Source organism: Melopsittacus undulatus, chromosome 5, assembly GCF_012275295.1.
Source record: "Melopsittacus undulatus isolate bMelUnd1 chromosome 5, bMelUnd1.mat.Z, whole genome shotgun sequence".
In the NCBI taxonomy this organism is placed as follows: Eukaryota; Metazoa; Chordata; class Aves; order Psittaciformes; family Psittaculidae; genus Melopsittacus; species Melopsittacus undulatus.
Genome location: NC_047531.1, coordinates 55,787,807 through 55,859,193, shown reverse-complemented (window position 1 = coordinate 55,859,193; position 71,387 = coordinate 55,787,807). Strand labels below are relative to the sequence as shown.

General features: G+C 40.4%; 2 protein-coding genes across 3 annotated transcripts in view; one reads left to right on the top strand and one right to left on the bottom strand.

The window, feature by feature from the left end:
* Positions 1 to 9,552, bottom strand: part of CCDC77 (coiled-coil domain containing 77) — a 17,230-nt gene extending 7,678 nt beyond the window's left edge. Inside the window, exons 1-8 of one of the 2 annotated variants that reach the window (XM_031044970.2) lie at positions 9,381 to 9,552; positions 7,408 to 7,624; positions 5,980 to 6,122; positions 4,215 to 4,311; positions 2,821 to 2,887; positions 1,989 to 2,083; positions 538 to 686; positions 1 to 221 (exon numbers count right to left, since the gene is read on the bottom strand). The exon at positions 1 to 221 is cut by the window's left edge and continues 8 nt beyond it. In XM_031044970.2, coding sequence (XP_030900830.2) covers positions 1 to 221; positions 538 to 686; positions 1,989 to 2,083; positions 2,821 to 2,887; positions 4,215 to 4,311; positions 5,980 to 6,122; positions 7,408 to 7,624; positions 9,381 to 9,427 — 1,036 coding nt within the window. In that variant the 5' untranslated portion in view covers positions 9,428 to 9,552. The remainder of the gene's footprint in view (positions 222 to 537; positions 687 to 1,988; positions 2,084 to 2,820; positions 2,888 to 4,214; positions 4,312 to 5,979; positions 6,123 to 7,407; positions 7,625 to 9,380) is intronic. The other variant, XM_005144374.3, reaches the window with a different exon arrangement.
* Positions 9,553 to 13,084: 3,532 nt separating this feature from the next.
* KDM5A (lysine demethylase 5A) lies at positions 13,085 to 62,575 on the top strand. The gene is made up of 28 exons (XM_005144375.3): positions 13,085 to 13,249; positions 15,068 to 15,145; positions 16,189 to 16,311; positions 18,273 to 18,443; positions 18,913 to 19,047; positions 24,797 to 24,902; positions 25,446 to 25,534; positions 28,427 to 28,585; positions 30,926 to 31,045; positions 32,118 to 32,276; positions 33,793 to 33,974; positions 35,699 to 35,861; positions 36,676 to 36,795; positions 37,853 to 38,047; positions 38,191 to 38,372; positions 38,634 to 38,758; positions 39,031 to 39,181; positions 42,440 to 42,557; positions 45,735 to 46,090; positions 46,567 to 46,705; positions 47,643 to 47,822; positions 49,271 to 49,432; positions 50,625 to 51,176; positions 51,968 to 52,111; positions 55,141 to 55,300; positions 55,565 to 55,785; positions 57,881 to 58,291; positions 59,507 to 62,575. Exons 1-28 carry the CDS (start codon positions 13,085 to 13,087, stop codon positions 59,714 to 59,716), a joined length of 5,076 nt encoding a protein of 1,691 aa, XP_005144432.2. The 3' UTR covers positions 59,717 to 62,575.
* Positions 62,576 to 71,387: the final 8,812 nt, after the last annotated feature.

Below are 71,387 nucleotides of genomic sequence, written 5' to 3'. Positions count from 1 at the left end.
CTCGGCTGTGGAGTTTCGAAGCTCCATCTGCTTGAAGTGTCTTCTTGATATCTCTCTGCTTCTCTCTTCCTGGATCCTTGCTGATACGCATGTTTTTGTCAAGTTTCCTTAAAAGACTGTCCTTCTCTGCCATCCATGCTTTCTCATTGGCTCGGGCATCAGATTTGAGCTGGAGAAAGTCACGAGTACTCTCATATAAGAGATTTTGAGTTTTATGGAGTCTGTAAAAAGAGATCCCAGTGGAATTAATTAACTTACTTCCTACCTTAATTTCCCAAGTCATCACTGCAAATTGGAAGAAACATGGAAAGGTGCTTTCCTAATGAGGTTAGCTCTAATGAAAGAAGTGATAATCTTCCAATGTGATAGGATTTTTAATATGTATATTACTCTGTTCACTTTCTTCCTTCCACACATGCACTACCAAACAGATGGCTGCATAATTTGCTTTTCTGCCTGCTGCAGGAAGCAATGTACTGAAAGCCCAAACATTGTTCTCATCTCATAACTATATCATGATCATTCTCTCACACTCACTTATCTGTTATAGCCTTGATCTTGTCCTGGTCCCTCTGATGCTGGACCTGCGCTTCCTCCATGTGAATCCGCCTGTCCTCTAAGAGTGCCTCAACCTGTTCTTTGGATAATTGGGTCTGTTCTTCTATCTGAGCTTGCAGGGCCTCCACCTGAATAAGCAAAGACATTACTAAATAAGACCTCACAGCAGCACTGCTCCTGTCCATGCAAAACTCTCAAATTGTGGAAGAGTCAGATCAAAGACTCTACCCAATAATGCCTTTGAGAATGTTAATTTCTGACAATTGTATTTCTGTTTTGATGTTAAGCAGTTCAACCAACTGTAACACTTAAGAAAAATTAAAAAAAAAAAATCACACTATAGGTTAGACATGCATATTATAAACAGCAACAACAGATAAAAAAAATGGGAAAGACTTAAATTGCACACAGATGTGACAAATCCTGTGGAATACACAGAGACACTTCTGTCCTTATGCTACCATCTTCCAGTTAAATAGTGATTTGAAAATACCCAAGTTCTAGGAAGGCAGCAGTCCACATCCAAACAAAAGCAACCATTTTACCAGAAGAAATTACTAGATGTAAATAAGGTGATGAACAAAGGAGAGGGACACCAAGAATCTTGATCTAGGGCACAGAGGCAGGGAGACAAATGGGAACAAGTAATTAAAAAACATGCATCTGGCCTATGTGTAAGAAACTATCTGAAAAAAACTGGATTGTATTTAGATCACTTATTTTTATAACACTTTTGTATGATGCTTTTGCTCCAAAATAGATGTTGTTAGACAGCTAACTGGCCACTGGGTCAGTCACCACTGTCCTTGAACAAAAAGTAATGATCCTTTCAAAAGGAATGTATCTGCTGTACAAGTTTGCTCTTTAATTTGCTTTTGTAGTCATTCTTCCTCATGCTTTACAGACAGCTTCTGGTATCTTCCCCAGTTCATGATTCTGTATATTTGTCTTCCATTCTGTCATGCTGTCTACACCTTATCTTTCACTGGAGTCTAGCAAAGAGAACATTTCATTGCACTAGTGCATCTTATCAGGGTTGCCTAATTCTGTCTCAGACATGTCTTCTGTCAAACTTCCACAAACTACCCAACCCTGCAGATCATCTGTGGTGTAAATTCATAGTCACAACCAAGTTATGGGAAATAACATCAATTATACATTATATATTTAAGGGCAAAACATTCCAGTTGACATTACTGGAACATCTGCTTATGTGAAGCTTCCAGAATCAAACCCAAGTTCTCAAATCTAAGCCTACACTCATCACAAAGAAACAGCTAAGTAAACCCACAGAAAGTGGGAATCCATAGTAAGATATGTGGCCTGATAAAATGGGTATGTCTATATCATATCCAAGCACACAGCATAATTTGTCTATCAGTTTCCTGGACAGACAGGAATTACAGCCATTGGTTAGCAAATGTTGTTACCTGAAGTAGAAGTGTTTGAGTATCTCTCTGATACCTCTCAGGACTTTCTGGTTTCTTGCCTTTTGCTGCTGATATTGAAGTGTTCCTCTTGGTGCCTATTGTAAAAATTTAACAGAAGTAGAAAGAGGATTTTCAATCTGTCTGCAGTACCTTTCCAAGCATGAAATACCACATGCTCTGGCAGGCCTACAAGAGCAGGAAAAGGCTCACAAGAACTTCCAGGAGGGCTAGATGGAAGAAATGTTTCAGAACTTACAGGGATCACTTACCTTTATCCTAAACACTATTTAAGCAACCTACTAATTTTCTTGGCATATACAGAAAGCAAACTTAAATTTTCTTAAGTATATGCTGAATAGGTAGATGAGAGAGCTGCACATGCATCAAGCCTTGAATGAGTTTTGAGCTTCTTAGCTTCTTTCAGTTAATTTGGAAGAGGCAGCTCTTTAGAAAATCAGTGAAGTAGATATATGGACCCACAGTACTGTCTGCACTAAAGTCAGGCAGAATTCACACCTTGCAGTGTCTGAGGCTAAGGGTGCCTATCCAATTGGTACCTGCATAGTTCCAGAACAAGCACTCCACAATCATACCAGCCTATTACTTAGCTGAGCAGAGAACAGACATGAGAACTAAGTCAGGTTACTTGAAAAGATTTTGAAGGGAAGCCAAGAGTACTGCAAACATACATATGTCAACACGGACAAATTCAGGGAACTTAATGGAGCTATACCAAAGTTTTCACAGTAAAGAATTATTTTGGTATACCGGACACAAACACACAGAGAAACAAGCATCAACAGCTCAGCTGTTAATCTGCTTGCTGTGGTACCTGTTCTAGAAGTGTCATTCCGTTCATGTGACACTCCCGATTTAGCTGGTTTTTGCAGAACAGTAACCTACAGAAAAAAGTTAGATATGTGTTGAACATCTGACTTCTCCAAAGTTGTAACAGTCAAGAACAAATCTTAGAGTCAAATGAGATATCCAGAAGAACATCTTACTCCTTCCACACGACAAGTAAGACACTGAACAAGTGTAATGTCCATGATGAAGGTTTCCTTTATCATGGCCTGAGTTTTGCTATTTCTGCCTTTTTCTTTTTCCCCCCAACCAAAACAACTTGAAAGTAACCTTTCTTTTGATAGCTTCATTAGGATGAAAATCAGCACCCTCAGCAGAAAAAGAAGCATTTTGAAGAGAGAGAAGAGGAAGGTGAAGATCAAGATTGTTATTTCTGCCTTCATACTCCTCCTTGTCACAGCAAGACAGAGAAACATGAAGCTTGATTTATCACCACATTCACTCAAGCTACCAAAGAACAAGCCTGGGATGAAAGCTAACCAATAAAACTACTGAAACAACTGAACTATTGTACTAAAAGCCACTTAAAAACAGGACAACATGAGGGAATGGGATCTAACGCAAATGCTTATCTTGAGGTAAATGCTATATAACAGGCCTAACTTTAGAGTTACCATGTATCAGTGATTTTTTATGCTTCTGCAAGATTTTTTAGCTGCTTGAGCGGTGCAAAGCAAATATAATCAATGCAATATATTTCAGGTTTTTTTCTGCACAAAATACTCCAAGATGAATCCTACATTCCATCATAGTCTCTGTATGTCCAAATCATTTGTGATTCATGATTTAGTAGGTTCCACTGCACTGCCATTTAATCAATTTGACTATTTTTGAAACAGATGATACAGCCTTGCCTAGAGGGCATGGCTTTTCTGCAGTCTTCTGCCAGGAAACTGCTGCAGCAACCTCAACACTGTTATTCTTTACTGAGGCCCTAAGAGATAGGCCCTCTGAGACAGCTGATCTTCAAACACTGCACTTGGTCTTTTCCTGTACTTACTTTTTCTCTTTGTAATGTTCTTTCCAACTTCTCAACAACCATTTGTCAGATGGCTTCAGACTCCTATCTGACATTTAGGAGGCTGATTTAGAAGTATGTTTTGAAGGTAGAAAGGGACTGATGCTAAGAAGACCTCCTTCCAGTGTACTTGGTTCTGTCAGTAGCTATAGTAAACCAGCATAACTATTTGTCAGTAGCTATAATAACACTCGATGTTGTTACAGAACTATAGATCCTTCCCTGCTTTGAGCTCATTTATCAACTTTCAACTTGCAGAACATATATGGTCTGTGGTCAGCCTCTGGGGTATACATCTTCATGTTACAATTAAAAGCAGAGTTCTACAGAAAAATTGAACTTGCCTTATGTGGAGGCTCTTTGTGAAAATATGTAACTTCTCCTTTGTCTGTTCCCACTAAAGCCAAGAGATACTGAATTTTTTTTCTGTCCTCCAGTTCCCTGGAATTCAAAGAATATGGTCAACACACTTTTATTTTTCAGTACATCAAGACATTGTGACACACTGCTCTTCAGTTTACTTGTTAATGCTTACAAGTTTTCCAAACTGTTGCAGCTTGAGAATATTGGTTAAAAAAAACAAAAAAAGAAGCAAACCCAAAAAAACCCCAAACCAACTCCCAAAGATATTACTGATGTTGCTGATGCAATAAGAAGACCAACAATTCCACTGGCATTGGAGAACATTTCTCCTTTCAAATAGGAAAATTCTACGTAGGCTAATAGAGCAAAAACGTATGGTGGGAAAGAATTTGCATTCTAGAATTATGAACTATCTAAAATCCTCTCAGTTACTTAATTCAACAGATTGTAGGTGTCCACTGTTTTTAAAGCAAACTGCATTAAGGGCAGTATCAGACTTTTTGTCAAACCCTTGAGAAGTGCCAGAGCACTCCAACACACATTTTGATTTAAGTTCTTAAAATGTTAACAGAAAACTAGGTATTATCACCCACAAATGTTCTGAAGAAGGTTGGGAACCCCTCTGTCACTGGCAGCTAGACCGGTACAGCAGATTATTTTCCAGTTCACCAACTAAATAGCATTAAAAAGGAGTAGCTGTCAACATGATCTCATAGAGTGAGGAGAAACTATTTGCTTTGGTCTGTATTTTCTATTTGAGCTTAGGCAGATTTAGGGCCAAGAAAGGACATTTTGCCAGGCAGTCGCAAGGTCTGTGTGTTGGGTTTGCAAGGCAAGGTTTCAGTAGCAGGTGGGGCTACATGGCTGGTTTCTGTGAGAAACTGATAAAAGCTTCCCTTATGTTTGATAGAGCCAATGCCAGCCAGCTCCAAAACAGACCCACCACTGGCCAAGACTGAGCCCATCAGCAACAGTGGTAGTGCATCCGGGAGGCAGGGGGAAGGAAACTGCAACTTCAGCTGAAGAGAGAAGTGAGAATATGTGAGGGCAACAGCCCTGCAGACATCAAGGTCAGTAAAGGAAGGGCAGAAGTGCTCCAGGTGCTGGAGTGGAGATTCCCTTGCAGCCTGTGAAGACCATGGTGAGGCAGGCTGTCCCCCTGCAGCCCACAGAGGTCCCGAGAACCGGAAATAAGGGAAGGGTAGGGGGAAGGCCTTTTATGATTTGGTTTTGTTTCTCAATACTCTACCCTGATTTGATGGATAATAAATTAATTTTCCCAAGCCGAGTCTGTTCTGCCCATGAGAGTAATCAGCAAGTGATCTCCCTGCCCTTATTTCAACTCACAAGCCTTTAATTGTATTTTGTCACCCCAGTCCAGCCGAGGAAGGGAGTGGTGAGTGGCTTTGATGGGCACCTGGCATCCAGCCAGGGTCAACCCACCACTGTGCTTAAATCAGAACCTCCACATTCAAACCAGCAATTCACAATTCAAATCTTAATGTATGTTCAACTTCTGCTCTTCTTTCTGCTACTGGAATAGGAGGACTAATAAGTGGAAACATATTTAGCAGCCCAACAGACCACATTCCACCTCCAAGATTGGTAAAATTTCATAGGATTCCTCTAGGGTAAATGTGGCATAATTCCTTCTCTGAACACTCCTTCAGATCTGGATAAGAACTAAACCATCATGCATGCAATTGCTACTGCCAGTGACCCAGCCCACCATCTGAGACAACACACCTGATTTTCAGCCGGTCATTCTCTGAGTAAAGCCGAAGGACATGTTCCCTTTCCTGGAAGAGGTAGACTTGCATATCACTCAAAGCCTTTTGCAACTCTGCAATCTCCTCTTCTCTCTGACGTACTTCCCACTGCAATTTGTGCTGAGTAGAGAGAATGAGGTACTTCAAATGATACAGAGCATTGGGTAACACAAACTTAAACTGCTTGTGCCCTGAACCTGTAACTGGTATGGTACAGCTGCCAGTTCAAGTGAATTATTTTATGCTCTGACAAAATTTGACCAGATAAGGGTAGTATTGGAAAAAAGGTTTTCAAATGCTTCAACAGGGAGTTCAGAGCCCTGAGAATCACTGTCGCTACAAAACAGCCAAACAAGGCCTAAGCTAGAGTCTCCAGTTTCTAGTCATTGAATTTCTGCTGGTGGCCACAGTGGCACAGGTATGGGGAGTCTGACATCAACAAAAAACTAATAAAGCCTTTGTAACAGCACTTACTCTTAAAAGAAATTACTGAAGAATAAGCAGTAAAATATCTGTAGGGCTTAATAGAGAAAAATCTGGCTACTCAGTAGGTTTCATTAATGACTTTCTAACTCCCATGGAAACCTTTCAGAAAACCATTCCCTAAAAGAGAAGGCACTAGTTTGGAACATGCCACTTTCTCCCAGATGTTGAATGAAAGTAACTTGTATAACATCTGTTTCCTGAGGGCTTTCAGACTGCTTCAAGCATGGCCAGTACTAGAGGAGGCACCACAGAAGTGATCACTCTATTTCCAAAGGGCCATTTGCTACTACAAAGATGACTCCTAGACAGAGTCCTAAACAGATGGAGGCCGTAAGTCACATCAGAGCACTGAATACCTTACAGATATTCTTATCTTCCTCTTAAAGGCAGACACTTGTAGATTTTGGAGCTTCTTTTAAATCTGCATTTATTTGCTGTGAAGCATACTGCTTAACAGCCTGTGGCCAAGCTTATGAATTCTAATGTGGGAAATAAGTTATTTAATATCTCATGGTCCACTAAATTTGGACAAAAGAACACTCATTCTTCACTATGAGAAACAAGGGAAAAGTTTAAGAGCATGGGAACTGAATACCTGAATTCAGGCTTTGATAAAAAAAAATAAAAACCAAACCAAAACAAAAAACCAACAAAACACCCACAGAAACAAACAACCCACTGTGAATATAGCAACATAAGAATAGAGGAATATCCTATGGGCTTGTTTCTGTTTGCTTTGATGAACAGCAAACAGCTAGATTTCACAATCAAAACCTGAAATATACTTATTTCCTCTTAGCTCAGTTCTACCACAATACTGGTAAATCTTAAGACCAGCAGTGCTGAATTTCCAACTGAAGAAAAAATATTAAGTTTAAGGATACGTAGCACATCATTGTTCAAAACCCCTTTTCCTCACCTGCTCATCATACGTTTCTTTGTATCTCTCCAGCCTTTTAAGCAAATCCTCATGCTCCCTATCAAAGTCAGCGATCGTCTTGTGGTAGTATTCCAGCAGCTCCCGGGATGGACAGAGAAAGGCCAAACGCTCATTGATTGAAGGGAGAGGAGTACAGTCCTCCTGACTTGCAGACTGAAAACTAGCATGCCTGGATGAGACATGGGGGGTTGCCAGCCTGGACAGAAATAGTTTCTAATGACATGTAAGCTTCAGACAACAATATAACAAAAAAACCCTTCCTAAAGTAGTTAAAACCAGATTTTCAATTTCAACTCAGGTTCCATTTCAAAAACTGATTAGCTTGCCTGTGCTTCATGTATTAACAGAAGATTGCAGCATTTATGAGAACCAAAAGCCTTGATATAGAGCAGCTTGCAGGCTTACTCTACTGTGGAGATGGAGCCAGTTAATGGAAAAGGGTGAAAGAAAAATATTATAGAAGAAAAGTCTTATGGATTATTTGGGGAGAGTGAAGCTGAAAAGGAGAAAGGGAAAGGAGACAACAAAGGGGACAAAAAGCCTATTGCTGTGCAATTAGAAACATCAGCCACTGTAAGAAAAACAGGAAGACATGATCTGTGACAGAATCATATCTGATACCTATAGAGAAAAACATGTTCTAAAGAAAGACTGCTGAATAAAGGCAATAATTCAGGCTAGCTGATGCACCAGCCACCATAATACAAGGTGTAGGCCTAGGAATCTACATGCTTTCCTTTCTGGTGTGCTTGATGTTCTTACCCACACAGCTTGTCCACCCTTGATAGTGAAACAGAAGCTTCCAAGTTCTTGAATCTTATGTTGAGGTGCTAGATGTCAAATGTTAAATAAACTAAATCAAGAATATGCATATGTAATTACATATTGGATTTTTCTTTTAAGCAATGCTTACTGCATTCAAACATTTAATCTGCTCAAACAAGCACCAAATTTGTGAATTGAGCTGCAGAGTTCAAAATTCTTTTGGAAATTGTTCATGATTTATGTTTATCTAAAAAAAAAAACCTGCCATTTTTTCAATGATATCGTAAGTGCACAGAACTAAAGTGAAGAAGCCTCTTTTATAAATATCAGCATAACAAAAACACAGTCCAGAACATGATTCTGGAGCCAGTGCCACAACTCTGATCATAACCTGATCTGGTAGGTGACACTGTGTATCAGTGACCTTTATGTCCCAGCTCACCAAAGCTGCTTAAACCGTAAGCTCAGCGTGTTACATCCATAAAAATGTACAAAGCTCCTTAACTCCTGGCACTGCAGGAAAGTATTCAATATGCAATAACACAACTATTTCCTGTAGGAACTTCCTCACCACCTCTGCCCAGAAGTGCCTTCAACAACAAACTTTGAAAAGTAAATAACATCAACAGAATAAAACAAGTAACATTGTCACTAATTAAATACTTTATTACTTAACTAAAAAAGTAAAATCAGAGAACCAACTGGGTTAGAAAAAACCTTTAAGATCATCAAGTCCAACTGTTACCCCAGGACTGCCAAGGCCACCACTACACCATGTCATTGAGGGCCTCCTCCACAGTTTTTGAACACTTCCAGGTACAGTGATTCCACCACTTCCCTGAGCAGCCTATTTCAATGCTTGACATTCTCTGCAAATAAACTTTTTCTAAAAACCAATCTAAACCTCTCCGGTGCAGTCTGAGGCCGTTTCCTCTCATCCTTTTACTTCTTAACTGAGAGAAGGCACCAACCCGCACCTTACTATAACCTCCTTCCAGGTAGAGAGCAATAAAACTGGAAAGCGACAGAAGTGTAAGTGCATAAGAATAAGGAAGCAGAACAGGTGCAAGAGCGGGTAACGATGCTTTACGTTAAGCAGGGCTACCGGACAGAACGGGGAGAGCCTCGAGGTCAGTGCCCACGGAGAAGTTTGGGAGCGGTGCGCCTGTCGGGCAGCCCCACACTACCTTCCGGAGCGAGGGGAGGTCCCCGCGGCGTGGTCCATTGCGCTCATATCCCTACGGCAGAACCGAACTCATCGGGAGCAGAGGACTAAAGCCCTAAGCCCGCCGTAAAAGATTTCCAACGGCAAAATAACTGCTGCAGCTGCCCTCCGCAACTTAAACAGTGAGACAACATGCCGCCCGCCACCTCCTCCTCCAATCGCAGACAACGTTCCATGTAGTGTCGACCATCTCAACCAATCAGCGCTCGCGACACGGTCGACAGGGGCTCCTCGCAGACGCCTCTGGGAGTTGTAGTCCTCGGGTGGGCAACGTACCGCGCGTGTGCGAGGTGAGCGGGCGGGGCGAAGCGTTGGCTCTACCTTGGTGGGAGGTGTCTGGGTTAGAAATGTGGGGCCCTCGCTGAGTAAGTCCGGGCTGGTGATGGCAGGGGTTGGGGCTCTGGGGAGAATTAATGCTCCTTGCAGTAGGGATTCTTCATCAACAGTGACAGAAATTATAAAAAAACACTAAAATATCCATTTTTTTCTGTGAAAATGAACCAAATGAAGTTAGGGGTTGCAGAGTAGTCACAGGGAGCAGCTGGGCCCAATCCCGGCTTAATATCCACATATGTTTTTTGGATCACGTAAATGTTATTTGGAACAAGTAGATGCTTTTTAGCTTCATCTTCCTCTTGTATCTCCCACACCCAGCCAGTGCTTAGCAGTCTTACAATACATGCAATTAAAGATTTCCTAGTTGCTGGGTATGCTGGGAAACAACCTGTACACTAATAAGCAGGCTATTTTCTTCACTCTTTTTTTTGTCCTTTCTGTATTTTACATTTATATGTTAAAATTAAATCTTGGCCTTCTTACAAAACTATGTGGTTCTTATTCAAATCAATTTTCTCAAGAAACAAAATAGGAGAATAGTCAATTTTCCAGGCAAAGTCCAGGTGAGCAGCTAGTGTTATCACTGGTTGGCCTACCTGCTCTCAAAGCACTTCAGTGTATTGTGTAAGAAGCTGAGGGCTCCTGTCAGGGAAGTGATAAATGCTCCCAGATGGCCACAAGGAATAAAGGCTAATGTGGAGTATGCAAGTCCCCATGTGCCCCAGTATTTCTGAGGCCAACTAGCCCCAAACTGGAAGAAGTGGCAGAAAGAAGTGTAAAATTCTGTTTGTAAAAGGCTGTCTCACAGAACTGGTAAAATGAAAGTCATTTGGGATCTTTAGCTTTCTTGCTCTATGAGGAAAACATGCACCCTTCCCAGCAGCACCTTCCAGGGCCCTCCACTAACCCAAACAGAGCGACACAAAAATGGAGCAACACTGAACAGTCTAGAAGGAAACTGGCAAAAGACCCATTCTCAAAACAAAGCTTTTGCTTGGATTAGGTGCTTTCTAGCCTGGAGTTTGTGGGGTTTTTTTTCCCCAGTTCTAGTATTACTGGCTAAATCATTGCTTATCTTGGAAAGACGATGATTCTGCTGTTGGGAATAGAACACACATATGGAAACACATGTTACAATACATAAACACATGCATTTCCTCAAAAGAATCTGGTGCAGCTCATAGAAGCAAAGAATGGTTCGGATTGGAAGGGACCTTAAAGATCATTCAGTTCCAACCCCCTTCCATGAGCAGGGGCACCTTCCACTAGATCAGGTTGCTCAAAGCCCTGTCAAACCTGTCCTTGAACAGTGCCAGGGATGGGGGCAGCCACAGCTTCTCTGGGCAACTTGTACCAGTGCCTCACCACCCTCACAGTAAAGAATTTCTTCCTTATATCTAATCTGAATTTCCCTTCTGTCAGTTTACAGCCATTCCCCCTTGTCCTATCACTACAGGCCCTTGTAAAAATCCCGTCTCCCAGCTTTCCTGTAGTCCCCCTTTATGTATTGAAGGCTGCTCTAAGGTCTTCCCTAACCATCTCTTCTGCAGGCTGAACACACACAGGTCTTGGTCTGTCATCAGGAGGGACACACAACCAAATAATAAAAGAAAAAAAAAAAGAGAAAAATGGCAGAAGCACATAGAAATATAATGTTTAGGTATAGGTAAGGAAACATGCATTCCACATGCTTTTACAGTCATAAAAGCATCAAGCACCCACACTAGGAACCCCCTGCAAAACGTAAGAGTACATTGCAAAAGCACAATAACCCATGGTAAATTCACTCCATACGAGACCAGTTTGCTCTCACCTAAGCCTTTTATGGAAATTACCCGTTTGCACTGGAGCCCTTTGTTTCCCGTATGTGAAATGTGGGCGGCACTTCTTCCATCTGGCAGGGAAACAGTGCAGATGGATGTGTCAGTCTGCCTGGAGCCGATCTTGCAAGCCTCATGGTAACAGGAGGAGGAAATTAGTGTTTCTCGAGACTGAAATAGTACACGAGGACCAAGGTTGGAATAAAGAGTTAAGAATCAAGTATGGGGTATGGCGAATACTGAAAGCAGGGCTCTGGTTTTAAAGAAAAACACTGCATAATTCTCTTTTCCAAAGGAAGACTGTTGTAATGGAGACGTGAAGGAGGTAGTGAGCAAGTCCCGACTTGTGAATACTGGAATCCTAGATTGGTTTGGGTTGGAAGGGACCTTTCCAACGCCTCCTTTGAAAATAAAACATCCCATATGGGGAAATTAGCATCGTATATACAATGCAGAGGCTGGGGGTTTGATTGTGGAGAACTTATCACAGCCTTGTTACCAGTTACTGACAGGACTTGTGAGACCTTAATGGAGGAGCAGCAAGAGCGACCGCTGGGCAAGAGATGGTGGAACTGCCAACAGAAGCGCCAGCTGAGCGGCGTCAGCACCGCTTAAGTGTGATTAAATTCAAAGAGCAGCACCAACAGCTGCCTCGCAGGGGCACAATCGCGGGCCTTCCCCGCAGGCACACAGCAGAGGCCTCCGGTGCTGGCCCTGCGCCCCCGCCACCGCGCTAACGGCCCATTTTCTGCTAAAGTTCAATATAACAGTATTTCCCTAAAACAACGTTAAAATAAGGCAACAGCTGCCGAGAACTAAGACCACAGCGCTCACAAAGCCCTGAGGTAAAAGCAGGCCACGCCCTCTGCTCAGGGGCGTGGCCTGCAGGAGGGGGCGTGACTCGCAGCTCTCCTCCTGACGTCCGGCTCAGACAATGGGTGAACTGGCCCTTCAGCACCGGAAGTGAATGTCTCAGGTTTCGTCGCACATTCCTCCGCGGCGGAAGGGGATGTGGCACCGCTCTCCTTTTCCGCCGCCGCGCCATGGGGTGCGCTGATGGGCTGTGGGCCGAGCTGTGTGTCTCTTGGAGCTGCGAAGGAGTGCCCCTGGAGCGGCGGGGCTGGGAGGCGGCCGGCTCCTCAGGGCTGGGAGCAGCCTCTCTAGCAGCGTGGCGGAGGGACTACTTTTTGGATCGGAGAGCAACACAATCTGTCACTTCCGGGGGAGGGCTCAAAGAGAGACGCGTAATTTCCGGCGAGCTGGAAAGCTACAGAGAGGGGCTCGGCGAGGGGGGAAGCAGCCCGGGAGACGGCACCACAACACTCGGCACCGACTGCCTCCACCGCCCCTTACCCACCACTGCGGTCCCCCCGCCAGGCAGCCGCCGCCGGACGATGCGCCTCTGTCCCCGTCTCAGCCCCGCCGGCCGCCCCTGAGGGCCCCCCAGCCGTCCCTCTTCGCCCTGCCCCGCCGCGGCCCTCGGTGCGCTCCCCGCCCTCCCCCTGCGGCCATGTCGGGGGGCGGCGGGTCGCGCTATGCGGCCGAGTTTGTACCCCCGCCCGAGTGCCCCGTGTTTGAGCCCAGCTGGGAGGAGTTCAGCGACCCGCTTGGCTTCATCGGGCGCATCCGCGGCCTGGCCGAGAAAACCGGTATCTGCAAGATCCGGCCCCCCAAGGTACCGCCCGCCTGGGGAGGGGGCAGGGCCCGTGGTGACCGCGAGGGGTTGCGCCGGGAGGGCTAAACGGGCTCAGTGTCGGAGGGGTGAAGGCCCAGGAAGACTCTTCCCCCGCTCCTGGGTGCTCACTTGGGGCTTCGTGTGCCGCTTTCCATAGACCTTGATGTCCGTGCCGAGGACGCCGGGGAACTTGTATAATCCTTGATCTCAGGGAATGGTTTTGTAGTGGTTGCTTTGGAGCAGGTGAGAAGCTGGCAGGGTATGGTGGTGCTCCTCACCCTCTTTTTGCTTTAAAAAAATGCTAGCAAACCAACAGGCTACTTGTGAAAGCTGCGAAGGCATTGTAGGTGAAATCAGGCGCTTGCTCAGAGAGGGGGGGAGAGAGAGGAGGCCTGTTTCCTTTTAATGGATCGTTATAAACGTAATCTTTAAACTACTAATAGAAGTGCAGTCAACCTGTTTGTGCTGGGGAATTATATTTATGCATAGCGGTTCAGAAGGTAGAATCCTAATCTTTTTGATGGCTTGATCGTTATAATACCTTGCCCTGCGACCTGGTAAACCATTTAGACCAGAACGTCAGGCAATTTGGCAAAAGGTTACTTAATAATTAAAGTACAAATGAACTTTAAATATAGCTGTTAAATAAGAGTTGCAAATACTGAGAGAGGAAAAAAAATTGAAAAGAGGGCATGTAACTGAGAGCAACTTCGATACGGGGGTTGCCGATTAGATTTCATGATCCTTCTTCTGACCTGCCAGGGTTGCCAGAATCTGTTTAGTTGGTTTAATGACATGGTGAAAACTTGACCTCCAAGGGACTGCCCTTTCTAAAATAAGCAGAATGGCTTAGGTTGAGAGGCCACAAGGAACTGATCCAGATCCTGCTCATTGAGAATAACTAGAACTTTCCTGGCCATTGAATGCGTTTGTGTTTTTCCATGTTGCTTAGCTGTTTGCATTGCAGGGTTTTGCAGGATGTGTGTGTCAAGTTGATTTGCAGCCTGCAATAAGGACTAAATCAGATGCTTTCTACTAACCTGACTGATTTATTATGCTTTTCCATTATTAGAATCTGTAAATATTTTACGATTGTGCTTGAGGTCTTCATATGCTGCAGCAGTGCAAATAATAAATAATTAGTGGGGCTTGTCCACCTGGAATGGGTGTCCTTACCCTGTTGTATATACTGCCAGGCAGACAATCTACTATAACTTTCTAAAAAGCTGAATTATACTTGTTTTGATGTTGTAACACGGTTTTGATGGATGGGGCTGGGAGGCGCTTGTGATTGAACAGACTGTTGACTGTGTTGAGTAAGTCATTAGTTAAGACTACATTTCTATTGAGGAATTGGACTCCCTGCTGGTCTTATCTTTATTGAAATCACTGTAGACAAACATGAAAGAAGTTAGATGTGTAATAATGTGCTTTATTTAGTGTTTGTTGTTGACAGTGAGAATTTTACAATGTGCAAGATATATGGAACTCTTTTAAAAGTACATAAATGACCAACAAGCTACAGGGGTATCTCCTCTTTAAACTCAGCAGGAGGTAATGCATACTGAAATGCTTTGAACTTCCTTTTCTTCTATATTTTTAATTCTGAGGATCTCTTTCCTTGAACTAAGATACTGTGGGAAGAAAATTATTTCAAGAGCACAAGAATGTCATAAAATTGGAAAGTGATATTACCAGTTGTACAGAGGAACTAATTTTCCTTTGGGAGCTTGTTTGCTCTGACATTGTGTCCTCTGTTTTGTGCATTTTTGGAGAAGTTTCTGGAAGCAATAAAATGTCTTTCTGTCTCTTATTTAGGACTGGCAGCCTCCATTTGCATGTGAAGTACAAAGTTTTCGTTTCACTCCACGAATTCAGCGGCTGAATGAGCTGGAGGTGAGCTTTCCCACTGTTGATACAATTTTGTGTTTGCACTGAAAACAGTAGGTCTTGTTGCTTGAGATTTGCATCTTGGCAGGTTTCTAGATGGGGGAGTCTTTAGAAAATCATACACCACATCAGTGTTTATACTTGGCAGTGGCAGAGCTCATATAAAATAACTCTCCATGGCTTTGGGAAAAGCATGGGTTTTATTTTATTACCCAAAATAACCACAAGAGTTTTTATTCCAACTGAAAATGTCTGAAATGTATGCCAACTACCATGTTGTGTAGTAAGAACAGCCAGTGTCTAGCCTTCTGAGCTCCACAGACAGTGAATTTTTTTTTCCTTAAAAATTTACTGCTCTTCTGAAGCCTCTAGTTACCATATACTGGCTTAAAAGTGCCTTTTAAGCCTTAAAGGTAGCTGATTTTTTAATAGGCTTATTACAGCTGTTTAATTTTACGATTTAAAATGTATGGAAGCTTTCTTGAAAGCAGGCTGACTTGCATTCTGTCCTGTTTTTTTCTTTTCTCTACAACATTTCTCAAAGCCTTGCTGTGTTCATATACCAAAACGTCATGTATCATTTGGCTTGTAAATGGGTCTCCTTATGGAAAGTGATTTGAGTACTCCAAAAATACTTGAGGGAGGAGGCCCTTCTGCATGCTTAAGGCATATACAAGAACTGTTTCTAGCACTTCCCTTCCCTCCCATGCATATTTTAATAATTGCTTTTGTGTTTCTCTTGGGAATGATGATTTTTCGGAAGTATGTATTTTGGTTTCAAAACAGACTGTTAGGTAGGAGTTTGGTTTGTAAGATCTGAAATGTAGAGAGAAAAGCATCGATAATTTTGTGTTTGTAAAGGTCTTTGGTTTTGTGTGTATTTCTAGGGGTTTTTTTTTACATGACTAAAAAGTACTTCACTTTCCAAGTTGCACTCCAAGAATGTAAACACTATAAAAAACTTGTGATGTTTTTTTTTTCTTAAGACTCTAAGGCAGTGTCACACTTGTATTTGAACACATGTGTTTGTCTTCCTTTATTTATTGCAGGCAATGACAAGAGTGAAGCTGGACTTCTTGGATCAGTTAGCAAAATTTTGGGAACTCCAAGGATCCAATTTAAAAATCCCTGTGGTGGAGAGAAAAATACTGGATCTCTACGGTCTGAGCAAGGTGAGTAAGCAATTGTAGGCCTTGGACATGGACCTCTTTTTTCATTCAAGCCCAAGAAGCCAAGCAACTAGGAGGGCTTGTTTTACAGCATTAATCCCATTAATATGGAGATGAGATGAGAGAGTGGGGAAAAAAATGCAGTGAAGGAAAATTACTAAATTATATTATGTACAGATGTATGAAGAGGAGTTAAATCAGTTGCCTTTGGTTGGATTCTGTACATCATGTGTTCATTACCCCGTATACAGCTTGAATGTATCTGATGTCAGTTGGCCACTTTTCAGTTCTCGTTTTTTACATACGGTAGAGCTGCAGGAGTTTAAGGTGGGTTTTGGGAAGGCAGTGATATACTTGTGTGCAGTTGAGCTCCTGACCTAGCTGTTCTGTAACAAATTGTTGTAATTGCTCCTTCCTCTCTCCCACCAGAGGTTTTCCACATGACGTAAACATGCATTTTTGAGAATTTCATATGTGAACTTCTGGAATAGCTATTTTAATTTCCAAAACAGGCTAGGCTTAAGGATGGCTAGAAATTGATGCTACTAAAGTATACAGTATAGTGCTTCTAGGTTAGATTGTCAGTTTTCATTCCTTAAGGTAAGTAAAAATGTAAAGATCTGAATTGAATAGATTTTATTTTCAAAGAAAGAAGTCAGTCTTTTGGACAGTCTGGAATGGTTGATAAAATTTTTTGCTTGTCTTGGGTCGATTGCTGGCACATGCAGAATATGATAGTGGTAGTGATACTGGGAAGTATTTGGGTCACTGTTATGAGCTGGAACATTTTAGTTGACTGCAGATAATGCCGGTCTAGGCTTATTTATTTACTTAATGGGTTCTGTAGCCATTTCTCATGTATAGATAATTTTTAAAACAATTTTTTTAATGGAGATTTTGAAGATAAGTTGAAATTTTGATTTATAATTTAATTTAAAATGTAGGGATTTTCTAGTACTTTGCTAGAAATATGAGAAAAAATAATTATAAATAATATTCCTGTTTTAACAAAGTGTAGCTGTCTCAGTTTATAGGAGGAACAAGAAATAACTGATTTATGACTGCTACTACTATACATTTGAATTTACTTCAGTCTCAAACCATGAATTTCACTCCAGTAACAATATGGTTTTATATTGAGGTTTTCAGCAGTCTGTGAAATATTAAGCATGAAATTTGGTCCTCCTGTGTAAAGAAATGAAATGCAAAAAACTACACTGTTGTAAAAATGCTACTAGTCTTATAATAATATAAATATGATCTGTTTGAGTTTTAAGCTACTTGACAGTGAAACTGTAAAGGGATGGAACCAGTAGAAATGTGGCCAGTGGTGAAGCAACTCATATGTTGGCAAATGGTCTGTCATTTTTCATTTTATGTTAGTTACATATTAGCATTGATAGTTCTGTATGTGAATTACTAGACTCAAACCAGTTGAAGTCAAGTGGAAAAACTGGACTGAGTTAATCGGAAGGTGAATGTGGTTTCTCTTCTTTTTGCAGTAGTCTCTTTTCCACTGAGGGTTTTGTGAGAGATTCGATAGTTCTGAAGTTGTGAATTCCAGTACTCCCTTCTGTCTGGGGTCTGTTACAATGGGCTTCCCTTCTGGCCAGACTTATGTTTTGCATCAAAGTATAAGTCTGGTGAGAGTTACCTTTCCAGTTATTTTTGATGGTGGGGTTTGTAGTCTTTGCAGCACATCATAAATCTTAATTGTTGGACTCTTCCTGTCTAGGACAGTACACAATTTACATTTACTAGGAAAATTGTCATGGTAGATGTAGTAATTAATAAGTAAGTGCTTAGTTATAAAAGTGCAAGCTCTTCAGGGGAAAAAAAAGCCGTAAATTCAGAATTCTGTCACTTTTTAATAGAACCTATTAACACTTGGTTTACTTGATTCTTGGTTTATGCAATGTGGTGAGCAGCTCAAAACCCTTAACTTTTTAATTTATGCGTTTCAGATTGTTGCCAGCAAAGGAGGCTTTGAAGTAGTCACTAAAGAGAAGAAATGGTCTAAAGTGGCAAGTCGGCTTGGCTACCTGCCAGGAAAAGGCACAGGGTCGTTACTCAAGTCCCATTATGAAAGAATCTTATACCCCTATGAGCTCTTCCAGTCTGGGGTCAGCCTTATGGTGAGATGCCTCTCTATCACAGTATGAAGCGGGGACCCAAACTGCACACAGAATGTTACTTGTTATTGCATAAGAAACTCAAGCATAGGGTCTATGCTTTTAGAGGCTTTAGCTGTGTAAACAAACAGAACCATGCTCATATTTTCCTGTGACAAATACTCATACAAGTTGTAACATGACATTGTGTAGTTATTTTCTGATAGCCATTTCTTTATAGAACACTATTGGGAAGAAGAACAAGGCAAAAGATATGATTAATTGGAAAGATGTCTTTCAGTAAGCTGGCAGTTGAGATACAGTATCCTTACTTGAAGCTGTGTGGTTTAATGGGCCTATTGTCCAAATGGCGTGTGTAATGCTGTGTGATTTCTTCCTTCGTGTTTCTTAGCAAACAGAATGATTCACAAACCATGGAAGGATTAGCGCTGCCTGATCGATCAACCCAGTGTCTTGTGCTCTGATCTTCTAGGGCATCCAGAAGCCAAACTTGGATCTTAAGGAAAAAGTGGAGGCCGAGGACCTCAGCTCAGATGCCCAGGCTTCCCCAAAGCAGGCTTCAAGAATGAATGTTGTGCTGAAGAGAACCAGGCGTGTCAAATCCCAGGTACCCCTGCTACAGGGAATGCTAATTTTGTTCACCAGTGCAGCAGCATTGGCTGTGCAACAGCCTTTATGTGGCTGTGGGAGTCTGCTCAAAAGCTCCACCAGGAAGCAATCTTCGTTTAAATAGAATGCAGAGAAGAAAGCCTCTCTGAGCCCTGGGTTGCTTATGGTAGATGCATTGTTTATCTGAAAATTCTTAAAATCTGCTTTTTGTTTGTGCAAAGTTTGAGAACCTTTTTACAACTTTTTCAAATATGCCCTTTGGTTGCATGAATGGAAATATGTGTATAGATAAATTAATTGTGGAAATTGCGTATGAGACTTGATTATTTCAAGCTGGACAGACTTTTTCTGAAGAAATGAAACATATGTGTGGGGAGATGATCAGTGATGACTGGAACTGTATAGGATTTTCACAGGTTTTCTCCTGAAAAGCAATTTCTTCTCTTTTGAATTAGTGATGGTATAGGGACTTCTGGTATTCTACTAGGTGACAGGAAATCCTGGAAGAATCTCCCAGTAAATCTCAATTCAAACTGAATCACTAGCATTTTTAATCTGTACCATTAGAGATTATCTTGGAGGCTTGTCCTGATGGCACCGTTGCTTCTATTGCAGTATTTAAAGCAGGCCTTCACCCTCTGAGAAAGATACCTATTGCCTGCAGCATCTTAAGGCTCTTTACATTGAGGTCTAGTGTCTCCCTGCTTGGCCTATCAGGAGAACATGGACAAAAGCTGGATTTATATGCAACAAATCTACTACTTGCCTCATGCCACTCTAGACTTACTTTAAGCACCTGTTGTGGCTTAGATGCAGCTGGTAACTCAGCACTATGCAGCCATTTGCTCACTCCCTTACCCTCTGTAAGAAGGATGGGAAGGAGAATCACAGAATGTAAACCCCAGGGGTTGAGATAAGGACAGTCCCAGAACTAAATGTAATACTAATATTAATAAGGGAAATAACAAGGGGAGAGGAAAAACTAAAGCTAAAAGGGGAAAAGAAAAACACAGTAACACAAGTGATGCACAGTACAATTGCTCACCACCTGCCAACTGATGCCCAGCCTGACCCAAGCAGTGACCTGGGCCTTCTGGTTGACTCCCCCCAGTTTATATAATGGGCATGATATGCTGTGATATGGAATATCCCTTTGGCTAGTTTTGGTCGGATGTCCTGTCTCTGCTTCCTTGTAGCTTCTTGTTCCCCTCCCCACTGTCAGAACATGAGACTGAAAAGTCCTTCATCAGGGTAAGCGCTCCTTAGCAACAGCTGAAACATTGGTGTTATCAGCATTGTTCTCAGACTAAAGCCAAAGCACAGCACTGCTACTTACAGCAGAACCTAGGACAGCACCACAGAGTTTTTCCAAATGCTCTTAAACCGTTCGTTTGTTTGTTTCAAATGCATAATTCTTGTCACTGAGATATTTGAGTATGCCTTATAGACATTCATCTTTTTCTCTGACGTGATGATTTAGACAAAATTATATTTTCAGTTTCATCTTACTGAAGCCGAATTTATATTTATTGTAGTCATATAACAATGCATCACACAAGCAGTCACAGGCTGTGATCTTAGAAGATCTCCTGAATAATACATTGTTAGTGAGATATCCAGAGAACCTGAGAACACTGCAGGAACTGCAGCAGTCATTTGTTACGTGGAATTATGTTTTGGATTTGAGTAAATCTTGTGTGAAAATGCCAGTATGACCTTTTTATCATCAGTGGTATAAAAATGTCACTACGTCCTTAAGATCCTGTGGGATCTTTTCTCCTCCTGATTTCAGTAGAATGATGATACTTCTTATTTCTCCTTGTCGGAAAAATGATTCTGAGGTGATCCTGGCATAATATAGCTGCTTCATTTCATCTGAAGGGGCTTCATTTCAGAAATGAGGGGATTTTACTTGGTCATCTGAAAAAATAGAAATATATGTATGTATTTAAATGCCTTTTATTAGGTCTGCAGCTATGCCATCATTTAAGCATTACACTTATTCAAATGGCTGAAATGAGTTCTTTAATACAGAAAAAGCTGAACCTAGTTGCCTAGCCAGAGAAAGTATATTTTGGCTATGTTGGAAGCTATGTATGACTCTCTTAAGTCAACTCTGGCACTGTACTTGGAAACAGATTTGTCTGCAGTAGCCCCAAATGGTTGAAGTGTAAGTATCTGGGGAGCGCTGAGAAATTATTCCAGATTTCAGTGCACCTCCTTACTGTAGACAAGACTGTTTACTGTTTGAAGTGCATACCTGGAATGGTACCAGAGATTGTCTAGCTAGTCTGCAGAGAACAGTAATGTAAAGACCTGCTAAATAAATGTTGTTCTGCTCTAGCTGAAATATCTGGAAGGTTTGTATGTAGTGTGCTGCGTAGTCTAGTGCTGGGGTAGCAGTGAGCATGGATAACTACACTGGCCTCTGCGTCTCGGTAGATTTATTCTTTTTTCCGCAAATACCAGAAGTATTTTTCCCAGAACACTCTTACCTAGCAATGGGTGATGAAGGAGAACACATGAAGATAGTAATCTGAAATTACTGAAATAGACAAAGATCCTCAGCAGCAGAAGGGGCTGGCAGACTTTTGAAAAGCAATTTTTTTGGTTTCTAGAGAAAGTGAAAAATGTAGGAAAATAGGGAATGAGAATTCTCATTTGAAATTTGGCTTAGGAATCTTTGGATCCCACAATCAAATGTTAGTTGTATTGTCTGAATGGGAAGATAATTTGCTGATGAAAGATTCTGCTCAAAAATAAACAATGCTTTATTCTCTTTCCCTTTTCTCTGAAGAAAGCTAGCACAAATAAAAAATTGAGAAGGGCAACTGAATTACTAAAGGCTGGTAAAGAAAAGGACAACGAAAAGTAGGATGAATTGAGATTAGGAATACAAAACATCCTTAAGGAAGGGTTAAATTTGAGTGAATGTGTGTTGGAAAAAACTAGTATATCTTCATAGATGATCTGTTAGGGTGTATTTTATCTGGCAAGGGATTTGTCTAATGAGGTTACATCATGATCATTTCTGGTAGAGAAATGCAGTACCAGAACAAGAAGACAAATGCTGTCTTTATTATTATTATATTTATTTATTATTATATTAACATCCAGAGAATTTTCTGAAAAATAAAACCTAATTCTGGGTAGCATATCTGCTTTCTGGTTTTGGTTACAAATTTGGTTGATTGCAGAATAACATAATTAATAAAACAAAGTTCAATTTATTTTTTAAATATGCAGGATTTACTTCCATGGAAACAGCTACATGAAACAAAAGAACTCTGGGACATGCTGATTAATGTCCCAAACACGTAAATATTTTGATTCTTGGTTGTAAGTATTCAGGTCTTGCACATTAGGTGTGGAGAGGTGGGGATGCAAGTGTTTCAAAGTTGATGAAGGTAGGACAGTAGAAAAAGTGTGTGAATGCAGTGTAACTGGATTGTGTTGTTAGGATTTACCCATATAGAAAAGCTTTTGGGTTGTACTTTCTGTTGGGAAGATAAAAGAAACAAAAACAACTGCATCCTTCAGGATGAAGAGGAGCCAAGAATAGAATCACAGTTTAATAAACTTCATTTTGCACATAAGGAAAAATGGAATGAAAAAGTATGAAGTTTTTTGTTGTTAGCAATGAGAAAATGACAAGGAATGCAAGATTTCTGCTTCTGTGTGCTCACAGTTTTGAGTTTGGTGGCTTTGTACGGTCTTAAAGGGTACCGCAGAAAGACTACTCATTAAGACTTCTGAATGCTTTTGGTATCCACACCCTAAATTGCCAATTCACAAGGTTCATAGGAATCTGATTTAAAAAAAACAAATCCATTTTAATGTGCAACCTGTTCTCTTTGAAAACTGTAGCTTTTTCTACCTAAATATGAATGGATTGGATCCACTTAAGTGAAATCCAAGCAAATCTGGGCGGTGCAGTTAAGAAAATATATTTAGGTACTGCATTTTTTAATCAAAGCTGTAAAACTAAAGAGGAGTTATTGCATGTTAATAATTTACTCTTAGTAAATTTAATAATACAATTATTTTTCAGGTGTCATTGAGAAAATTGTCTTAGGTCACAATAGCAGGAGAGAAATTGTGGAGATTGTTAATGATTGTTGTTGGAAAATTGTACTGTGCTGAGAAATGCAACATGGGTTCATTCTGTCAGGTTCTATTAGTTGAGAGAATGGATAAGCTGTTAATGAATTTCAAATGGGAACTGAGGGACTGTGAAGTCTCCAGGTGGTAGGCTTTCTTGTACAGCAAAAATGTCATGTTTTTCCTTATGGCTTATTAGTCAGAAAGGGAGGAATTTGTGAGAAAAACTTGCCACTTAGCATGCCATTTCAGAGTGGGCTTAGGAAGTTAGTAACATACAGCTAAAGTGAAAATAATAGCAACATAAAATTCATAAATGTTCAAAATTAGAATACAGGCAATAATGAGTTTGGAAAGATGCCACTTAGCATACTGCATACACACTTCAGTGGGAACAAGGGCTCTAAATATCACTGAAAATTCCTTAGAGTAATAATGTCTAGGAAACTATATCTCTTTCAATATGTTCGAGAAGCAGGAAAGCCAGCTGATTTATGCTGAATAAATGGGAACATCTTATTTCTTTTAGCATTATTGCAAATGCATTTGATGTTATTTTAAGCACTTATTTTTGAAGAGTTTTTTTTTGTTTATCAATTAAAACCACTGAAAGCATGTCACCCCAAGGGAGCATGTTTCATGCATGGTATCTCAGGCCATATATTGGTGGAAAATAACAAATGAAGCATCACTGGGAAATTACTTGAAGAGTAATCTCCTTAGAATTAGATACTGGCTTTGAAAATTGATAGATTTCCTGAGATCTAAGATTGTGAATGACGGCAGTTCAGTAGCCTTTGGTGGCTGGACTATATGATCTCCAGAGGTCTCTTCCAACCCTAATGATTCTGTGCTTATATATTAGGTTAGAAAGGGTTTTCAGAGTATAAGGAGGTAGCATAAATAAAAATGCCAAGGTAATTGCATTGCAGATGAAAACAGAATATTTAGGTTCTTTTTGTTGTTAGGTTAGTGGCAGTGATGTGCAAAATCAAGGTAGGTCAGCAGTGGGAAGCATGAAGAAGTTCAGTTGAACAGAACACTTGAGATGATACTGGCAGGGCCATGGAGTTGTTACGTAATGGGTCTTTTCATGTCTGGTTTTAAGGTTTCAAGGGCAGCATGAGTAGCTGTGATCTCAGAGTTGTACTTATAACATTTCATCATAAATAAACCCAAGAGTATCCTAGCTTAAGGAGGTAGGTTGGAACTCATTAGTGTCATGTGTTCACACAAGCTGTTAAAGAAATCTTGTTGAACTGTGTATGTGTTAATATCCAAGCACTTGACTAAATCATGGTGATTTTGGAAAAATACTGCTGTGACATTCTTACTTGTTTTCTGCTAAATGTCAGACCTAGTTCTCTGTTTGCTACATAGGTGACTTCCTGTAATTTAATACGAATGGAAAATAATTTTAAATGCTGAGATAGAAATGCTGCTTTTTATTCCATTTGTATTTGTTCATTTGCTTGAACAAATTTTCTGTTCAGCTTGCATTAGCAGTAAATCATGTCTTCATGCCTCTGTTTCCTGTCTTTTGATGAGCAGATGTTGTAGGAGAGTGGAATATAAACCAAACATGGAGACTCAGAGGGGAGAGATATTGATGGTTTGTGCTGATGTGGTCTTGTTTTTACTTTTAGGCAGAGACAGGAGAAATGAGTAGAAATACTGAACTGAAAAAGCTGCAGATCTTTGGAGCTGGACCTAAGATGATGGGACTGGCATTGGGAGCAAAGGATAAAGAGGGTAATTAAATCTTGGGCTCATCCCTTTGTAAAATCATGAGGCTATTAAACCTTTCTGAATGTCTCTAGAGACAATGTTAAGAAGTAAGCAAATCATTATAATTAGAAAAAGAAATCTAAGTATAGTAGGGTTTCATTCATGAGAGATTTACAGGGTGCTTCCTGTAACTTGACATAGTTTCAGCTCTTTATGTATTGTATAGTAACAATAACAATTAAGCAGCTGTTGCATGAACTGAATGACTAGAAGGGAAAACAGGATTTGACAGTACTGAAGCTGATCCTGCCAACAAAGTGCACAAATTCAGTGTCATTCACTTTGTGTCGTGAGGCATTTGGGATGATCTGTGAGGATAAGCAAAATGTGTTTTCCTAATCCCTGTTGATTTTAGATTGGCCAGGTACAACAAGGAAGTATTGCTTTCTTTGGACTGTCAGGTAGTTTCTGATGTGAAAAGCATGGTACCAGGCTGGGTGTGTGTGTTGTTTTTGCAAGTATATCTTGATGTGATACTAATAAAATTTAACTTCATTTTGCTTTAAGATGAGGTGACACGGAGGCGCAAAGGAACCAGATCAGAAGCGTTTGGAATGCAGATGAGGCAACGCAAAGGAACTCTTTCTGTCAACTTTGTGAGTTCGATTCCTTTGTTGTGATTGAAGAGAAATTAATTGATTTACTAAGATTTTTTTTCTAATCCTAATACACCCCCCACCCCCAGATAGATGAATCCATTGACAGTAGAGTAGATCATACTGTTATGGGAAGAACCAATAGTATAATCTATGTTCTGGGTTTCTGTTTTAATCTTTTGGACAGGAAGGATGTTGCAACATGAAGGTGCTTGTTGATCATGGGTTTGAGGGCTTGCTTTGCCGCCCAGTTCTTGCATGCCTTCAGTAGCTTACTTTCTATGAGCTCCCCTTTGTAGAGCAATTATAATACTGCTTCTCTTCCTTAAAAGATACTTTGAGGTGCTCCAGTACTTCAAGAATTTGGATTTCAGCAATTCCCGCTTCATGTCTTTTTTGGTTTGTTTTTAAACTAGTCATCCATGCAAAATAAACCCCTAAGGGGAGAAATTAGATGTCTCTGATGGCTGACCATGGAAAAGTAGTGTATAGTTGTCCTTAATGAATTTCATAACACATGACTTTCTATTTTTCAAGTCATGTGTATGTAACCATGAATGAAGATGTGTACTTTTAATGTCTTGAAAATTAGACTCTTTACTAATAACTCAGCTCTTTTTTTCTTAGCCTGAGAAAACTTACAAGAGTTTTCTTTCAATTTCAATCATAAAATAGAAGGCCAAGGTAACCAAAAGTCTCTGGGAATCATATTTTCCTATGTGGAAATACTTCCTGAGGGGAAAACATAAGGAAGAAGTTGTATGTTTAAAAACCAGATCATTGTGCTGTTGCAGCTAAGTTAGGGTGTGTGACAGGAATTTTAATTGTGCTAGTGCTCCTGGGTATATGGTGTTCCTAGGCTGTGTGAGGGTTGTGACCATTTTGTTAAGTATGCTTTAAAGTATTTTGTCTCTTTCTTTGTAGAAAACTCTGTTTGTTTACTGTTTTCAATTACTCCTGTTTATAAGAGAAAAGAAAAATCCTGTGGCAACAGAACTGCTGGTTTGAAACTGTATTGCTGTAGCTGTAATCTTATGAAATTCTGTGACTTAGTACTGTTTGGTTCCACATATTTTTTTATATTTGGATGAGAGATCTTCAAGGAAAGCAGTCTTTGAAGTGCACATTTGATATGTTAACCCTATATAACTTTTAAAAAACTGTGCTGCGGTTTTGTTTATACTTCTCCCTCATTCATTTATTTTTTTTGTGAAATGCTGATTGTGAAATAAAATATAGCTTTTTCTTTTTATCCCCTCCCCACTTGATACATATAGTTGTATATCATCATAGAATTGCTCTGTTTTGTGACATGGTTAGGAGGCTTATTTGTGGCTATTGTGTGATCACCGATCTGCATTTTGTGTATGTATTTCAATGCAGTCTTTGTAATTGACAAATCATCACTTAGTCTAATGTAAAAATTGCATATGTTAATATGAATTTGGAGAGGAAAAGGTATTATCAGTGGTAGGTAACTAATGAGCATCATAGAATAGGCTCCTCTTACAATTGCCATTTTTAATGCATTTTTAATTTTGGGGAGAGAACCTGGAAATATATGTTAAGATACTCTTCCTCCATTCTATATACTTGCAAAAAAAGCAGCTAGGTTGGTGTTTTAGACATGATATGCCATGAGGATGAGTGTTTGATTTTATTTTTATTTTTTTAAAGGGAAAAGTGATATATCTCTTAATAAAACTGCATTATTTCTTAAAATTATATCTTAGGAAACTTGAGCAATGTTCTTGAGAAGTATATTATTGCATAGCTAGGAAGTTGCATTCTTAACTAGGCTGTGTAACTAACGTGGCGTTTGATGTCAAGTATTTAATGCTACTGTGTTAACCTAATCAGATTAAAAACAGGGTTTTATGACATCTTGATTGAAAGAAAACAAACCCCAAAGCGACTCCACTGCTTCTGGTGTTATTTTGAGCTACGTGAAGGAAGTAAGCATAGCCTGAGTTGCCCACTATTCCCTGATGGAATAGTAGCCGAATTTGGAGCAAGTGTCATTAATGAAGTTTATGTTGTTAATAAAAATTTACACAGAAGATAATTTTTTAGCTGTGATACAGTAATACAAGATTTATTCATTTAGACTGTTACAGATCTTCAGTACTATGTTTAATTAAAAGTCCTTTGAACAATACAGGAAGCAATAGCAAAGAAAACATGTTGGTAGGGTTTTTTCTTTGGTCCTTGGGACTATTTCTCAGTCAGTGTTATTGACAGATTATTGGACAGGCACCTGCAAAAATTGTTTGCTATTGTATTGGGATTAATTCTTTTTTCTTATCACTTGGAGTTTTTAGCCTTCGTGTTGGAGACAGTAAGAAAGAATTTGGTACCTTTATGTGCAGGTTTCCTTTCTTTCTCCTTGGATTTATAGATTGAACTCTGGGGTTTTTTCTCTCTTCTTTTCCGTTGCAAAGGTAATCACCATACTGTTGGAAGTGATGACATGTATGTTTCTTAAAAATGTTTTGGAGATTATCCACAGCCATGTGCTCTTTGTAAGGATGTAGTTTGAATTATTTTCTATGACACAGGACCAATGAGAGGGAGTTCTAAAAACTGTAACCTGCTCTTATTTGAATAACATAAATGACATGCTACTATAAGTATTATAGAAAACAATTATTCAATTGAACTGGACAGTTATTTTACAGCACCCAAAGTCATCCTATCCCCATGTATTGCTGCTTTGTGAAACTGGAGCATAATTGTTAATTTTCAGTGATTCTCAGAAAAGAGAGGAGACTGCATTGATGTTCATGTATCAAAATTTAGGATTACATCTTTTGTTCCTTAGTGTAAGGAAGGCAGGTTCTGTATGAGGAAAGTTTTTGTAACTTTTTTTTCTTTTCTGTTTTTTCTGCACAGGTTGATCTGTATGTTTGCTTATTCTGTGGCAGAGGAAATAATGAGGACAAACTGCTACTGTGTGATGGATGTGATGACAGCTATCACACTTTTTGCTTGATTCCTCCTCTACCTGATGTACCCAAGGGTGATTGGAGGTGTCCAAAGTGTGTTGCTGAGGTACAGTTCAAGAACTGTTCAAGCTTTGTGTGTATACTTGTGTTCCTGGAAAGATCAGAAGAGCAGTTCAGCTCAGTGCCATTCCATCTGGGTAGAAGCCATAGTTTTGTTTGGCATATTGTCAAGATGAGCTGTGCATCTCCAGATGTTCTTGTTTGGTGAGCCATAAGGAGAAATTTTTCTTCTGGAGCTTGAGCGTAACGTTTGTTTATTATACGGCTATGTGACAGCTAAAACTTTGGCCTTTGTATGCTAAGAGCTGAAACTCAATTTGATAAGCCTGTAGTGGGAAATCGGAATGAGAAGTAGGGTGGTGGTAGGTGTTTCAGCATAGCAATGAGACATTTTGAAAACTGTGAAAGTATGCAATTTGATCATAACAGAGATTTGATTATTGTAAGTCGTTATGGTGGTGTTCAGGATAGCTGGTAGTAGAAAGTGAAGGAACTAATTTTAAAATTGTAGCTATTTTAGTTTTGGTTTAGACAAAAAAGGGAACTGAGGCTCCAAAAGTGAGAACTAGTTGAATTTAATTGTTAAAAAAAGAGGAGATACCAACTTCCAAGAAATGACTGATCAAAAGCTTGAAGGCATCACACGTCATTTGATTGCCTTAATTTTGCAAGCTCAGGAAAAGGGTAGCTGTAGAATTCAAAGGAAGAAAGCTTACTGTTTCTAAAGCTGTAATTTTGTGACTAGCTTAAACTTTTTAGATGGTGTTTTTACAAAAGGAGCAGTTGCACACGTGTATATGCCCATTTTCCCCCACGTCTTCCACACTCTTCCCAGCTGTTGGTTTCTGCTGTTTTCTTTATGGTGGTGTATGAATAGCTGTGCAGCCACATAATCATGTGCATCAGCTTGCTGCTTTCTAACTTCACCAAGAGAGGCTAGGGTGTCACATGAACTCAGGCAAATGCTGTTTTGAGAGAGGTGGAAATACATAGTTACAGGCAAAGGTAAAGATGCAGCTAAGCTGTTGGGCTGCTGCTCAGAAAGTGCATCAAGCTGCTTTTTTTATTGCTCCCTTAAGAGAGCGCAATGAAGGAGTATTAGCAAACTACAGCAATCCAGTGTGGAGATAATTTAGAGAATATAGTAGTAAATATAGTGACTGCAGTGGTTTAAGAATGTGGAAACTTGCAAGAAATTTCTCTGCTACTACTGCTAATAAAACCAGGGCTGCTTTGTTCCCAAGAAAAAATACGCACATAGGAATAAAATCTGGAAAGTTAGTGCCAAATAAATTACTACTAGAAAATGATACAAGAAGTACTTGAAAAACTTTGGGAAATGCATTGAAAGCAGAAGGAAGAAGGGAAACAACATAGCTAAATTATGTAATGATGAGTAAACGTCAGAAAGGTGTTTGAAATTCAGTAGTACTTTTTGCATCAGTTTTTGCTTTAAAAGTTAATTGTACACAAATGCTTAATGTAATGTTAACGGTAGGGTGCTGGAACAGAAGCTAGGAAGAATAGGTTAAGGGATCTTTATTCAGGTCAACATTGTTAGACAGTGCTTACAGTTGTAGATTCCCTGTTGCAGCCACCGTTAAAGAACTGCTTTGATAACGTTGGGCATAGTCTAGGGATGTCTTCTCTTGAAGAAAGTACTGATCTCCTGAATTCCTTTCCAGTCCTTTCAGTTTGTTTATGACTGAACAGCTGGCTATCAGTTCTATTTCATGTTTGTGTTCAAATATATTTTGTATATAAACATTGTGTCAGATACAAAGAGGCTGGAAAGGACACTGTAGAAATGGGTGGGGAGATTAGCTGGAATGTGAACTAATATTTTTTGTGCTCTTGGGGTAATGGAATTGGAACAGTGGAAGACTTGGAGGCTTTCTGTCAGGTGGACCATGTCTGCTGTTAGCTGTGCTGCATTGTTTTAATTTCCTTCTTCCTCTTCTATGTACTTCCACAGTGCCAAATCCGTTAACGATTTGCTGCCTTGATAAGACTGAAGCACATTCAGGGTTTCTTCCTATACAGTTATACCACAGGTGCTGGAATCCAGTGTGTCTAAGAAACATTTTATGGCTAAGCATGTTTTGTTCTGTCTTTGTGGCTGGCAGCAGTAGGTGACGAAACTTAGTTTTGGACAGGAAAGCAGGAGTGTGTAACATTGAGGCTTACCACGTTACATTAGCTTCTGTATCATTAATCCTGTTCTGCTTCCATTGTGGTAGGACTTCCTTTGCTGAGGAAAGCACTCAAAACTCATAGCTTATTGTATTTGGTAAGGACTCAGATGGACACTAGATTTTTTTGCTAAAAAATGTAGCTGTATCATAATCTGCTGCAGGCAACAATATTTTCATGTTCTCTCTCCCAGGAATGCAACAAACCCCGTGAAGCCTTTGGATTTGAACAAGCTGTCAGGGAATATACTCTCCAGAGCTTTGGTGAAATGGCTGATAACTTCAAGTCTGATTATTTCAACATGCCAGTCCATGTGAGTTTCAACTTTTTGCTGGGATTCCTTGTAGGGGAAGACGAGTGTTCAGCTGGTCCTGGATTTTTGCTTTTTTTAAAGAGGCGCCACAAGATTCAAACATGTAAACAAATCATTTAGCTTTCTGGCATCTGGTCTCATTTCAGCTTCATTTCACCCTTTTCTTGTGATGTATAGATAGGTTATTGCTTGTTAGAGTAAACCTTATTGGTCATGCTGTGTTCTTGCTCTTTTTGATTCATTGAACCAATTATCTTGTTCTTGTTTGACAAAGGGTCTTTCTTCTGCCCTTCCTATGGCTTTTGTCTTGGTTTAGTTTGCTCAGAGGATGAATCATTGTTTTCCACCCTGTTACAGTGTTTTCTTGTAGGTAGTTCAATAGGCTGAGTCTGTTGATAAGAATGATTTGGGTTTTTTTGTCCTGCATCTCAGCAGCATTTTTAAAATCAGTGTTTCTGCTTTGGCACGCTTCCATGAATCCACTGTCCCATAGACTGCATGCAGCACCAAGCTCCTTCTCCTCTCGGGGTTCTTTGGTAATTTGTGGGCATACTTCCTAAAGCTTCTACTTTTTCAAGGATTGCAGTTCACAATACAACTTTGGGACAGAGCAAAATGAGGAACAAAGCTTGCTTTACAAATACACTTCATAAACGCGTATAAGGGAATTGTAATGAGCTATATGAAGATTACACTCTTGAACACAATTCTTTATCTGAATTTCCTTACTGTTAGAAGTTCTGGTCATTAACTTCTGAAATAGTTTGGAATTTGCATGCTCTTCATTTCATTTGCTGCTTGGCTGCTGCTGGCTGTCTCCTTCTCCCCTTTTTAGCTGTACTTCTGGTAAACCCACCTTTGGTCTTTTTGTTCATGCCATCTCTTATGTGTGGCATCCTATTGCTGTTACATTGCAGCTACTACTAAGGAATACACATCAAACCCTATGACTTTGAAGAGGTGGAGGGTAGATAGGGAGTGGCTGTGGGATTCAGGGGGGATTTATTGCATGAATGACAACTTTTATGTTGGGTCTTATCTGCGCATGCCCTAACATCTTTTCTGCTTTTAGATGGTTCCCACTGAGCTTGTAGAAAAAGAATTCTGGCGATTGGTGAGCAGCATAGAAGAAGATGTCATTGTGGAATATGGGGCTGATATCTCATCCAAGGACTTTGGAAGTGGCTTCCCAGTGAAGGATGGCCGACGAAAGCTGATGCCAGAAGAGGAGGTAAGGAACAGGATATGTAAACTGACCCCATTCTTTGCTCTGCATAAGATTTCACAGTAAGAATTTAGGTCAGAAATCAGTGTGGATTTTTTTTTTGTCTTATGAAGAAGCTGCTTAAGGCTTTTGCATGCACTTAACATTCCAGTTGAGCATGGCATTAATCTGATATCTTAAGTTCTTTTCCAGATCTGGTTGCTGATAGCTAAGCTGCTTTTCATGATTTAAGTCACACCTGGTTCGTATCACAGTCTCAGCAGGCAAAATGTGCAAGTCGTTACTTTATGTCTGAGTATGAGGGAGCTGATAAGATTTTTTTTTTCTTGTTCCAAACCTTTTTGTTACAGATTTAGCTACAGATACATGATTCTAACCTCCTTAGGAGGTTCATAACAGGTAAACCAGAAATACTGGATTTAGCTTTTTCTCTGACCATGCATACTTTAAGAATGAAAATACGTAAATACAGCATTCTGTTATAGAAAGTCTTATGAAGAATATTTGGTAAGTATATTATTGATCTTTCCCTCAGATTTTACTTTAGCGTATCAATTTTCTGGCTGCTTATATGTTTAAATTCAGGCAAAATGAGAGTAAAGGTGTGATTTCATTACATGGCCCAAAACATAATTTATACTGATCACTGGAAGAGTTAATCCTTCTCACTGTTGTCTTCCTATCTGAACCTTTGTTTGCTACGCAGTGATTGTGTAGCTGCTCAGTGAGTTAGAACTGCTTGCTGATCTATTTGGATGAAAATATATTTTCTAGCCAGATCACTTAAGTAATCTGACTTGCTGCATTGTCTTTATAGTGTCAGAGCAAAGGAAATGGCAGGGAGGTGTGGCAGAACTGAGGGTGTGACCAGTTTGCTTTCAGAAGGTAGACTAATGTTAAAATAGAGTAGTGAGCTTTTAAGGCTGTCTGTTTGAATTCTCATTTTTTGTGCAAATTGTGTGTATTTGAAGGTGAAGGTAGGATTTGCTTGACTAGTGATGCTGTCTTCCCAGAAATGAGTGTAGGAATCAATCTCTCCTCTTGAGAAACTTTCTGAAGTAATATCATCAAGATAAACTGCAGTGCAATAAAGCAGGTCTTAAAAAAGCTGAAATAATAACATAAGATTCACTGTGCTGTTTACAGTCTGAAGTTATTCTGTCTTATTGAGGGATTTCAGTCTTTTGTCGTTCACCTAGTAGTGCTGGTATTTTGTTCCACCAAAAAAGCATGAAACCTATAAACTTGAGGGAGGGGAACCAAAGCCTAAGTGTGTATACCTTGATCCAAAGATTATATATGTTGAAATTCTAGGGCTGGCCTTAAATCTTGGTCTTGATAAATTGCTGATTAAGATATCTCAGGAATTATTTCTTAGTTTTGATGCCTCATTGCTGCAGAATATTACCCACTCTCTACTGTCAAAATGCATAAGCTGATCTTTGCCTTTATACTTTCCTTTTGTGAGTTGGCGTCCTTTTGTATGTCTGATTTGTTTAGTATTTTCTCCTTTTTTTGGCAGGACTATGCACTCTCTGGTTGGAATTTGAATAATATGCCAATTCTAGAGCAATCAGTCCTTGCTCACATCAATGCAGATATCTCTGGCATGAAGGTACCTTGGCTATATGTAGGAATGTGCTTCTCCTCATTTTGCTGGCATATTGAAGATCATTGGAGCTATTCCATCAACTACCTGCATTGGTATGGAGTCTCCTTTTTGTATTTACCTTATGCTGTCCTGTTTGTCCTTAATAAATGTATAGTTCTACTTGAAAGTGCCTATGCATGCTGATGACATTTAACCACAAATCTAAATGGGATGAGCAGTCCATATTCTCAGGCTAATTAAAAGTGAATACAGGTACTATTCTAAGCACTTCAGTGTTTTTCATCAACTGATTAAATATTCTGTTTTGCCAAAAATCCAGTGTCACTGCTTTACAGGCTCACATCTTTTCTAAGGAAGCTTTTGGTTTTGAACTGAATTACAGTTCACTGGTTCATGATTTAAAGTTGGTGTGCCCCTATGTTGAAAATGGAGGCTGCTGCCTAATGGCTTACACAAGCATCAGAGCTGACAGTTCAGCAGCACATCTATGCATGCACAGAAATACTATTCAAGAGAAGAGAAATTTTGGAGTCTTTTAGAACAATCCTGGAAGTGTTCTTGTGTTCAGCTTTGGTGTTTGAAAAGAAGAATTGTGGCAGACTAACTTATTTCCATTGCAGTCTTCCTAGTCATGAGGCTCAGTCACAGTGGATGGATCAGGGGCGAAAGAAGGGGGAAGCTGTCAAAAGTACCCCTTTAGAGTAGAAAGTTTGTTGTACATCTTGTAAGGATGTGTTGATGCCCTTTAGGCTGTGATTGCACACTTCTGGAGAAGCATGTTTGCTATTAAAATCTAGTCTGCGGTCTCAGGGGGAATCAGTCTTGTTTTTAAGCTCAGTTATTGTCCTCAGCATGTTATTAACTAAATCAGTATGTGAGGGACTGGTGTCAGCTAGTGAATTCCAGCAGCCCAGATGAGTAGAAACTTATTAACTGTGTCCTACCAGCAGGTGTCACTGAAGCTTGTAGGAACCGCAGAAAATGCTGTCTCGTCTAACTTTGGGGTGGTTGGCAACAAGATCATTCATATGGTTAAATAGTGCTTTGTAAATGATTTCAGGTATTTCAGCAGAATACTGTGTATACTTAATAAAATAAAAAAAACCCAGACCCTCAGCACTATAAATACAAGATCCAGTCTTTTCGTAACCAAAACAGAGCGTAACGAGGGACTGAAATAATACTTAGGTAATTTTCTGTTTAGTTTTGATCTTGTTCATCTTTTTCTTCCCTCATACTTAACTAACTCATGTCATTAGGAATTTTTTATCCTAAGAGTCCAGTGAACCACTAATTTTCAGTAACTGGTTGTGTATATTAGAAGGATTGCTTATATTTTATTGTACTCTGATGCTTTATTTTTTTCCCACTTCTGCTTAGCTGGTGTACTATTCCACTATTCTATGGTTTCAGGAATATGACTACCCAAGGCCTAATTGAGTGAGTGGAGGAGTAGCGTGATCTCTCCTTCTTTTAAACACTAGCTGTGAATTAATCTTTCTTTTTCCTAAAGAAAAATGATAGCCTATTTTATCCAATTAGAACATGATAAATGACAATTATCTTCCACATACGGCTTGTAATGGCAAATCTGGTGCCAAGTATGTTGAGAACTGTGTTGCAGTTTGATTGATTTTTCAGATAAGAATAATACATCCTGGAGAAGGCTGTTGTTGATTAAAGATATCTTTGTGTCTCTATGCAAAATATATGGCTTGTGTGGACAGTGCGGCCAGGTTTGAGGTCTATTCTGCAGTTGGGTGGCAGCATTACCTTTAAGTAATGTGTTTATTATTTACTTGTTGTGCTTTGTTAGGGGAGAGCCAAAGACATGGTATGGCGTGCCCTCTCATGCAGCAGAGCAGCTAGAAGATGTGATGAAGGAATTGGCTCCTGAGCTATTTGAATCCCAGCCTGACCTCCTGCATCAGCTGGTGACTATTATGAACCCCAATGTGCTGATGGAGCACGGTGTACCAGTGAGTAGTACATGAGCATTTTTTACATAAGTACTTCTATGCGCTCTGTTTTTCATCCCATTCCAGGTTAGTGTAATAGTGGTTTGGCATAACTGAAGAATTTCCATGGTGGACATTAATATGTTCAGTTCATTAGTTCTGGGGTGTTTTTTTTCAAACTGTTTTCTAGTATCTTTCCTAGATTTAGCATGAAATTTAAGTTGCCTTAAATCAGAAGGGACTGTCAAGCTTCTTATATAAAATATTGTATAGAGCAAGTGTAAATTGTGCTACATTTATTTTTTAATTAAAAAGCCCCAGCCTGCCATAGCAGCAAGTTTGTCTGTAAAGTGCTGTTAATCTTTTGATGTTAAAATACTTGTCTTATGTTCAGAAGAAATCTCAGCATTACAAAATGCTTTTTTGACCAAACATAATTGACTGCAGACTTGAAGCAGCAGTCACTATAATTTCCTTTTGTCTTAATATAAATTTCTTCCCTGGCAAATACCCCAAGAAAACAAACCATAAACTGTTTCCAGAAGCTTTTGCAGTTTGTGGTACAATGGATTAAATGATGATAGAGAGATATCCCTTTTGGGATTCATAAAGAGAATTTTTAACTGTTGGCATATATATTCAGCTTTTTTGAGTAATACTATTGAGGATTGACTTTAAGAAGACAGAACCAATCCTCACCACTGCTGGGGTAGTTACATTGCATGTGGTTTCTATAGAAGTAGTGTTCAAATACCTCGTAATTATGTGTCTTTAACTCTGTTGCAAGTTTAATATTTTTTTCTGTTTTTTTCACCTTTATTATCACTTGTATTAGGTATACAGGACCAATCAGTGTGCTGGCGAGTTTGTTGTGACCTTTCCTCGTGCCTATCACTCTGGATTTAACCAGGGATACAACTTTGCTGAAGCTGTGAACTTCTGCACTGCTGACTGGGTCTGTTCTGTTTGTGTTTGCTATGTCTTGCTAGGTGACCTTAGCAAGGAAAAATTAATCACCTGAAGAGGAGTCTTAAAAGTTACATAGTATGTTTTATATTTATAGTTCCTGGTACAACAGTTAACAACTAATGTTTCTGTTACACAAAGTAATTTGATGAGCACATAATTTTCAGCAGTTCCAAACTGAAACTTTGGTATATGGTCTTCCTTTTTAAGTATTGGTCTAATGAAAAAGTGACATTTGCAGTACCTTCAGCTAGTATTTGTTATGCCTCTTTCTGAATTTGATAGAGGTTAATGTGCTGTCATGAGCAGCTGTTGTCATTTGAATGTTGGAGTAGGCATATTTTTTGCTTCTTTGTGCCAGCACATTGCACCTTTTAATCATGTGCTTATTCTAATATCCATACTTATACCACAGCATGGCTTGTGTGGATTCTTCAGTAAGTGGTTAAAAGTATGTTCTGTCACTCTCCAGGGTTTACAGTTGGAAATTATAATCTCATCTGTAGTTTATCTATCTCTACCTTCTTTTTTGTTACCTTCATGTAGGAATTTTAATCTTTAATCAGAGTATTATATTCATATGTCAGAAAAATTGTCTGCAAGATTGACAGCGTGTCAGTGTTCTTTTGCTTTAAAAGACACAAAATCAGTGATACCAATTTTGGTTAACTCTAGTCATCTTATGTTAAATGTCTGTGTCCAAGCACAGTAGTATCTGGAGGACAATGCATTCACCTTAAGATAGAACAGATGACTTCTTTTTGGTGCCAGTTTCTTTCCACTGAAAGTAAAAAGGGCTTAGAACAACTCTTAAATTTGTGTCTGAAAGTTGGGCACATTAGATTGTCAGATGCCCTCACAGTACAGATATCCCCTTTGTCCTCATCTATGACATGACTTAAGGTGGTTATAATTGGGTCTGTCCCATAAGATAAACTCTCTTAGTCTCAGTTTTTCCCATGATTTGTCAAAGGAAGGAAAATGGAAGCCAAGAGATCATCTTGAAGCTTCTTTTCCCAGAATGACAGATATAATTTCTTCTGTAGCTTCCCATTGGACGTCAGTGTGTGAGTCATTACCGAAGGCTGGGACGTCACTGTGTTTTCTCCCACGAAGAGCTGATCTTCAAGATGGCTGCAGATCCAGAGTGCTTGGATGTTGGGCTGGCTGCTATGGTTTGCAAGGAGATGACTCTGATGATAGAAGAAGAGACACGATTAAGAGAATCTGTTGTACAGATGGTGAGTAATAAAAGACAACTCTTACTCTGCTTGCAAAAGAACTTTTGCTTCCTCCTCCCACCCCCCTCGGCCTGGATTAGAGAATTTTAGCAAGTGTCCTATTTTTCTTTTTTTTTTCTTTTTTTTCTTTTTTTTTTCTTAAGGGAGTATTGATGTCTGAGGAAGAGGTGTTTGAACTGGTTCCAGATGATGAGCGTCAGTGCACAGCTTGCAGAACCACGTGCTTCTTGTCAGCTCTCACGTGTTCCTGTAATCCTGAGCGTCTGGTGTGCTTATACCATCCGTCTGATTTATGTCCATGTCCGATGCAGCAGAAGTGTCTAAGGTACACAGGATATTTTTTTCTCCTCTGATTTTCTACCATATGCAATAGTTTGCTGGAAATCAGTGACCAAATACAACATTTGGCCACACTTCTGTCTACTTTTTTAAGAAATATTTTTATCCTTTGCTGTGTCTTGGTTCCCAGGCAGCTGGTATTATGCATGATCCTTGCTGTAGCTGGAAAAACTCAGTGTAAGCACTATCCTTTTTTTTTTGTATGGGCCATTAATACTCTTTCTTTATTTTCTTCCTATATCTCCAGGTACCGGTATCCACTAGAAGACCTTCCTTCTCTACTGTATGGAGTGAAAGTTAGAGCACAGTCTTATGATACATGGGTCAGTAGAGTTACAGAGGCTCTGTCTGCCAATCTCAACCACAAGAAAGGTCAGATTTCTGTCATTTGTAGTAGGATGTCCTGAAACTCCGGCATTTGTTTTGTGTTCTCATTTGATGAAACACTGTGTATTGTTTAGTGGGAAAAAGAAAATGAGTGTATTGTTTAGTGGGGAAAAAAAGAAATGAGCTAATCTGAGTGTAATGCAACTCATCATTCTGGATTTAAGATTGAACTATCTTTTGCAACCTTGATTGAAGGCTTTTGAAGCAGTCTGAAGTATTTTTTGTTTTTACATACAAATTATGTACTGTTATTACAGATGTGATTGAGCTGAGAGTAATGCTGGAGGATGCTGAAGACAGGAAATATCCTGAGAATGATCTTTTCCGCAGGCTCAGAGATGCTGTGAAAGAAGCAGAGACCTGTGCGTCAGTAGCACAGCTGCTTCTGAGCAAAAAGCAAAAACACAGGTAGGACAGGCATTTTTTCAACACTTCCCATCTTTTTTGCCACTTGTTTTGCCCTGGAAATGTAAGAATCCTGAGATCTCATTGCCTTCTAACTTCTTTCATTGTTTCCTGTCCTTAGTGCTGTGACTCATTAAGAGGTAGGGGAGACAGATACAGTGACACATAGGGCCAAAAAATGGACTTGCTTGGAATGTGTTAAACCTACTGTTTTCAGCTGACTCATATACTGAAATGTGAAGTCTCTTGGTGAAGCTGTGTGTCTGATCACTCATCAGGTATTTCTCTGAATGTGTGGGAGAGCTGTAGGGAAAGACAACTAGAGGGGAAAACATAATGACAGTGAGTCTTGACATTGAGTCATAGAATGTTTAGGGTTGGCAAGGACCTAAAAGATCATCTACTTCCACCCCCACTGCCATGGGCAGAGACACCTCACACTAGACCAGGTTGCTTCAAGGCCTGTCCAACCTGGCCTTGAGCACTGCCAGGGATGGGGCAGCCACAGTTTCCCTGGGCAACCTGTGCCAGTGCCTCACGGTAAAGAACTTCTTCCTACTACCTTATCTAAATTTACCCCCTGTCACTTTAAAGCCATTCCCCAGTGTCCTATGACTACTTGCTCTTGTGTTTGAGTTTTAGGTAGCAGGGCTAAGAGCATAGCTTAAAGGAATGGAAAACAAATCTGTTAAAACACTGGATTGCAAAGCAAAATGTTTTGAAAATAATGAAGTACCAGTTATGGTGGTTGGGGCCAGAACGCTTTTATGTTCTGGTACATCATTTCACAAAGATACTTATAATTTTACCAGCCATTTTGAAGTTGCAGTATGTTGTAATGATGATGGATTTACTGGAAGATGTAAAGGAAAGGTGTCTTACCAGTATTGACTGAAAAGGATCTTGGGAAGCAGAGCAGTGCAGAGAGCAGAAACAGTCCGTACTTTGAGCCAGTCTTCTTGGGAAGGACCACGGGAAGCAGTGATGTGTGGCTGAAAAGTAGTGGCTTGCCTCAGTGACTTCTGGCAGTTTAGACTCAGTTCTGTTCCCAGCCTTGCGTGTGACTGCCTCAGTGTCACTGTCCCCAGCTCAGCAATCTGCTGGACGTGTCCCCTTGCTCTGCTCTCATGAACCTTCAGCAGTGTGTTCTTCCTTCTCTCCTATGAATTCCGTGCACTGAATAAAAGTCCAGTAGAATCATTTGATCAGATGATCATAACTTTTGTGCCAGCAGTTGTGTGGTAAACTTACAGTTTGCATTTCCTCTTACTGTAAGATTTGGCTTTGCAGTTGGTTGGGGTTTTTTGCATGTGTAGCTTTTGTGTATAACTTAAGACTTTTCCAGGAAGGGGGTAAAAAAATAAATACTTTGTTAATTATAATACGCACCTTTTACTACACAAAACATATGCTACAATTCCTTGAATATGAACACTGAAATGTTAGTTACACCACAGATGGAAGTATAACACCTGATGAAATTGAAAAGCTGTTATAAAATAGAGAAGCATTTTTGCTGTATATGAAGGGGAAGGAAGGCTGTCCTGTTTGGCTTTTATTGCTTGTAGGGTCCCCACTGCCACAGAGGTCACTTAAAACTGTGGTCTGGGTGAGGAAAGCAATGCTGCATGGGTTGCATTGCTCCGTTCTTAGTGAAGTTTAATTATTTTGGTAGCTCCCAGGTGTTCTTGGACTGTTACTTCTTCCTCCTCCTGCTATTGGAGGGTGTCAGCCTTCTCTCAAAAGACTTGCTTTCAGTTAATTATGTGCTGGATTTCCAGCACTGTCCCAAGAAACACAAGGGGTAGGAAGATGTGACAGCTTTCAGTAGTGTGTCTGATCTAAAGCTGAAAGAGTTCTATGGGGGGGGAAAAAAAAAAGGACTCAAATGTGTATCTGAGGGCTGTTGTATGCTAAATAGCAGTATGTTACAAAATTGAGGTTTGAGACATTTTGACGCCTTTTTGATGAGCAATGTTAGGAAATTTAAATAGAGATCATGTTCAGCTGCTTTTATGTTTATGTTCATGTTTAATACACAGAGGAGGGTCACATTTACACAAAGGGATAAGGCTGATAAAAAGGCAAATTAAAAATTAATGTTCAAACAGAACAGTTTGGCAGAGACTAAAGCAGCAATAAATTTGTGGTCAAATGTAGCAAAAGAAAATCTATCCCTTATACATCTGATTGTATATAAACCTGAAAAATAGGTAATGTGTAGCTGTGAATATGTTCTTAATAATCCAAGCCTCTATCTCTCCCTGCTGTTGAAAGTTGTGAGTTTCCATAGGCAGGGATAGTTGCATCTCTTTGTGCAGCATCTCGTGCAGTGTGCTGTGCAATCTCCTATGGCAGTCCATGGTTGGACTAGGGACAGAAAGACACTGCCGTGTTTCAGAGAGGGTGCCCTCGTGCAGGTCCAGTGCAGTCACCTTTCCTTCTCACTGTTGTAGCAAGTCAAAGCCCCCAGTATTCTTCCCTCGTCAAGTTTTTGATAGAGTGTAATTATGTTTGTTTATTAATCTAAAATGTTACTTTTACAGTTACATTTAAGTCTGTAGGTTGAAAGATCTTTTTGGTTTATGTTTCTATAGTAATAAAATGTAGATTCGTTAGCAGGCAACAACTTTTCAGTGTCTAAAATCTGGCCTGCTTGTGAAATTGTTGTGCTTGCCAGTGATTATGTATACCAAATGTTTCATTTGTGTAGCGTGTCACTTTTAAGTCTTACTGCATGCAGTGGGCTTGTTATACTTGCCTTGTGTTATTTAATGAAAGTGTCTTTGCAGAATGTGTCCTACTTAACAGTGGTCTTCTGTTGCAAGGCCAGTTTCAGGAGTTTGCTGGCTACAAGAGAGTAAGATCTAGAAAATAAGACTTCTTTTCAGAGCTTGCTGCTATTACATACCTCAGACTTCTTGTCAGTGCTTGCCATGGCAGTCAAGTACTTGAGCTACTTAAAGAAGGCTTTTTGGGACTATGTTCTCTTGCCTATTTGGAACAAACTCCATTTGAAAGTCATCTAGACCTTGGAAGAGCAAGGTGGATTCTCTTGAAGATGTGTAGAGGTTGTATATTAAAATTAGTTTTCAAGATTTTGGATTTTTTGTGGAGTTTGGGGCTTTTTGAGTTCTGAAGTGATACAAATTTTTTTTTCTTTTTTTTTAGCATCTTGGGAATCTTGATAGCTTTCTGTCACTGGGAGTAAATTCATCATTCCTCTCACGTAGTGTTGTCTAATTATGTCTTTTCATACAGCCGACAGAGCCAAGATAGTGGAAGGACAAGGACCAAGCTAACCATGGAGGAGCTTAAAGCATTCGTACAGCAGTTGTTTAGCTTGCCCTGTGTTATTAGCCAGGCCCGACAAGTAAAGGTAAGTTTGCATCTGCTTCTCAGGTAATGTCATATTGTCTGTTTGTTTCTGGTTTTGTGGTATGGGGTGTTTTGTTTGAAACACAGTATCACCTAGTGTAAAGGATGAAAGCCTTTAAGGATCAGTCCTGCACTGGCAGAGATGGATTGAATGGGATGTTCTATTTCTAGCTTCTAATATAAAGCAGATAGCTGCTTTGCAATAATGTCTGTAATCTCAAGACAGGAAGTAAAAGACTGGATAAATCTAGCTCAGTGTCTTCCTGCCTTACTGGGTAATCTTGCTGTTGTCATTGAAGTTTTGCTGATAACATGTTGCCCATCATGATATCCATAATGGAATGGTAATATATATTTCATGCTCATTTGCAAGGATATCTTTAAGTGGGCAGAGATGACATTTATACATTTATGCTAGTGTAGCCTTAGTAGCTTAATTTGTAGGGCGCAGTTTGGTAACCTAAGCATGGATATCTATGAGATTCTCTGTAAGGTCTTCCATCTGGCATCCATTGCCGTTCTGTAAGAATACCTTAGGTCTTGTGTAGCAGTCTAGGACAGCGTGGGGTATTGCTCATGATGGTCAGCTTTAGGCAAATGAACAGAGCATGCTACATGACTATGCATATGCTTTTCAAGGTGTCTGTTGCAGTGGGCATTTGTCAGATGGGGTGGTCTTCCTGTAGCTAAAGCAAGACAAAAGATCTGTCCTCCCTGCCTGTGGCTGTACAGGTGGCCCAGTGTTATCTCTCTGAACCAGTTACTCTTATTCCAGCATCATTAATGCTGTATCTGTAGTTGTGGAATTTTCAGTATATATTTGGTTTTTTCTTTTTCTGAAGATTACATTGGTGTGCTTCTTTAGGGGAGAGGGAAAGCAATGCCACATAGGCAGTTGTTCTGTAAATACTTCTCAGCCTTACTTTCCAAGTTACAGCCCTCTTAATCTGGCCTGAATTTCTTATCCTTCCTATATATCTTTGCACCTGTCTTTGAATGAATCTAGGCCTAGACTAGTCCAGATCAAGCTGATTCCTCTGGCCGCTATTATCATTTGTCACCCTGGCAGTCTGTATCATAGCAAGTGCTTTCAGCAGCAGCCTTTATTTGTTTGTGTCACTGATGATGAAATATTAAATGGTGTTTCACCTGCTAACCAACTTCTAGAAAACTCCTTCAAGAAATATCCTTAAAGATTTTTCACCTTGAGAAATGGCTCTTGAGATGTATGCATTAACCATTTATTAATGCATGTTATGTTGATACAGATTTAAGAAAAATATTTAATAGTGCTAGATTGAGAGCCTAAAATTTTAAATAATAACATATGTGCAGCTGCTATTTTACATGAACAAATGTACAGTTTAAAAATCAGTTTTGTTTGGGAAGACATTTTCTATGTTTATTAGCGTTAGTTACATCCTTCTTCATTCATGAATCCTGTATTAGCTTTTCCATGGTAGTTCAGTGTTGGTATCATGGATAAACTTTATTTTGGACTTTGTTTATGATGTTGGTATGTTGTTGCTGAAAACAAGTACCTTCAAAAAGTGTACCACTCAGGATGCAGGTTTTTCAGGCCTGTTGACACTGATCTTTATCGTTGAAAGATGTTCTTTATTATGTTTCCTAGCAGCTAATAGAGTGGAAAGTGTATTATCATCCTCATATGGTAGGATGATTTAGTACTCTTCTTTCCACATGCAAAGCAGTAATATTTACTAATACTTATTCATGAAATTTTATCATCAATTATTTAATAGACCTATAAGGAGTTTTTTTGTTTTAATGTATTTAAACCCTGCTTCTAATTAAGACACAATTTGTAGATGACAGAGCTGTGAGCGTACCATAAACTTAATAATTTTATTTGTATTTTTTGTCTAAGTATTTTCTCCCAATTACTCTTTCTTCCCCCTGCCCTCAGCCCCAAGAAGCTGAATCTGTGTCAAGTACTCTTTGCATGTATGTGTTCTTGAAGCTTCAACATAATCACTAGCCAACAAAATAAATATTACCATTTTACTGGTTACAAACCATAGACTTTTAGTTCCTGAATGAATTTAGATAATGATCATTTATGCTAAGCACTTGCTAACTTTCCGCACGGCATTTGAATGCAATTATCCGTAATAATAAATTGCAAAATAATTGTTATGTTGGATCATGAGTATTTTCTATCACAAAAGGCATAATTATTAAACTGTAATAATTCACTGTTGTCACTATGAAACATTCAGCATATGTTCCCTAAATCAAGATCGTTATAATGTGGATCTTGTTCTTTTTTGTAAATGCCTTCTGGTTTTCAGGCAGTCGTGAAAAGCAGCATCAGACAAAAAGGGCAGTAAGCTAAGGGTTAGGAAATGCAGTTTTTGCTCCTCATTGTGCCATCGATTTGCTATCAGAAATACCTGTCTTTTTGTAAGACTCAGGAGTGAATCAATTGAGTAAAATGGTTGAATGTCCTTGAATGAATCTCCTGCAGAGTTTCTTTCTTGTCTGTTTGCCATCTTTGATTTTTTTCATTGCAGTGCCAAAACATGAGGATAAGGATAGCTGCAACAGTGCAGTTGGATTTCTGTGAAATGCTCTCCTTTCATTAGAGGATTTTGCATTCCCATTTCTTTCCTCTGTACAGTAAACTGTGATGTGTTAAACTAGTGGGCCTGCTTTGGGAAGAAGTAATTTCAAATTTGACCGTCATTATTCTAATGATCTTTTGATATTCATGTCCTTTTACAACTCTGGCTTGTTTTTTCTCCTCGGCATGTTTTGCTCTTTGTGCATCACCATCATTACTGTAATGCCTCTTGGCACCAGGTTGAAAGGAATATGTTTTCCCCCACTGTTTTAAAATTAATGTTGACCTTGCAGTGCTTAATATTCTGTTTTGTTGGGAGCTGCAGTGAGTTGTACTATTTTAGGTACAGACTTTGATGCAGCTGATATGCCCAGTGAATGAGACATTAGGCCACTGAATGGGTTTAGATGGTCTGTTACTTAATGTGTCAGACTTGATGGCTTGTGACAGTGGGCTGGCATTGTGTATAGAAACTCTGACTGATTATGTGATGATCACATATGAATTCATAGCTGACTGGTCCCTCAGTCAACTTTCCCCTTTGATTCTGTGGGCATTTTTTTCCTAATTGATTTGTACTGTATGTTACTTCAGAATCTGCTTGATGATGTGGAAGAGTTTCATGAACGTGCTCAAGAAGCCATGATGGATGAGATCCCAGACTCTTCCAAACTGCAGGAGTTGATAGACATGGGCTCTGGCCTTTATGTAGAACTTCCTGAACTGCCAAGGCTGAAGCAAGAGCTGCAGCAGGCACGGTGGCTGGATGAGGTGAGATCCACCCTCTTGGACCCCCAGAGGGTCACCCTAGATGTGATGAAGAAGCTGATTGACTCGGGCGTGGGCTTGGCACCACACCATGCTGTAGAGAAAGCCATGGCTGAGCTGCAGGAGCTGCTTACAGTCTCGGAAAGGTGGGAGGAGAAGGCCAAGGTCTGCCTGCAGGCCAGGTGAGTGTTCCTTTACAAATTTTCTTCTTATAGGTTGCACACTTCTGGGATTCTCAGCCTCTTTTGAGGAGTGTGGTGAAAACTAGGGACTTTGAAGCTGTAGTGTCTGGGCTTTTTACCTCCCAGCAGTTTGATTGATCAGAGCTGGATTTGAGGTTGTTGATGAGTTGCAGAAGGATTGATTTCCTGTCATGCTGCAGGAGGCTGTGATTGTTGCTGCTGTCTTTGCTATTCACCCCCCTTGACAGAAAGCACTGAATATGCTACACAGTACCTCTTCCTCAATGTTACAGTTTGAGTCCATCAGCTTTTCTTACCTTTCCTATTCTTTGGTAACCAGTAGCACCCTGCAAGAGTAGAGCTGTGGTATCTTACAGTGCAGTGTAGTGATGAAGTTGCATCACGAGCCTGTCACATTTATGGCTGTAGTTATGTCATTTTGAGAGAAGGCTGGAATTGAGTTTTTCTTACTCTAGACCACGCCAAAGTATGATGGCTCTGGAAGGCATCGTGAATGAAGCAAGGAACATCCCTGCTTTCCTGCCTAATGTGCTGGCACTGAAAGAAGCCCTGCAGCGGGCTAGAGACTGGACAGCCAAAGTGGAGGCCATTCAGGTAGGGGTTACAGCAGGGTCTGGAATCTTCTGCTTGCATCCTTTTGTTTAGACATATTCTATATTCTAGTGCCTCTGCCCACAAAGGTGACCTGAAAGGAAGCCTTGCTATAGCTGTTAATATGTGCTTACCATAGCTCATGTGCTTGAATTTCTTTTTGTGCTGCTGTTTCCCCATTGGTTATCCAGTTTCTGTTTCCCTTCCTTTTATCTAGTTCATGAGGGATGTAAAAGCTGGCAAATTCATTATGATACAAATGTAACTTCCAAATGGTCTTTGGTATTGAAACTCTTCTGTACACTGTCACTGTAAATGCTTAGCTGCAGCAGTAGATGTTATGCTCACAGGTGTTTGGTTTTGGAGCTGGCTGTGGAAATTTTTGATTGTTTATTCTCCCCAAAATGGTGTGTAAGATTTAATGGCACTGATGGCCAAAATTTTTGATCTGGAATAGATGAAGCTATGCTATTGTTAGTTAAGTAGCCTCCTCTTCTACTGTCTACCGACAGAACTTGATCCAAAAAGGACATGGTTTCTGTGATATTTCTAGACATTGATCTGGACTGCACCTGCTGTTTTTACATCAGTTATTTGTTGGGAACTGAAGTGAGAATCCCAGTTGATTTCACATCAGCCCCTGTAGAACTCTTTGATACAGTTGCTTGCTCTTCAGCAGACAGCATTTAAGACATCTACATAGTAATGGAAAGCTGTCTTACTCCCTGAGCCACCTAGCCATGTCAGAATGACTAAAAATAAGACCTCTTGAGGGAGGGTTTTTTTAAGTAACAGTAAGATTGAAATATCGCCCTCCTTCCCTTTACTTTCCTATGGAGCTGTATTTTATTCAGTTACAAAGTAGTGTATGGCTTGAAATTAAGCTGGCCACTGATATAATGGTGGAATCACTGACTTAGAAAAATTTCTTTTACCCCAGAATGGGAGCAACTATGCCTACCTGGAGCAACTGGAGAGCTTGTCTGCCAAAGGCCGCCCAATACCAGTGCGTCTTGATGCCCTGCCACAGCTGGAGTCACAGGTAGCTGCAGCACGTGCCTGGAGAGAGCGCACAGGAAGGACCTTCCTGAAGAAGAACTCAAGCTACAGTCTGTTACAGGTGAGCAACAGACACTTATGTGTCAGCCTTTACAGGCTGGTCTTGATGGCCCTCTGTGGTCTGGAGGGAACAACTTGTTCAGTTGTTAACTGTAGGTTACAGCTCCTGTTGAGACTAGGATATAGTAAGAAACTTCAGCTGTTCTCAGGTGGAAAGAATGAAAAAGACAAAAAGTCTGTTTGGCTAGTTTTGTTTTATGTATAGACAACCTCAACTGTTACTTTTGAAGAAACAGATTAAAACTTCCCTTTTTTGGGGGGGAGCAAAAAAGGATTTATCTTCTTGTGTAATTTTATGTAAGCCTAAAATGGACATAGAAGCTGTCTTTAGTTGATGAATGTTTAAACTTGTTCTGCTGCTTAAATTCTAAGAAAATAGATTAGATATAAGCTGTTCAAGAAAAATAAAGCCAGCCACTGCTTATTTAACTTCAATGAATGTAGTCACTGTCTTTGTTTTAATAAAAATCATTCATGTGTTTGAATGTTTATCATATCTACTTGACAGGCTTCCCTTTTAGACAGAAAACAGTTCCAGTTCTTTCAGTGCTTTCTTGTAGGCTGTATTTTTCATACTTTTTATCTTGTTGCTATTCTTTGTAGTTTGTCTTCACTTTTAGTGTAATGTGCAAAACCAGGCAGAATCCTCTCGCTATGGCTTCCTAGTGCCATGTGAAGTGCAATAATTACATCTTGCCTCCAAGGGGGATACTGCAGTTTAATGTTTCCCAGTGGGATCTGCCCCTACTGTGCCACCACACTGATTTCTGTTCAGTTTATGAACTCCAGACCTCTAGGTCCAAATTTTTCTTTATATTTATTTTTCTTTCTAACTAGTTACTTAATATATTCTGGTTTTGCATTTGACTATTGTCTCACTTGTATCAATTTGCACTTTTTCTCTATGAGTTCAGTTTGCTGGATTTTATATTTAAGTATGCTTTCCAGCTAATCAAGGTGACTTAAAATGTAATTCTTATCCAGAAAAGTGCTTTGCAGCCTCTCATATTTTGATAATAAAAGAAGGATAGCACATTTTTAAATTTGTTTCAGCCACCAAATTAGTATATATGAAATCGTGGCAGATCTTTAAGACTTGCAATTGAGGAAGGTGCTTGAAGTGAATGTTTAAACTACTGATACCTAATTGCATACAGTATTTCAGTTAGCTATGTATATGGTAGCTTAATCTGAACAGATTTTGTCATTTCAGTGCTTTCAAGTTGACCTGCCACATCACTGTCCATACATATGAAATACTTACATCTTCTTCCTAGCATTGACAGGTATCAAAGTTGTTAGATTGCTGAGTATTTTTTGCCCTCTGACATGTTCTAATTTCTTTATCAGTTGTTCTTGCATGTCCCTGGCATCGTAACATTACAGATGAGAACTTTTTGTTCTTGGCATCCCTGGCTCTGACAGTGTAGGTTTTCTTTGTGCCTACAGGTTCTGAGCCCTCGGACTGATATTGGCGTTTATGGGAGCAGTAAAAATAGGCGGAAGAGGGCAAAGGAGTTGATGGAGAAGGAAAAGGAGAAAGATCTTGACTTGGAATCCCTAAGTGAACTGGAGGATGGACTGGAGGAGGCCAGGGACACTGCAGCTGTGGTAAGGAACAATGAAAGGTAGTGTCTTTGGATATGTGGGTTTAACTTGTCTCTGATCTGTGTAGATGTCATACGGAAGAACTGATAGATAAATCTCACTTAAAGAAGTATCTCATATAACGTTTGACACAAGTTGAACTATATTCTTTAATTGCAGTAACAATAGAGGGAAACACAGTTCAGAGTATAAGTGCTGGTATTTAATACATATTTGGTTATGTGTAAGACTTAAATGTTTGGGTTAATAACTGTGTCTGCTCATCTAATATTATTAACATTTATTGAAACCCCATCAAAATAATATTGAGTGAGGTGCTGCTTTACCTTAAACAGTACCAAAACACATTTGGTTAGGTCAATTACAAGGGCAGCTTGTAAATGCTTGGTCATAGAAACTAGGCTGGAAGGGGATGTTATATTTGATTCCTCCTTGTCAGGAGGATATTGATGCAGCTTATCAGAAGAATTTGCTGTCCTTTCTCCAGGAACAAAGAAAATAGAGGCAGGCTCATGAATGTGATTTGTATGTAGTCTATTTTAACTTACGTTGTGGTTTAAGCCCAGCCTTGGGGTCACAAGGGTTGAGATAACAGATCTGACCAGAGTGTGTGAAAACAAATTTGTTATAAACACTTACTGCTTTGGATTAATATTCGCTCCTCACAGTGTTGGTTTATTTGCTGTCAGAGTTGTCGCCTTTGGTCTCACAGTTTCTGTATGGCACACCTTACTTGCAGCCAATATTTACCGTTTTAGTGTTTATTGTCTTTGGGGCCTTTGCTCAGGTTATGGTGAGCGAATGGCTGCGTGGTGCTGAGTTACTGACTGGTTTTAAACCATAACACCTTAGTATGCTTTGTTATAGTTACTTGAATGGAAAGGTTGAGGTAATTCAAATTGCCTCAGGAGATAACGTGGTCACTCAGATGCTCCTGGTGCCGAGTCAACATTGAAACAGTGCTCACCTGCATTGTGTCAGCAGAAGGACTCAGAGTAATGAGTAACTGAGGACGAGGCATTTTAGCTAATGTTTTCATTAGATCACACAATTCCTAGATTTTGGACTAGTTTAACCAGGAAGTTCTCTTTAATTTTTTTTTGTGGCTTCACCCACCCCCCATGTTGCTAATAAAATGTAATCTTTCTTACCTGTGAGGGTTGTAACTTTTTTTTGTCTTTGCTTTGCTGGTTAGGTGGCTATATTCAAGGAGCGGGAGCAGAAGGAGATTGAAGCCATGCATGCTCTCAGGGCAGCTAACCTGGCCAAGATGACTATGGTGGATCGAATCGAAGAAGTCAAGTTCTGTGTCTGCCGCAAAACAGCTAGTGGATTCATGCTGCAGTGTGAGCTGTGCAAAGACTGGTTTCACAGTGGCTGCGTGCCCCTTCCCAAAACAAGTTCTCAGAAGAAGGGCTCTAGTTGGCAGGCCAAAGAAGTGAAGTTTCTGTGTCCACTCTGCATGCGTTCTCGAAGGCCACGGCTTGAGACAATACTGTCTTTGCTGGTGTCCCTGCAGAAGCTGCCTGTACGGCTCCCAGAAGGGGAAGCATTGCAGTGCTTGACAGAACGTGCCATGAGTTGGCAGGATAGAGCACGGCAGGCTTTGGCCACTGATGAGTTGTCCTCTGCTTTGGCCAAGCTTTCTGTGCTCAGCCAGCGAATGGTGGAGCAGGCAGCACGAGAGAAAACAGAGAAGATAATCAGTGCAGAGCTACAGAAAGCAGCAGCTAACCCAGACCTGCAGGTAGGGATGAGGATATTTTGTTCTATACTGTACTTGTCCAGTGTGTCCACACTTGTTCAGTCTGTTAAAATGCCTTACCTTTCTTGGAGAAGCTTGGGATAGATGAAAGGTCAATTAAAAGTTGAGAAAGAGACAACAAAATTACTCAATTCAATGCTCCTGAGTCTCAAACCATGGCTGGCTTCAGTTGGTTGCTTGCTGCTCTAGAAACAGGTCTGTTGCTTTGTATTCTTTGGCAATAGCAGCTGCTGAAGGTGCTTGTAAGAAACATGGGTTCAGATATAACAGCTGGTTAAGGGCCGTGAAGGTGTGTAAAACCTTATTTTGGTGTCTAAATTCCATTTCCCCTCTTGACAGAATAGAAGGTCTCAATATTTATTATTTCTCATGGATTGTTGTTTTAGGGCATTTGATGTTTTGCTAGTAAATATCAGCAAGGACCAAAGGCAAACACTGGTACTTCTACAGCTGACCTCTTTATCTTGAGATTTAGGTCAGATGATGCTGTGGTGAAGAAGTACACAGGCTATAATTTGGTAGCACTGAACAGCAGTATCTAGATCTTTCTAGTCACTATTATTCAAAACCATGGAAATAAAATAGAACCTTTTCCATGAGTATTTCCCTGTCCTCACACCTTGCTGTAACTAGGCTTTTCTGTGACTGTCCAGGCAGTTACCCTTAGGCCAAAAGAAAAACCGCTTTCTTTGTGAGTAGTAACTGCTTAGCATTTTTAGATATTTTTCTGGAAATTTTATTGCTTCATTCCCATATTCCTATTTACTTTCTAGGGACACTTGACTAGTTTTCAGCAATCAGCCTTTAATAGAGTGATAGGAAGTGTGTCCTCATCTCCACGGCAGACTTTGGATTATGATGATGAAGAGACAGACTCTGATGAAGACATCAGGGAGACATATGGTTATGACATAAAGGTAAGTAATTCAATGTGGCCTGTGTGTGTGGAATGAATTCCAAAAGCCTGTTTTTTATTAATTCATTTTATTTCAGAATACTTTTTGTATCTTAAACTATCACTGTGCATTCTGCCATGTCTTACATTGCATAAGAGGTAGTTCTTGATTTTTGCTTAATGTCTCAGTTCTGGACTATTGGAGAGTTTTATAATGTTTTCATTTAAAGTTTTCAAGTGTCCTGTTAGACTTGCAGAAGGTGTTTTTTAGTGCTAAGAAAAAAAAGATACACTTCTCAAGGGATTTGTATTTATAATGCCATAGAGGATGACCACAGTCTTTATGCTCCATTCAGAAGGTAACATGTCTGTATATGGAGAACTCCTCAACAATTTTCACTACAGCAAAAAATGAGCCTTTGAATATTGCATGCCCTATAAGAAAGTTGCTAATACGAAAGCTTCTTTTGCATTTTCATACCTCTCCATTCAAACCTCATATAAAGGTATAAAGGAGGTACCTATCTTCAATTTTGGATGTGTGGAAATATTGAGGACTAAATGCCTGGATCATGTTGTGAACCCAGTGTCTGGATTCAGTTCAGAAATTGTAACTGCAGTTATAGTTTTAAAATGCTTTAAGTAGAAAAGAACCATCATGAGAAAAGGCAATTGTAGAGATAGCCAAGTGTTTACAATGTGTTGTATTTCACTTCAGAGCTTCCAAAATGTCCTTTACGTATATGCAGAGACAAGAGCAATGCCACTGTGCATTCTTGTGCAGTGTTTTGTTTTTGGCAATAGTGTCATATCTACCTTAAAAGTTGCAAACTTAAAAGACAGTCTGGTCATGTAAATTCTCTTAAGGCAGATTTTATGGTTCATAAAGGGAGAGCAAATTTTCCATATATGATTTGTCTCAGTCTCCTATTTAGTTTTTTGATTCTAAGCAGCTTTACACAAATACACACATTTGTCTTACAGTCCCATGTGAAATGGCAACCCAAGTACATTGTGGTTGGATGCTAGAGCTTTTAGTTTATTTTTATATATAAAATTAATATCCAAACTTCTTTGCATGAGGAATCATAATAAGGCATTTCTGAAAGATGTGTCATTTTCTGAGGCTGTGATAAAGCATATGTCAAGAAAGATGGCATATGGTTGTCAGGACCTGAGGGTTTTGCAGGGTTATAGTTTTATTTGTTTAATGATTCTGTTGTCATGATTTCAAAACCTGTTACTTAACCCTTTTGGTGTGGATGTCTATCACTGTATGTATGTGGAAAACCTAAAAATAGAAATCTTTCAAAGGAAAGGTGATGGAGACCAGAAATGCCTTTTGTTAAGTCAAGTAACATGATTGGAATAGAAGACTCTCTTTCAGGCAACCAGATTCTTCCAATCTAAACTAGGAAAAGCAGAGTCACTCATAGTTTTAATTATTTTTATACTGTTGGCTTTCAGGTTGGGGTTTTTTTGGGGGGGGTTTTTTGGGGGGGGGGCGTTTTTTTGTTTGCTTGGTTTGTTTTTTTGTTTTTTTTGGGTTTTTTTTTCCCTGTTTTATGATCTATAAATGTTTCCCAGTGGAGTGATGTGTTTAAAAAAAAGTATATAGAACATGTTACATCATGTATGAATTAGCTCTTAATTGCTTCTTGCGGACCTGGTAGAAGTAATCCTTGGATGCCCAAGAATCCATGGACTGTATTTTGAAAACCATGGTCTTTGACATCTCTAGTGCAAGTGGTTACAAAAAAATATGTGAAAAGGCCTGCTTGATTAGATTGTGCTGCCTCTAATTAAAACATGATTCTTGCCAGCAAATACTTCGAGTGCAATAGTTAGACTTGGTTTATTTTGTTCTAAGCAAACTGATTCACTAGTCAGATTTTCTTCACCTTTAACTGCTTTAATTTTTGTTTCATACATTTGTTCTCATTCCTTTGCACCTGCATTGCCTATAGGCCACCAAATGGTGATATCTTTTTATTAATTTTCCCTATTGGCCCAGAACAATCTTTAGTGTAATATAATATCCAGGACAAGATATTATATGAGATAAAACTTTACTATGTAGGGAGAAATATCATCCCCTTTCTGAATACATTTCTTCCACCTTTCATCTGGGCAATTTAAATCTGAATTTCCCACTTGTAGTTCTGCACTGAAATCATTAGTTTGCACTTCACTTCCTTTTAAGCATATAACTGAAAGCCAGAGAGAGATTACCATTCTTAAATTCCCTTTTTATGTCGTGAAATGGCAGTTTCTGGGTGGTACAATTTCCTGAGTTGGCCATTTTGGGACCCACAGAGCTAATATTCAGGTAAATATTGTCAATACTGCTCTACAGCCTTTCTCTTCTTCTGAGACAGCCTCTTGGATTTTATTCTTTTCTGAAAGATTTCAGGCGTACGCAGCATGCTAAGCATATTTAACCTGTTGATCAGGTTCATCACAAATATGATGGGGTAGCTAAGTTTTGGAAAGTGCTGTGGAAATGGGCAGGTTGTTGAGGAGATTAACATAATTCTTTGCCTAATGTGAAGACAAGCAAAGCTTCTCCCACTGCTAAAAGATAAGAAATCTTCCCTTAATAGATCCACCTGCACCTGAAGGCAAGCATCCCATTTCAGATTGTGATCTAAGTGAAGCATCAGTCCTATACAATCCTTTGAGCATTTTTCACACTATATTGAGCTGAAAATAAGCCAGTGCTGTCATTATTCTGTTTGTTGAAATACAAGTCTCAAGTATTACAACCCTCTTCCTTTCAGTGTTCAGTCCTATCTTAGAATGGTTCAAGAATGCCATAGAAATCCCAAACACAAACTATAAATCTACTGATCTATCTCCATAGTTGCTGTTTTTATTCACTAATTGAGTAGAGGGATGTAACTTGTACCTTTCTCACATGGTCTTGGTGTCTGGTGGGGTGCTTCAAAGTAGTATTTAGAAACAGTAGACTGGTCAGTCTTAGTAGAATTTGTATTGAAGCAGCTGTTTTCTGGATCCAGATGTTGCATGTTTTCTGTGGTTCTTTTTTAGGACAATGCCAGTGTAAAATCTTCTAGCAGCTTGGAGCCCAATTTGTTTTGTGATGAGGAAATCCCCATTAAATCGGAGGAAGTGGTGACACACATGTGGACTGCTCCCTCATTCTGTGCTGAACACGCATATTCATCTGCTTCTAAAAGCTGCTCTCAAGGTATTTGTTTTTATATGCATTGAGTTAAAATAGAGCAGGGAGCTGAGATGGGTGGTCAGTAAGGAGCTGTAGAGGATATGTTGTCTATGGAGAGGTAAGTGAAGTTACACTGCAGTTAGTTTCCTGGTATCGATGTTTTTGCTTGGGATGGGCTCCCACACTCCCTCCTTAGATTGTTGTTGTAAAAAGTGTGTGATTTTTTTGATGTTTTGATCTCTTCCTTTTATCCTTACCTGACTTGATGACCTTTCTCCTGTCTGAAAGGTTCTAGCACTCCAAGGAAGCAGCCTCGGAAGAGTCCACTTGTACCTCGCAGTTTGGAGCCACCTGTATTGGAACTGTCACCTGGAGCGAAAGCACAGCTGGAAGATCTAATGATGGTAGGAGATCTGCTGGAGGTGTCACTGGATGAGACTCAGCACATCTGGCGGATTTTACAAGCTACTCATCCACCTTCTGAGGACAGGTTCCTTCATGTTATGGAGGTATGGAACTTGAAGTAATATTCTGATATTGGGGGAAAAAGGTGTTGTTTTGTTTTAAATATAATCTTGGGTAGTTGAATGCTCAGTTATTCAACATGTTTGTATATCAACCAGGGGGTACTGGATTCCAGAAAATAACAGAATAGGAGACCAAAAAATTCAGTTCTTGATCACTCAAGCCATAGCATTGTCCTTCACAATTCACTATATTTTTAACATTTTTTTCAGGCAGTTCCATACACAAACCTTATTTTAGGGAATATAAGGTTAGGGAAGGAAAAGCTGTCCTTGATTATGCTTGGACCTCCTCTGCAAAAGAATTGCAAGAAATATTTAGGAAGATGGAAAGCTTGCGGTTAAATTGTATAACTTGATACTAGTGTGTTGCTGAACTTTGTTAATGGGGAAAGAACACTTCCATAAAATATGGTTTGGGAATGAAGAGAATAAGATTCATATCCTTAGAAAAACACAGACATAGCAGTGTTTTTAATATACTGTGAAGATGCACTGATCACTTTGCTGGCAGTGAACGAGGCAGGTTTATCTGCTGAGGTCTGGTCAAAATCACTTAGTCTTATTTGTGCAATGGATAAAGGTTTGTGTGCTGGCAGAGAAGGTAAGCTCTTGTGTTGAAGAGCTGTACTGGAACCCATCTTTTATCATCTGTCAGCTGAGGTTAGGGGTTAGTTTGACCATGTGTAGTTATGGAGTATGTGATTGTTTTTTGAGTTACTGAACTGTGCAGATAATACTAAAGATTATTATTTCTTGACTGCTTGTAGTGTACAGTAATATAAGATGGAAGGCTACATGCTGTGAACAGTGAGGTTAGATGAGCATATTAATTGATTGTCTCATTTTCTGAGTGGCATATATATAAAACGGATAAGTCAAAGTGTTGTCAAACTCCTATCAGTTAGGACAGTAGCGTATAGCAGACCCTGCCTCCAAAGAAGTACTGCTTTACCATGTTTTGACCCACGTACTTCATAACCCTAATGTTCTTTTCATGTAATGGGTTTGGCATGGAATAGATTGAAGAACAGTTTGAATGTCAGCAAATAGTTCATAAATAGTATGCCAGACTGTTATATTGATAGTTAAGCACAGCTTTTTTTTTCAGGGGAGGGAGGTTAAGAGGGGGTGTGTTATGACATTTTCAGGTTAACCCTTAGGAATACTTGTTTGACCAGAACTACTCATTTTGAATTTAATACTTTTCTGTGTCTATTCACATGTGAAATAAGTACACTTTGTAAAATAATCTTCAGAGTCTTTGTTTTTGGGTGGAATGGCTGTGTTAAGTAATGTACAGTAAACAGAGTCTCTTTACTGCATTATAGTATGCCCTTAATCCACGAGTAACTATTGAAGTATATAGCTGAATTAACCGGAATTGTGTCAGTCCTGTTTGTATAAAGGAGCTATAAATGTGAGTCTTTCAGCTAGAAGTAGGACTTGTCACTGTGGATGCTACCTGCAGTGACAGATTTTGCTAATTTTAAGCATCACTTCTGATCTGAATCTGCTATTTAAGAGTTGTTAATGATGCCAGGATACTTACAATATGTGCCAGTTTGGAAGCGATTCAAATAATGGATGTTACTTTTTTCCCTTGCTTGAGTTGATGATGCATTTAAGAATTCACCAATTGCTCTTTCTTAATCTCCAGAATAGCAATTGCTTTCTCTCAAAAATAATTACAGGCAAGACTGGCCTAGGATGAAAAATAAGCAGAAGCATCTAACAAATGATGAGTCTTCTCAACTTTAATTAAAAAGTAGTGCGAGAAAGGAGTTACAATTATTGCTTATTCTGCGTCCTTACTGTTGCTGGTGATTAACTTTTTCCACTGGACATTTTTAATTCATTGTATTTCAGCACAGTTGATACCACTTAGGACATTTCTTTTTTTGCTAATAATGGTGAAAATAAAGTTGAGCCCCTTTTTTTATAGAATAAGTGTGTTGTTGGACAGGTTTCTTCATACCATGTCGGGATAATGGTGGAGGTAAGTACATGTCTCAACCATAGGTTTGCAGTATATGGTAATTTGCGTTTAAAATAAAGTCTTTTCACTCTTTCTGTGAAGGATGACAGCATGGATGAGAAACCACTGAAAGTGAGAGGGAGAGATTCTTCTGAGAGGAAGCGAAAACGAAAGCTGGAGAGAGCAGAACAGTTCTTTGGAGATATGAAGCAAAAATCCAAAGAGCTGAAAAAACTGGAAAAACCCAAGAAGAAGAAGCTAAAACTCACCATGGATAAGACAAAGGAGCTGAACAAGCTGGCAAAGAAAATAGCTAAGGAAGAGGAGCGGAAGAAGAAGCGTGAAAAGGCAGTTGTCCCAAAGATGGAACTAGCAAAGGAGAGCACAGAAAAAAAAAGAGAGAAGAAGGTTCTAGATATTCCTTCCAAGTATGACTGGTCAGGAGCAGAAGAGTCAGATGATGAGAATGCTGTATGTGCTGCACAGAACTGCCAGAGGCCCTGCAAGGACAAAGTGAGTTTTCCCTTAGTTCTGTCATAGGCGATTCCATGTATCCTCTTGCAGCTGTATATTTTTTTTATGGCTGTGAGCAACATGCATTGGATGATTCAGAGAATTAATTCTTTGACACAGCTAGAAGTATTCCTAACTTCAGTGTGTTTCTGAGCACAAATGGGATGTGTAATGTTCCTAAATTAGCATTTCTATATTTCTTGCATACAATATGTGAACAGTGATGGTGCAGGCTGAGTGATCTACAAACTGCAGTGCTTCACTTTTCTTGTTGTAGATAAATAACCAGTGATTTTAGACCTAATTGGATTGTTACAAAAGAAACTTGATCTGCCTCTCTCATATGCTATACTGCAGTGGCTTGCCCCAGAGAGAGTAGGAACAACTACAAATACCAAGAACTTGTTTTGCAAAATTGAAACATGTTCATTTCAACACTTAAAAAGACTCACTTAAAGGACTAGTTCTGAAGTCTTAAACTTAGACCAAGCTTAGAGATTGCATTCAGTATCTCAAAAGATGATTACAGTGTTTGTACCACCATTCGCTTTACTTCACAGACGAGAAGTGGCTTATATTAGCACATGTTTACAGAAACTGAGGTTGAAAGAGGGAGGAGAGTACCTTTAAGTTCATATTTTGTAAGTTCATCTTTATAAGAAGGTTGTCCTAAATTAATCAAACTTATTCAGTTTCATTTATGGAACATTCCTGGTTGCATAAACAAAATTTTTAATGGAATGTTGTAAGGTTGAACATATTTTTTACACTCAGCAGGTGAATGCCATACAAGTTAAAAATGTCAGGTAAGGAATCTAATGACTGAAGTTGCAGTTGTTAGTGTCCAGGTGTAGCTTGTTCAGGTGTAGTTTCTGTACAAACTAAAGTAAAATCTTGAGCTGATAATCTTTCTTCATGTTAGATAGGTTGCCACCACTATTCTCCTGGCCATCACCCTGCTCAGTACGAGTAGTTTGTGTTTCTGTTGCTGTGGTCCAAGGATGCAAGATGGTCAGGGTTTGTTGGAAGAGTGTTATTTTTTTCAGCTGACACAGCTGGTTAAAACAAGACATTTAGGGCATTAATTTGTGCCTGAAAGCTTTTGTATTCTAGGTATATCAGGTGGGTTTAATAGAAGGTATTTTCTTCATAAGCACTATGCCTGTCTGTTTCTCCTTGTAATGTGCAATGTTTTGCTGATCTGATCTCTTGCAGGTGGACTGGGTGCAGTGTGATGGTGGCTGTGATGAGTGGTTTCATCAAGTATGTGTTGGTGTGTCTCCAGAAATGGCTGAGAATGAGGATTACATCTGTATAAACTGTGCAAAGAAGCCAATGCAGGGACCAAGTAGCCCTGCTCATGCACCACCTCCTTTCTTGTTGAGCTACAAACTACCAATGGAAGATCTTAAGGAGACAAGTTAGCAACTGCCTGATGCCTGGAACTTGTTGGAAAATGGACCACTGAAACCCTACAGAAAGAGAGGGTTTGAAGCTAATTGTAGCCACTGAGCTTCACTTCCAAGGATGTACAGACCTGCAGCAGAGTTGGTCCATTCCTTACATCTGGCTCCCTTCATACAGTGGGAGTGTCAAGGCACAGTGGTACCGACTCATCTATGCAGACACCGCCTGATTAGGAGCTCCAGCCAGTGTTCTTTTGACTTGAGTATTTCCATCTTTGAGTGTGGCTGTTGCTCTTAGAGACTGAGCAAACCTGGGGCTGTTAGATTAGACACTTCAGGGTCTTAGAACTACATGTTGGCAGTGGAGCTGACCTGGAATTGGTGGGCATAGGCTGGAGCTTTTAGGTGTATCAGATTACCCTAAGGAGGTAACTCTGGAAGTTATCTTTTGCCTCTCCATGCCAGCCCAGTGAGTAAGGCAATGTCTTGGGAGCCTTACGTTGCCTCTGTATCCAGGCAGCAAGCACTACACTATAAGGATGGGAGCAAGTGGATGAATTTCTTTTAATTTCTCTTTTGTAGCTAAAGGGCAGGGGAGCTTATTATCTCAGAAATCAGCAAAGGTTCTGTTTACCAAAAAAGAAACCCAATTCTACTCCACTAGACAAAACATTTTCCTTGGTGGAGAACAGCTGATCTTCACGTCCTGAGGAGGGCCAGAAAGTATGGATAATGTCTAGCTAGACAAGCACTTGGGAAAAACAGAGTGCTTCCCTGTCCACAGGGGTGCCCTCTCCTGTTCTAGGCTTGGCTTAGAGTTCTGCACTCCTGCACGTTAAAGTTCTCTCAAGCAGGATGGAGCTGGCAAGGAGGTACAGCACCCAGGGTGCCAGCTTCTGTGATCTGTACCCAGGGATGGGAAGGAAAGAAGACAGCCCACTTACCTCAGAGGTTACATTGATACGTGCTTCTGTGAAAAGTTACACTCGCAACTATTTCCAGTATCACCAGGCTATGGGCATGGCCTCAAGCTATACCAGCAAGCAGTCTGCAGATACTGTTCCCAGCACCAATCCCCCTCCCTGCTGGCTTTGCTGGATGTGTACCAGTGTACAATCAGCAACCATTCTTGTTTGAAGTTGCCCCTGGCTTTGCCAGAGGACCAGAGGGCTTGGGGTCATCCCGGGTGACAGTTGTTTTAGTAAATCCATTTTTAAAGAAGGACTTGTTTTTACTTTTTTCTAAATGTCTCAGACTACTGACTTGTTCTATAAATAGATTATTTTTCTTTGATTTTTTTATACTTACCACTGTTAACCAGCAGCACAGACAGAGGTTCACAAAGCAAAAACCTGCCCGTGGGCTTGGGTTTTTTTACTCCATTCCTTCCTTGTAGTACAAGGAATTAGCAGTTACCTTCCCCATTCTAGCTTGACCAGCTGCCTGTGTTTAAATAGGTAAATACATTTCATGTGCTACCTTCGTGTTTGGGTTTGTTCCTATTAGTGGGGCATCTGGGCCTTAATGACTCCAGTGGGTGCTGGCTTTGTGTATGTGACTGTCTGAAGCCAGCCACTGGGCTGTCTTGTCCCCCTCTCCACTCGCTCCCTATTGTGTTTCCATTCTTTTGCAGTTCTAGGAGTGTTGTAATTAGTGTCCAGTCTTACTAGGAGCTGGACTGGGATTTAAAGAAATGTTGACAAAAACAAGAGTGTTCTGTCTTGACTGTTCTGTGTCCCTTCTCTTGTTCTCTGATACTTGGGAGTTTATTTATCTGGCAGAATTATCCATCCAAAAAAAAAGGAAAAAAGGTCACCTCAGGTAGATGAACTTGATCAGTTTCTTTTATTTGTGCCTGCCACCTTGGAAGAGGGAGATGTGGAAAAGAAAATGAGCTAAGGTGGAGAGCAGAAGATATAAGGTCTTGGGAGTTTTGAGTGCAGATTGGGCACAGACTTGTAATTCCTGCTCCTGAAAGACTATATGTTGTTAAAAGCAAAAGCAAGCTGTGGTTAAGTATGTGGCTGAATGGGCACCCTAGCAAACATAAGAGTATTATTTGTTTACTTATTTATGAAGGAGTCTATGCTATAGCTAGACATACCCTCTTTTTGCCTCCAGTTACATTTTTTTTTCCTTCTAAATGTATGCTTAGTTTTGGTAAACTGGTTTAAACAGATGTTACTTTCCTTCAAGCTTTAACTGATGGTACTACATAAATGTTTCCCTATATGGAGTGGGTAGACTATCTGTCACAGATGTTTAATCGTTCCAGAAGTAGACTAGTACAAGATTTCTTGAAGAATCCCAGTGTTCTGTATTCTTTCCTGACTCCTAGAATCCGTGACACAACAGGGAAAATATGGTTAGCATATCCTGTTAGCCACTGAGCATATTCTCTTAACCATTCCTACATTATGTGTCGCGATAAAGTCATTGTTATATGTAATTACCATCAACTGGAAAAGAGATCTTTTAGTAAACCTGCATTGAATGTTCCTGTTTCTCGAGTAGGTGTGGAGAGTGTTAACAGTAGCCCTAGTTTCAAGAAGACAGAAACAGCTATATGATGCAATGGTCATTCTGCTTGTAACAAGCATAGAAAGAAAGTAAACAACAAAGAAATGTGCAAATAGCCACCTAGTAGCTGTTTTTCATATTATCACATGGAGAGGCTCTTTGTTACACTGTCAAAAGGAGGTTGTTATGCTTTTTCTAGCTATGGATGTCTCATCTGTTTTTGGGTAAGGTGTTCATAAACCTAAGACCATTATTAGCTTTACATCTTATTGTTTAAGCTTATTTTTTGAGAACATAATTCCTATCAAAGGGTTGCTGATAGTATGAACTTATGAATAAATGTTAACTTTTGGAAAAACCTGTAGATATGTAGTTAGTGGTTGAAAAGCCTAAAGCTACAGCTGTGGTATTGTCTGCAGAATCTAGGGGTTTGAATTTTTATTAAAACATATGCAAAGAAGCAAGCCAGAGTTTACGATAAGAAAACAATTTTCTTAGAGGTCTGCTACAGCTGTAAGAAGAATCTTTCATGCTTTGGGGACAAAAATCTCAGTATACACAAAATATTAGCTTGCATATCCAGAAAGGTATGTGTCATAATGTTACATTCTGCAAAGGATACTAAGCCACTGTTCCTGTTATTTCTCTTCATGTGTCTGACACAAAAGGTCAAAAAAATAACCTGAGCTGTTGTGATGTACCAAAAATGGCCAGGACTTGAGTTGTGCATCTTACCCAAACCATGTGGTTTCAAGCTTTTTTTAAAGAATCAGAGTGGGGAATTGGACAGCTTTATTTTCATAGAGGTAAATGTCATTCTTGAACTTGAGTACCATTAATTGTAGTATTTGTGCTTTTGACAGATCATCTGTAGCTGACTGCTTGTGCAGCCTGGACTATTTGATCATGAGGACTTCAGGCAAAATTGATGATACTATGGAAATTATCATAAGGGATTGGAATACAGTCACACAGCATAAGATAACAAACATGTCTGTGTGCTGTGTTAGCCAGACTGCGAAGCTTGCATTGAGCTTTTCAGTTTTTTAGAATCATAGAGAATCATTCAGGTTGGGGGGGACTTTAGGAAGTCATCTGCGTCAGCCTCCTGACCAGAACAGGGCTGAGTTTGAAAATAGGTCAAGTTTTTCTAGACTGTGTCCAGTTAAGTTTTGGGTATTTCCAGGGATGGGCAAACAACCTCTCTGGCTTCCTGTTCTGTTCCGGTTTTATAACACCTTCAATGCAAATTTTGCCAGACATACAATCAGAGATTCACTTGCTGTAGCTTACCTATTGCCTCTTGAGGAGTCTGGCCTCATACTTTCTATAACCATCCATTAAGTAATTGAAGACTGCAGATCCTGCAGCCTTAATTTCCAAGATGAACAAACCCAACTCACCTTGTTGTGAGCTGCAGCCTTCTAATCTTGATGGTTCTCAACTAGACTTGTTGCAGGTTTGTCAGTGCCTGGTTTTGTACTTACGAGCCCAAACCAGGGTATGTTATATTCTAGATGCAGCTTACAGGAAAACATTACTTCCTTTAACCTGCTGGCAATGCTTCTACTATGCAGCCTGGTATAGGATTGGCCTTTATAAACTGCAAGGGGCACACTGCTGACTCATATTCATTGTGTTCACTATTAGCTCCAGGTTCCTATTTCTCAGGTGCAGGACTGATAGACTTAAACTTCCCATCAGCATATCAATCCAGCTTATCAAGATACAATTGATTCTGAGCCCTCTCCTTACATGTTGTGGGTTGCCCCTCTCCTGTCTTCCACCAACATTCAGTTTGGTGTCATCTGCAAACTTGATTGTGCTCTATCCCCCCACCCAGGTGGGTAAGATAGAAAGCAGTAGTCTCCAGTACCAGCCCTTGAAGTACTACACTTGCAGCTGGCCACCTCCTAGATTTCAAGTTGTTGACCATTAGAGCCCGAGGACAACAGTCCACCCTATTTTTCATCTACATTGTAGGTTATCCATGCACTCCATAAATGTGTTTTTGCTGGAAGTCAGGGTGAACATCTGCTGCTTTCCCCTGCTCCACAGGGATCAACACAGAAGGCAACCAGATTGGGCCAAGATGATAGTGGTGACTATTATGAGTCCCCCTGTCCCTCATGGGCCTGGATGTGGCTTTGAGAAGGATTTGTTCTATCATCTTCCAGGGAGCAGGGTGAAGGTATCTGCCCTGTAGTTCCTGCATCCTCCTGATTCCTCCACTGAATGGGCATGATGTGCTGAACTGTTCATCACAAGCCAGCAAGAAAATGACCTTCCAAACATTTTCCTGAGCTTCCTTCGTCACCATGACATACGAGATTGACAGGGAAAAACACAACCTATCTGAATTACCATTTGTCAGATGCATGGAAAACTAAATGGCAGAACTGGGCTTCTTCAGGTGCTGCTTATACCTAAGCTCCATGTGGGCCAGTGAGCAGTTGTGTCAGTCCAGTACATCTGGATACAAGTCCAAGCTGGTTGGTTGAAGTCAGTGTTACTGGTGCATGGTCCTTTTTTACATGGTTCTTCACACTGGAAGAGAGGCATAATATTAATGAGCATGAATCAGGGGCATCTAGTATTCTAGGAGAAATAAAAGAGTCTATAGCCTAATTCATTCCCCAGTAGGCTGTTTACTGGGCAGCTGTCCAATCATAAAATGGTTTGGATTGGAAAGGACCTGAAGATTATCTGGTTCAAACCCCTGTGCCATGACAGCACCTAGACTGTCCAGCCTGGCCTCAACTGCTGCCAGGGATGGAGCATTTACCATTTCTTTGGGCAACCTGTGCCAGTGCCTCATGACCCTCACAGTAAAGAACTTCCTTATATATAACCTGAACTTCCCCTGTTTAAGTTTAAACCTATTACCCCTTGTCTTAGCACTACATTCCTTGATGAAAAAGCCCTGTCCGGCATCCTTGTAGGTCCCCTTCAGATACGGGGTAGATGACACTTTGTGGTGTTCTAGTAACAGTTACCAGAGTAAGCCCAACACAGATTTGTAGCAGAGTAGTGTTCAGATACTTACTAACTGCTCCTTAGGCATGCCTTGCTGTTATTCTAGGTACATGTTGCATACCTTTAAAAATAATAACTGCCTGAAAGTACCACTGTACAGTAGTAGTATGGTGGAAGTGATTTTGTGAAGGTGGAAAAAGTTTCTCAAAATCGTTCCTGAAGTCACTGTTAGTGCCCTGTAAGAAGTTCAGAACTGTGGTCTGCTACAAGCAAGGTTTGAAGCTTGAGATGAAAATAAGAAGCAGGGAACTCCTTCAAATCCTTTCCAGCTGCAGTCACAAAGAATGTGTTTGGTCAGCCTGCCTGAACCAAACAGGAACTCTGCTTGGAGCCCCAGGCAGCGGGAAGAGGCAATAAATCCAGCCCTTATCGAAATTCTAGTCATGGCTCTTTGGGAGGGTGATAAATGTGTAGGACAGCTGGAAACTGCACAGCAAGACATTGAGAGCATTGAGCCTTATGTGATGAGATGGCTCGGTACAAGTGAATGTTAAGTTGGAAGGTAAAGACAATGAAAGTAGCAAGGATTTTTTGAAAACTGGAAATATTTGTCCAGAGACATGCTATGAATGCCTTTGGAACAAAAGCCCTGCTGCAGTGAATAGTCTTAATTCTAGATGGGGCATTGTGTCTCAGTTGGAGGCTTTTCAGGCTTTTTTGGCAGTCTATATATCACCCCCTTCGTTTCCTCCACCCCCAAAAGAAAAAGCTGTTTAACACCAAGTGCCCGAGGGAGCTGCTGTGGGTATTAATTTCCGAGGAGAGCAGCAATCTCTGACCATGCTGGTCCTGAGACAGTTGATGTCACTAACCAGCCTGGCTTCTGCTTTTAGTGGATGGGTGATGTGCCAGCAGATCAAACTGTTGCCTCTGTTTCCAGGTTAGTTCAGACCATGCTCAGTCCCGCAGCAACTCCAATCACCTGCCAGGCAGTGGGCACACAGTGTGCTCCCTGGAGAAATAGGATGTTTCCTACTGCTGTTCTGCGATAATAACAGTGGAGCCTACACAAACCTAAATTACGTATTTGAGAAGTAGTTCAGATTTTAGTGGGATATGAGGTGAATAGCACATTCTGTTTATTTCTGTCAGCTAATGGTCTCACTTTTCCCTTTTCACAGCTGGGACTTTAGTTGGCCAGGTCTTGTGTGGGTCTCTGCAATGGCATTATCAGAGCTAAATACTGTAAAGATCAAAATCTAGACATTATCAGAACATCCCATTAGCTCTGTCAGCTTTCCTGATAGTCTCTTAATGCAGAAGATAGGAGATAGATGCTTGAGCTTTTCCCAGAAACCTTCTTGAGAGAGATGGTGCATGCCAGTGCCTGAGAATACCTGCTGAAGAAGTGGAATCATCTAGCAGCAACCCTACCTAATGCTGATGAGCCCCCAGGTGAGTGTGTGGTACTTCTGCTCTTCACCTCTTGCTACAAGCTGGCAGTCTGCTGGTGCAGCTATAAACCATTATCCAGGTTTGTATCTATACTGGTAAGGTTTGAAGGTGGCTGGGTGGGTTGTTTGTGCTCTGGGCATTACCTCACACCATGGCCTTCCCTGGAGTTTGCAACCAAGATTGTCAGCCCTGGCTGACTAACACAATTACTGTTGTATGAGAGAAGACCCATGGGGTAGCTTGTCAGACAGAATTATTTGCCCTGTGGTGTGCACTGACTTCCCTGCTAATGAACATGTGTCTGGAGTGCATGTGGATTGTGGAGGAGGGAAGAAGCTGGTGTAGTCTTGCTCTGATGCCCTAATCCTTGAGCTATCACTCATTGTGTCTGCAGGGAAAGTAGGTGCTGAAGAAACTGAATCATAAGTGGTTTTCAGAATCAAGAGCTTTAGGAGGGTGCTTTCCACCATGTTTATAATGCTTTAGTGCCCCTTCATATCCAGTATTTTGTCAAGTTGCATTTGTTAGAAGGGAAGGATGATAGCTTGTGGATTAGATAGTAAAGATATAGTGCTCTGAAAGGATCCTGCTCTGTTCCTGAATGTGCATGTGTGCACAGGGAGTTGAAGGCAGGAGCACTGATTTCCCCTGGCTTCTGGTAGGAACATATATACTTCAAATGGCCACACCCTAGGATTTAGGGATGTTGGAAAGCTGGAAAATACACAAAACTGACCAAATAACAGATAATGGCAGAGAACACACAGGTAGCAGGAAGGCTAAAAGTTGGGGTGTTTCTTTCTTGCTGAGTAAGGCAGTTTAGGAAGTTGATGGGTCAGATTCCTGTTTGGAGCAGGAGGCAGGCACTTTTTGTATAACTCCCATTTATGGACAGTAGAGTGCGGCTGCACAAGCAACACCTGAGATTTATGCAAAAAGAAACTTGCTTTGTCCTAAAAAACAGCCATTCCAAATCTGCTTTTTCCTTGCTCCAATGATCTCAATGAAATATAATTGTTTCATGTGCTTTTTTCCTTTCCTGCTCCTGGGGCCTTCCCACCACAACTTGGGAAATTCCAGCTCCCAGGGAAATGAGGCCAGATGAGATCAGGACAGATTCCCTTTGCAAGCTCTTTTTGCTCTCCCAAACTTCCCATCCCAGCAGGGGAGGTCTCACCTCTCACCCTTCTAGGGCTGCCTGTCTCCTTCCAGAGAAATTACCTCTCTAGAGCTTTTCCTACCTTGCAGCTCAGCATTTCCTTACTCTACTGTGGGGAAGCATGGAGCTTCCATTTTCCACCTCCAAGTCAGAGCATCCTTCATGCAGGTCAGCATCTTGCTGCTGTCCTGTGGGCTGATCCACCAGAAAAATAAGATTGCCTGAAGTTATCAAAACTCGCAAATGACTCTTCACCTAAATTTTTGAGGGGGAAAAAAACAAAACAGGTCTAAGCCTAAAAGAAAGTGTCGTGATATTTTGCAACTGACTGACAGAACAGGAATGACTTGTAGGCAAAAGATCAGCCTCAGTATGAAGATTGCTTCAGGCAGAAGCCCATTTTTCTGGGATGTCATTTAAAAGCTAAAGGCTCTTGCTCATGTTGTGTCTCAGAGCCCCACAAAGCACTGAGCCAATTCAGTATGAGTGTTAGGGAGCATGTTTCCTCTATGTGAGCTCCTGTGTCTACAGAGCTACCTCTGCACTCTTGGTGTCTACCTTGCAGGGCTCTCAGCATGGCAGCCAAGGGGAATGTTAGAGAAGATGAGCAGCTCAGGTCACTTTGTTCCTCCTGCCCTGCCTCAGGCTGACAGCGACCGCAGAAGCAAAACGAGACACAAACTGCTCCTGCTGAGCATCACTGGGAGCTGGTGTGGTCTGCACAGCCTCGTAGGGCTGCTTGTGACCAGGCAGCATTTCAGGGGTGGGCTCTGCGCTCCCATGAGGTGCTTCTCCAAGCACAGCAGCCCTGCTGCTTGTGCTGGGATGAGGGCTGCCTAGGGTGTTTGGAAGAGGTGTCGCATCCTGGCACTGCAGGGGCTTTCTAAAACCTGCTGTGTTCCTGATTTTTGGAAGGTGGTAAGGCCGAACCCATGTTTTTATTTCTTACTGGTGCTTTTTGAAATGCCAAAGTTCTCACTTTGTCACGTCTTGCTTAGAAAACTGACTGCTGGGAAACTTCTGAAAACACTTCCTCACAGTCTGTCCACCAGTGACTATCTGACTATTGGATTTTCGCCCAGAATGGAAACTTTATATTCTGAGTAGTTACCAGCCCAGTAAGTCTCCTGAATGAAAAAGTGTCCTTTTACTTCTTTTAGAGTATGTAAATGAGTATGAAGAGATGCTTTGAGAACACTGCCCAAACCTTGCTAGTTTAAACCCAGATAGGTTTATTTGGTGGAAGAATCAGTTAAGCAGGTACAAACTTTTCTCACCTCTGAATAAAGCTATTCCTTTTTCCTGCCAGAACATAGAATCATAGAATAGTTAGGTTGGAAAGGACCTCAAGATCATCTAGTTCCAACCCCCCTGCCATGGGCAGGGACACCTCACACTAAACCATGTCACCCAAGGCTCTGTCTAGCCTGGACTTGAACACTGTCAGGGATGGAACATTCAGAGCTTCCCTGGCAACTTGTTCCAGTGCCTCACCACCCTTACAGTAAAGAATTTCAACAGTACACCTTTACAGTAAAGAACATCCCCCTTGCAGGCACACAGAGTGCAGGGGCATGTAAATCCCAGCCTTATCCATGTTTCAGGTTTATATCTGCACCTCAGAGGAGTAGGATGTGCAGAGCATAAGGAATGACCGTCATCCTCATGGTCCCAATATACAGTTCCTTCTCTACCCCCCAGTCTACCCCATGCCTAATCAATCTGCTGGTCTACTTCTCACTTCTGCACTGCTTAAGCGATACTGCTGTTATTACTACCCCGTAGTCCTGATTTCCTTTGGCATATGGTTCTTGATAAGAAAATGCCCTCTAATTATCTCCTTGCAAGAACAACTGGTGAGCTTTATTTTCTTGATGCAAACTCTCAGTTTTCACAGCAGGAGGTTGATGGCTAGCCTTCAGAAGAGCCCCGATTCCTGCTCTCTCCCTAAAATGTGCTCAAGCTCTGTTCCCGCAGTTACTCTGCAAGGGTTTGTTCAGGCTGCCCAGTTGCTGGCAAAATGGATCTAAGGAAGAGCCCTGAGGGGCACTGGTGGTACCTGATGGATCTGGGGGGAAAGTAGAAGCAGATGCTAAAAAAACTGAAGTCTCCAGGGTTCAGAGTCTTTGCTTTCTACTCAGCTGTTGTTTATATTACATTATAGACATGCACAGGTATCTATAGATGCATGCTTACAAGTGCATAACCTTGCAGTGCTTTCATTTTTGCCATTAAATTAAATTGAGATAGTTTTTAATTCTGAGCAGAAAAAAAACCCTCTTCTTTGCTCATGTGGGCAAAAGGGCCAGAGTGTTCAACAGTTGCAAGCTATAAGCAGGAGTCAAAGCAGAAGTAAGATGCAAAGCACTGCCTGGGCACTCCTGCTGTGCTTGTGCATGCAATACAAATGCCTGCATGTTCTTGGATTTGCTGTTCCAGGCAGGCAAGTGCATACCTGAGTAGCACTGCTGTTTCCATCCTGGTCCAGGGGGAAACCATTGGCACTGGACGTAGCCAAGACAGTGGTGATAGGAACTAGCTAGCACAGGAGTGTCACCCATTTGTCTTCTGTATGCACCATGAACAGCCTGGATTCAAAAATGAGGCCTCTGCCACTCTGCAGGTGTTCAGTAGGGACAGGGCTTTTCTTACGTCTGGGTTCTGGTCTTTCAGGTAATTATTTGGGAGCAGATACTTGCTAGGGAGGCTGTGTCTGAATGAGTCTGTCCAAATGGCTGCAGTGAGATCTTCCATCACTGTGGGAATTGCAGGCTCTTGCAATGGCTTTTGACATCTGCCGCTGTGGTTTTAAAATACATGTGCTTTTCTGGGAGGGAGCTTAGTGCTCAGGCAGGAGTCAGTCCTTTGTGCTTATTTTGGCTTTCTCTGCTGAGCAGTCCCTAGGTTCCTGTAATGTGCCAGCCAGTATCAGCCTCTATTTTATTCTGTGCATACTCGTGACAATTTTGCTTGCTACAGCCATGGCCACTTAAGCTGAATAACGTTTTTAGGCTTGAAAGGCCAGTAGCAGGGTGCTTATCAGATAGAGGAAATGTATTGTGTTTGCTCTGGCCTTTGGTTCCTAGATAAAGTAGGGCAAATTGTGTTCCTGGAAGCTGGGAGGTGGCATGCAAGATTACACAGCCCAAAACACATGGAGGCAATTTGTCACATGTGACAGTGGAGCAGAGAGGGAAGTGGAAGTTGACAGCAAAGGATGGACACAGCTGATGGCTTCTTTATATGGGGAATGCCAAAACAGCAGCAATGGTGCTTTGGCTATTCACCTAAAAGCACTTTTTTAGGTTAGGAACCTAAGTTCATTTACTATTTGCTGTTACTTGTAGGGCAGCAAGAGACTGCACATCTCACAGTAACCATTTCCTTCTCCTGTTTCCCTCCTATCTTTCCTCTAAGCCAGTGCCTTTGCATCTGTCCTTTATGTTTGAACCACCTCTTAAGGTGGCTGGGTACTCTGGAAGAGGGGAATCTAATTAACACTTGCTCCCTGCTCAGCTGGATGTAGGCATGAAGTAAGATCAGACCTGGGATGAGGTCCTGTGGTTCCCACTGGAGCACA

Bases quoted from the DNA above. Each gene is read 5' to 3' on its own strand.
- KDM5A (XM_005144375.3), top strand. From the start codon at position 13,085: ATGTCGGGGGGCGGCGGGTCGCGCTATGCGGCCGAGTTTGTACCCCCG. The intron at 13,250-15,067 runs GTACCGCCCGCC...TCTCTTATTTAG, and splicing joins GCAAGATCCGGCCCCCCAAG to GACTGGCAGCCTCCATTTGC. The intron at 55,786-57,880 runs GTATGGAACTTG...CTTTCTGTGAAG, and splicing joins GGTTCCTTCATGTTATGGAG to GATGACAGCATGGATGAGAA.